Here is a 69,898-nt window from a genome sequence, read left to right as displayed (position 1 = left end):
AGCCTCCCCGTGTGAGGGCCAAGGGTCACTGAATCACTGAATGACAGAGGAGACTGTGGTCTAAGCCTCTGGGAAGTGATACATTGAAGTAGTATTGCTCTTCTCTATGTTCTTTGTTTTCAGGTTGTCTTTAGGCAGCACAGAGTTGGTCTGGTTGCAAAAAACAGGGACTAGAAGTAAAATGGGGGTAGGTATAGGGTTGGCCTAGAATAAGACAGAACACACAAGTAAGTCTCTTCTAGAACATTCGGGTGTAGAACATGGAGAAGTCTGCCCTGGGTTACACCTGGAAATACTACTCTGGGCAGCTCTCCTAGTTCTTCCCAGGCTCGTCTCCCTGTCTGCAAGGTGGCCAGTGACTTGCCTTCTAATGAGCCGGTTACCAGCAACTCAAGGGCCTTTCTAAAAAGTTCCTTCTGTCCAGACCTCTTCCCTTGTCCCTCCCCATCCCAACTTCACCTAGCTATCTCTTTTTCAGCTTTTAAGGCTGGACTTCTATCTCGTTTCCTCAGAGAAGCCTTTCTGGGTTCTCCAGAGTAGAGAGGGAGCCCCTGCTAGTCTCTCCGCCCCCATGCCTCTGATTAGCTCATGTGGCACCAGTCAGTGCCCATCTTGTCCACCAGACTGTCTGCTCCAGGCATCAAGCCCACCGGTTCAGCACAGAGCCTGGCATTTAAGTCATGCTGAAGTATTTGTTGAATGAATGGCTGAAGTTAGTCACGCCTGTTTCTGGGTTCCAACTTGCCTGTGTAGTGTCATACAGCATCTCTTGTACAGTTGTTATTTTATTTTTACATGACTGTGTCATCTGAATCTTCTCCCCTCCTATTCCTGGTGCATAGCCCTTGTCAGGATACCGGGATGGTCCTGCCTATTGCAGAATGAATGAATGAATGAATGAATGAATGAATTCATTCTTGCCAGGGAGCTGCTTTGAACTAGAGAGTTGTCCTTTGCAGTCAATTCATAAACTATGTTCCCCGGTCGGCCACGGAAAGGCTCAAGCAGAGGGGAACACGATTGGGCTGGAGCTGGTGGGGCTGGAGAGGAGAAAGCAAAGAGCCCGAGGGCCATCTCCTCTTTGTCGTTGCTGCTGCCGCGTGGAGGACAGGAGATGACCCCAAAAGAGAGAACTCGGTTCTGGGAGGGATCCTTTCCCAGGGCTCTCAAAGCCCTCTGTGACTGAGGTGGGCTTGGCTCAGATAGACCGACCCCAGCTGTCCCCCATCATTCTCCTTGCAGAAGGGGTGAAACGAGGGGGTGGGGGAGGGACTCTGAGATTTCCAGTCTCTGGGCTTCTCTTTCCCAGTCCCTTGGTCCCCAAAGCACCAGCCAGAATCGGGAGGGGAGAGGGGTCAGGCGGAGCCGGGCGGCGGGGGAGGGGCGGCGCGGGCAGCCAGCTGGTGTCCTCTGGTGTCTGGAGCCAAGGCCCCGAGCTCTCGGCCCCCGCGAAGGGAGGCGAGCCGGAGCTGTGCGGTGAATGCAAAGAGCCGGGCGAGCTCCCAGCCCGGCGCCGCCGACGGCGTCCTCAGCCACAGCCCAATGAGAAGAGAGCAGATAATTTATTCTCTAATCCCGGTTCGGGTGCCCGGCGCTGGCGAGCGGCGGGGACTGGGGGGGTGGGGGGGTGGGTCTCCTCGTCCCCTCTCTCCCTCCCGCCGCCGCCCCCTCCCCGCCCCTGCGGGCTCCCGGCGCGCACACACACATTTCCTGACAATTAGCGAGCACACCTTGGCCGCGCGGCCTCCGGCGGCGCCGCAGCTTTTGTCTCCCGCCCGCCCGGGGCTGCGAGGCGCGGGCGCCCGGGAGCGAAGTTGCCGCCCCGACGCGCTGCTCCGGAACGCCGGCCGCCGCTGCCGTCGGGCGGGCGCGGAGGGCGGGGTGGGCCGGGCACGCCGGCCCGGGGCTGGGGGGCTGCAAAAGAGAGGAGAAGAGAGAGAAAAGTAAGGCAGCGCTGGCCCCTCTTCCTTTGTTATAACCCTGAGTGTGTGCGGGCGTGAGCGCGCGCGGGAGTGCCTGTGTGTGCACACATACGTGTGCGTGCCTGCGTGTGCGCGCGCGTGTGCAAACGCGTGCCTGTGTGTGCGGGTCCGGGCCGGCCGGGGGCGGCGGGATCCGAGGACGCGGGGTGGCGTGGCCTGAATGCGAGTGGAGCCGTGTCCCGGGGCTCTCGCGCTCCTCCCGGGACTCGGGCGTGCGGGCAGGTAGCCGTCCCGCCCCCTCCCGCTTCTCAGAGCCCTGAGCGCGGAGTTTGTTCACCGACGGGCCTCGTGCGGAGGGGGGTGCGGCGTGGCGGCCTGGGCGCCGGCCTGCGGGCGTGGGGGAGGGGAGTGCCCCCCCCCCCCGCAAGGTCTGCCCCGACCGCAGGGGGCGCACGAGGGGGCGTTCCGGGGCCCTCAGCGCGGCGCGGACGCGGCTACGTGGCCCTCTTCCACCCGGGGAGGGCCACTGCCAGCCCCGGGAGGGCGCGAGGCTGTGGAGGTGGCTCGCGGGGCTCTGGAGGGAGCGGGGGGGCGACGAGACGAAGTCTGTCTAAATGCCAATTCCCTGAAGTTCAGCGCATCGGTTGTCATTTCATACCTTAATGCATATTTATGCTGCGCCGAAATAGGCTTCATAATTAACTCCCGGAGTCATCCGCAGAGGTTAAAGGGACCCCGAAGATTTGTGCATTGATTGGGTACCACGGCGGTGTCTGTGTGTGCGCGCGCGTGTGTGCGTGCGCCCCGTGCGAACCCATTGAGAAGAATAATTATTTTTCTCCACTGGAAGCTACAGCAGAGAATCAGACAAGGAGGGAAGAGAGAGAGAGAGAGAGAGGTTGGAGAGGGACAGAGAGAAAGAGACAAAGGAAGTGAGTGCGAGAGGAGACGGCTTAGCATCCGAACTGTGAGTACTGAGCGAAACCAAATAGGCAGAAAGTGCTGCGAGTCGGGGACCCCTCCGCCGGGTTGAGGACCGAGAGCAGCTGTGAAGGACTCGTCTCTTTGCCGGGGGGGTGGGGGGGGGGGGGGGGGGGTTTGGCTGGACGATGAGGGGTCCTTGAGGCAGGGGCGGACTCGGGGCTGCGGGTTCGGGCACTCACCTGAAAGCCAGCGCTGACCGGCAGCGGGCTGCGTCAACCGCAGCCCCAAGTCCGCTACAGGGAAACCCCCCACCCCGCCCCCATTGCCTTTGTTCCTTTTAAAGGTTTTTTTGCAGCTGGTAAGATTCAAGGGGGAGTAGGAGAGGGAGCTAGAGAGAAACCCGTTTTGGGTGCCCCCCTTCCCTTACCCCATGGTATGGCGGGCTGGGGAAGGGGCTATGAATGAGGCAAGGATCAGGACTTTGTGACACCTGTGCATTTGTCTAGCACTAAGAAGGGAAAAGCAGAGGTGCCCGGTACCCCTGGGACAGGGGTCTTCAGGTGACCTCAGCTGGGGAGACCGAGAGAAGCCATTTCTAGAAGCAAAACCACCAACTCTTGGCCCGGGGTCCTCCGCCCACCTCCCTCCTCGCCCCTGGCGCCCTCGCACATGAAGAGGGGCTGGAGCTGGAGGCCCGCCCGGGAGCTGGAGCCTTGGCCTGGGTGGGGGCGGGGGAGGCCGCTCTGGAGAGGAGAGCTGCTCCCTTTGCTGAGAAAGGGTCCATGACAGGGTGCCCCTAGGGAACCGGGCTGGCTACCAGCCCCTGGCTCTACCAGACCTGTCAGGAGAGGGCGCCTGGCTGCCCAAGGGAGAGCCCGCCCTTCCTGACCGACATTCCACAGTCTCCCTTTGAAAGTGTAGTATCCTGCCCTCCTCCCCTCAACCCTCATTAAGAAATTCCTCTTCAGGTCTGATTTTACTCTGTCCTGGTGATTTTTCCAGCGTACCTTCATCTGCCAGTGAACAACTTGGCCAGACTTAAGCCTTAAGAAGGGGTAACTTCAGAGGGAAATTCAGCTCTTTTGAGGCTGGGATAGGGGTCCTGAGATCACAGAGCTATGTATTGGTTGTCTTCTAAGACGCCCCCTTTTGGGGGAGGGGGGTGGCGGCCTTAAAACCCTGCTTGCATCCTCTAGGAGGATAATGCTGAGGCTTGGGACTGGGAACAGCTTCTGTCACTCTGTTTCAGCTCCCCATCACCCCACTGGGGCCTATCACAATCAGGAGAAAGAGGAACATCTCTTACACATGGGCCGAGCGTGCACACACACACACAGAGGAAGAAGTGTATATCCAGCTGCGGCCACTCCTAAAGGCATTAAGAGGAAGGAGGAACCCTCAAATAGGGAGAAGCAAGTTCATTGTAACCCCCAGGAGGTGGTGTGGTGGCTTTAGCTGGTGGAGGAGACAGGGATCAGGTTGTAGGAGGGCTCGGAATGCAATCATATGCGCATCTTCCCACAGGACTGCCTGCTTGGTGGCCAGGCCTTACCAAGTGCTGTCTCCCGGTGCTTAACACTGTGCCTGTCCCAGTGTTTGCTAAGTGAGTGGCTGCCCCCGAGGGCCTTCTCCCCACCCTGATTGCGCCCTGCCTCTTCCTCTGAGAGGCACTCTTAAAGACTTGGGAGAGCCCAGCTGTGTAATTCTTTAGACTAGGCTGCCACTGCCTGCCCTTTGTGGGTTTAGGGGCGCAGGGGTGGAAAGGAGTGGGAGAAGAATTAGGCCTGGGCAGAACATCAGAATATTTTGGTATTCATGAATTGCTCAGGTTGAAATGCATTGAGTTTGCCAATGATCCGTTATTGTATTTTTCTTTAACAGCGTAACTGCTCTGAAGGGCTGAACTGTGGCCTGGGTCCTGTGTTTGGGGAGGCTGGATTCTGGTGACGCAAGCACTTCCCTGGGTTCTTCTCCCTCCCAGACCCCAGTTCTGGAGCTTTGTAGAAATGCAGGGGCAGCAAGTATCAAGGCTGGAAAGATCACCCCCTCTCCACTCCCTCATCTCCCCCAGCTTCTGTCTTTGCATTCTCCTTCCCCTTGGTCTCTCTCTGCCTTGATTACCTGAGACTGCCCGAGGTCTCCTTTCTCTCCCCTTCCCTGAGAGCCCAGGGGCAGGGAGCTCCCTGTTGGTCTGGGAGGGCTCAGAGGTGAGCCCTCCTGAGACAACACAAAAGTCCTGGGGAAAAAGAAAATTCATGCCTGACCTTTCTGCTTTCTTACTCCGGTGGAGCCAGGGACCGAGAGGGGACCTGAGCTGACCAAGCTCTGGAGTAGAGATGGAGGGAGGAGTCGTGGGAGTCTGAGGCACAGGGAAGGCTAGCGGAGGGTTCAGAAATAAGGCGCTCAGCCTGTTTTAGCGACAAGCACGCTGCTGGTCCGGTTCAGGTCTGGAGGACCACGTAAGGGAGACTGGCAATCCATCTGGAACTAGTCTTCTCCTGAGTCCGTTCTCGGCCAGGGACTGTACCCGTTGATCATCCTGATTACAACTCCAAAGCCAGACATCTGTTTGGGGCAGAAGCAGCGGAGGCAAATCCCTGAGGCTCCTCTGAAGTTTCAGACGTGCCTCCCTTCTCCCGGCAAGTGGAGTCGGATGCCAAGGTGCAGCACAGGGACGCTCCTCCCAGAGAGCGGAGGCATGGGGGAGCCCCAGACACACTAAACCTGGAACGTGGGAGAGCCTAGATCTCTCCTCCTTCCAGGCTCACCAGCCATCCACTCATTCACTCGGCAAATGGATACCTCCATCATTCAGCCTGCATCTTTAGAAGAATCTGGTATACTTCCAGCTTAATCCCTTCCAGGTTAGTGTGTGTGTGTGTGGGTGAGGGGGTGAGAACCTCCTCCTATTCAGATTTTTCCCAATAGCCTGGTTTCCTGCCCACCAGGGGCAAAGATGCACGGCTGCCGGGCTCCAGGCTGCCCCAGAAGGTACATAAGTATGAAAAGTTCTGAGAGGAGAAGTCGGCTCCAACGTAGACTCATTAAATCTTGGAGTTGATGGAACCTTGGATTGGATCTATCTCGCCAACTGCCAAGTGCAAGGGTCCCTTCTACACTGGTAGACCATTTACTGGGCACCTACTTTGTGCCTGGCAGTGGCTCTGAGACATGGTTATGTACCCGGTGTTTGACTTCCTCTGGATGCAGGGAGCACAGTGGCTCCTTTTGGAGCTGTTCTAGGTCCTCTTCTGCTGCTCCTTTCTAGAGCAGAGCCCAGTCTGAGCCCCTTGCCCCTTCTATCTCTGGGTTCCTCTCCCCCTCCATCTGTGGCTTTCTCGCCAATGGAGGGCAGGGTAAATGGCTTGCTAGCCCCAGCCTCACAACCCTCCTCCTCCTTCTTCTTCTTTTTTTAAGATTTTATTTATTTATTTGACAGAGAGAAACAGTGAGAGAGGGAACACAAGCAGGGGGAGTGTGAGAGGGAGAAGCAGGCTTCCCGCTAGGCAGGGAGCCCGATGCGATGCGGGGCTCCATCCCAGGACCCTGGGATCATGACCTGAGCCCAAGGCAGACACTTAACAACTGAGCCCCCCAGAAACACCCTCACTCCTCTTCTTGTAGAGGATTGCTTCCCCATCTGGCTTATCCTCAGCTCCAACTGCCTCCAACCCCAGTGAGACCAGACTGAGCCTGAGGTTCAGGGTGACGGTGTGCCCTTGCAGGGAATGGTGGGACCCGAGGCTCCTGCTGCAGCCTGTTGTCCGAGGGAAGAGGCTTCAGTGTCCAGGCTCACCCTCCGTTCTCCAGTTCACGTGGGCTCAGTGGCACTACCACTGGAGAGCGAGGCACAGGGCAAGGGCACGTGGGCATTGGCCATACCCACCCACCTCTGTAAGCCTCCGTTTTCTCATCTGCTAAATGGGAATGAGAATATTAGGGTTTGCAGTCCTGAATAATTATAATTAATCAACAGAGACCGAGCGCCCGCATGACATACATCTTTCCCTCAAATATTAGTCTCTGTCCCTTTCTCCCCTTCGCTTTCTCCTCTCTAATTTCCTCTTGCATCACCGCTCTGCCCCCGTCACGATCTCCTTCAGCATTTGCTGTTCCCTCCGCTCCTGCCCCTCCCTCTGTTTTGTCCCCCATCTCCTTTCACTGCCTCCCGGTCGCCCCGCCCCTCCCCCACCTCCTGCCCCTGTCGGTGGCAGGGCCCAGGCTGTGCCGACCACAAGACAGGGCGGGAAGGTGGCTGTCTTGGCTTCTCATTAGAGGCTCAAGAATGTGTGGAGTCATGAGGGACAATGAGAGCCAGCAGCAGGAAGAATGGGGCCTCTGTCGGGGCAAGAGAACTTTCCCCAATCCTCAGTTTGGCTGAATGGGAGTACCTGGGGGCGGGGTGGGGGGTGGGGTGGGGGGAGAGGCCACAGGTGGTAGGCAGGGGGTGGGGGTGGGGGGAAGCTGGCAGAGCTCCCTGGAGCCGGCCACCATGGGGATGGATTCTTAGCATCTGGTGGCATTTCTGGGGAGAGCTCAGAGCTCAAAGGTGACTGTCTCTCTGTGGGGACAGAGCCAGGGAGGCCATAGAAAGAAGGTGCCAGTGGGCAGCCCGGGCCCCAGCTTTCAGTACCAGCAGAGTTGCTGAAGATTCGGGGGGTGACCACAGAGGACACAGGAGTGGTGGGGGTGGTCCCAGCTTGAGGAGGACGAGCCCTTTGGGCCCTCACCAAGTAGTGACCTTTCGCTAGAAAGCAGATTCTCAGGATTGGAGGAAGCAGAGAGCTGACCTGTGTCCCCTTCCTCCACCTGCCAGCGAGGTCTGGATGAGCCATTGCCGGACAGATGTTCCCTCCCCCACCCCGTTTCTGGCCCCAGAAACACCTCAGACACGGCTCTTTATGGTGCTTCCCTGGTGCTTGTCAGGTGGGCTGGGGCTGGAGGGGCAGGGGTTTTCCTGTGCCCGGGGCCAGGAATCTGAGGGAACCACCAGGTGAGGGGGGATGGGGGGGGCCCAGATCTAACTGGTGTGTGGATCTTCCAACTAGAAGGATCCACGAGTGCAGGGGCAGAGGACGTGGAGGGACACAGGGTGGGTGCACAGAGATGGGGAGAGCCAGCCAGGCAGGAGAGGGTGGCCTCTAGGGAGCCGCTTCAGGTCTCCTGCCAAAAATTGAACCATAAAAAAGCTGGAGGGGAGCAGCAGGGGAAGGAAGGAGAGAAAGGCGATGGGGAGGAAGGGAGGGGAGGAACAGTCCCTCCACACCAATAGCCCGGCAGGGGGATGTGAGTAATACACGGCTGGTTCAGAGGGAGTGAGATCAAAAGCGAGTAGATACAAGAGGTTTGTGCTTCACCGACCAGACAGCCAGAGGCTCAATGAGACCTTTGTTACCCAGGCCCAAGTCAGGGTTGAAGGAATACCTGACCTCCTCCGCCTGCCCAGCCCACCCCCACCCCCACCCCACCGGCCACCGGGCTGGGGGAGGGGCAGGCCAGGGCTTCTCAATGAGTCCAGTTGAGTTGGGCACAGCTCAGACCAGGCTGGTGGGCGGGAAGAGGGAGGAGGCCTGCCCTCGCTGGGCGTGGAGCTTCTGGGGGTAAGTGGGGGAGTGAGTGGCTGCCAGGAAGGCAGGAAGTGGCTCTGCGGGAATTCTGAGGAGACTTCCAGGGCCAGGGGGCCCACCAGGTGAGCCCTCCCTGGGACCCCAGCCCCTGACTCCAGTGTCCCTTGGAAGGGGACTGAGGGCATTCTGCTTGGAGGCCACGGGCATCCGCGGGTCCTCAGTCTGGGATATGGGGACCCACGGGAGAGGGAGCCAAGGGAGAACCAGACGCTCCTGGCGTTGGGGCAGATGCCCAGAAGTTCAGGTGGGAAGTTGGAAGATGTCCAGCAATTTTGCCTACAGGTTGGAAAGGACGCGCGCGTGGGTGTGTGTGGTGTGTGGTACGTTGTGTGTGTGCCCTGTTGTTCCTGCAGTGTGGGAAGCCCAGTCTAGGGAGGTCGGAAGCCCAGGGTCCTGAAGAGAACCAGTGAGCCTGCGCCCTGAGGTGAGGGCTGCCGCTGCTCCCTGGCAGACGCGGGACCTGGTCTGAGCCGAAGGTCTCTCGCTTTGCTGCCAGGGTCCGCAGCCCCTGCGGCTTCCCTCAACCTGGGCTCCCTGAACTCCTGTCTTCCGAGGCTGGTGCTTGCCCACAAGCGACCCATCAGAGCAGAGGAGGAGACAGTCCTTGTGTTTGGAACACATCTTTTCCAGGGTTCTGAGACCTTGGTTCCCCTCCACTCAGGAACTCCCCGAGTCCTAGAGATGCCGATACCAACCACCATACACTGCTGGAGAACGAGCTGCAAGCACCCCTCCCACAGCATCACCCAGGGGTGGGTCCTAAGCTCGCCGCCCTCAGCCGGGGATGTCAAACTCAGGCCCCTTCCTGCCTCCATCTGGGGCGGAAAACAAGGTCCCGCTTTCCTCTAAACCACAGGAGCACCCGTAGAGTTGGTCTGTAGCTGGCTGCCCCCTGACAGTCCAGGAAGGGTGGGCCAGCCCCCAACCTCCGGGGTGCTCCGGAAACGCATTCACTCCTCTAAAGAATAGGACCTCCGGTTCTCCTTGTCCACATCCCCGGGCCCCCGGCCCCCAAACCCCACACTCAGGCCCTCATCTCAGCCTTCCTTTGCCCAGACCCTCCTTTGCCCTCTGCTTCCCGTGGCTGGACTAGGAAGGGTTAAGTTTTGTAAGGAGAGCAGCTAATATGGGGCTCGGTCCTGGGCCCTCCCCTGGCAGCAGCACCATTGAAAACTGCGGCCTTACTCTTGGTGGGGGTTTTGGGGGGGGAGTTAAGGACCCTGAGCAGGGGGCTGGAGGCTAATTAAGGGAATTTGAGGAGGTCCTTTATGGCCAGGAAGCCACCCCTCCTCGTACCGGAGGGAGGCCCATTGTGTGGGGACTTTGTGGGGCCAGAACTGGAAACTCATTACTGGGAAGGCTTTAATGCTGGAGCCAGGGCAGGTGGTGGGGGATGTGAGAGAATGTGACCTGGCCCATACCTCGAGGGTGGCAGGGCGGCTGGGGAGGGTTGGTGGGGAGGGCTCCCTGCTTCCTTTTGAGATTCCCACCGCTGGACCCCCTCAGCTCTGCTGTGGCCTATGGCTTTTCATTCCTATGTGATTGCTGTTTCTAATTCATGTAGGGCTAAAAGCCATGGGCTACAGTGAGGGGCGCACTCCTTCTCCTGAGATCTGCACTTCCCTCCCCAGAGGACCAGGCTGGGAGCCAGCCACAAAGGGGGTATCGGGAGGGACTTCCACTTGGGGATGGGGTTATCCAGGGGATCTGGTAATGGAGGGTCTGGGGCTAGGCTGTGTGACCTTGGCCAAATCACTCTCCCTCTCTGGGCCTGGGCCCTCGCTCTGAAATGAGGAGGCTGTACTGGTGATTCCAGAGGGAGTTCCCTCTGAGGATGGAGACACATTCGAGGGGTGCTGAGGTCTGTAAGTCTCCTACCCCTTGCCAAGTTACTGAGGACTGGCCTATGCTCAGAGGTTTGGGGGCCGGAGCCAGAGGCCTGGGGCCACACAACACTCAGGCCTTCCTTCAGAGGCCCCAGAACAGTCCATGCTTCTTGGCCTCACTCACTTCTCTGTGGTCCGCTCGAATGCACAGCCTTCTCTGTGTAAGAGAGACTTGTCAGTGGCTGAAACGGGAGAGCTCAGGCGGGCCACTTAGGTAGAGGAAGTTCCTCAGAGGGAAACTAGGAAGACAGCCTCCCGCTATGGGCTGCAAGGGGCAGTGGGAGGTCCCTAGCTCCTGGTCGGCCACCCTGCCCTGGCATTGGTCTCCCTCTCCCCGGGTCTATGAATGGGACCTGTTCTTATTTCCCACGGCCTGTCACTCATCTTGCCTGACTGCCCGTGCCCGTTCTCACTCACGTTCCTGCCCTACTGTCCCAGCCCATGCAAATCTACCTAACTCCATCCCAGCCATCCTGGAATGTTCCAGCAGATGGAAATAAGGCAGGCAGTCTGGCTGGAGAAGGAGAGGAAGTACCCTCCCCTCCCCTCCCCTTTCAGCGCCCAGTCTGTCTAAGACCACTGAAGAGGAATCAGAGAGTACTATATTTGGTATTGAGAATCAGAAGGCAAGTTACTTACAATGTCTCCGAGCCCTTAATCTCCCTGACCAGCATTTATCTAGTGTCTGCTAGGTAGCAGACAAGATTCTATCCATCTGACCTATACTCGTTTAATCCTGGAAACGACTCTAAGATAAAAATTACTATTATTATCCCTTTTTACTTTAGGAAATCTGAGGCACACGGGAACTAAGAAACGGGCCCAAGTTCATGTGGCTAGTAAGGGACAGAGCTGGGATTTGAATCTGGCTCTTAAATCCCATCATGCTGGTGCAGGGAAAGCCAACAAGGCAGCCCATGGAGAACCACTCTGGAAGCTGGAAATTGCTGCATGCTCGTCCACAAACTGGCTCTGTGGCCCAACTCTAATCACCCTTTGTCCATCGCTGGTTTTCTTTTTCCAGCAAGAAGATCACAGGGGCAAAAAAAAAAAAAAAAAAAAAATCAAAACAATTGTAGAAGCAAAGAAAGGGCCAGCCAGCTGCTTTCCGCCGGGGCTGCTCCAAGCCCCTTCCCCCGACTTGCCCCAGCCTGGGTGGTGTGAGGCACAGGGATGAGAATTGGCAGGTGTTGTCACTCTCCCCCTCGGTTCTCTTGCCCAGAGCTCAGAGGTGGCTAGAAACTTCCCCCACCTCCCTCCCTGTTCAGCTGCCCCCAGCGCAGAATGAGCCTCTGCTTAGAGGACATCCAAGTTTACTGCCCATTGCTCCCGGATCTCATTGACAAGTCAAGTGGGAGCCGCGCCCCCTTCCTGCCTCTGCAGCAGGGTCCCTAACAGGAATCCCGGTGCACAGTTTGCTGGGAAGGGCCCCCGCAGCCCCAGGCTGGGCCTGGACGAAGAGAACAGACGACCAGGCCAGCTTTTGCTTCTCTAAAGCTCCAGCAAGGCAAGGCTCTGAGCAGGGGGTTGCTGGGTAAATGTTGGTTAAATGAATTGTGAGCCCGGAGAAGGGGGACACAGAGCAGGGTGGCCTTGCTGGACCTGGGCCCAGGGCGCCTCTGGGGTTACAAGGTTGTGGATTCTCTCTGTTCTTTGTCTCTTGGTCACTGCCGGTGTTGCTGGCCTGGAGGAGGTACGTAATTATATATTTCACATAATTGTTCAACCGAATTGAATAGGCAAGCTGGCCTCCTGCCCTTTCTCCCTGGAGGATTCGCGGATCAGAAGCCCGCGTCTATCCTGGTCCCTGCCTGCAGACAGCTGAGACCTAAAAAACGACCCCGAACCTCAGTGTTGGTCACAGTGCTCAGAGAGACCCAGCATACGGCCTCCTCTGATAGAGCAACACAGATTCAAGCCGATCTCTGGTTGTGTGTGTCCCATTTTTTTTTTAGTGCAAGTGGAGTTTCACTGCTGAAACTCTGCTCCTTTCAAATGCAAAGACTATTCAAAAAAATCTCTGCCCCATTGTTAGAAGAGGATGGCCCTAACGTCTGACCCCTGGAAGCCCTTCTGGCCCCAACGGTCTGGACCTGGACTGCTGTGCTCCCAGCGTGTCAGGCTGACGACCCTAGACACACTTAGGTTGACTCTTCAGGTGGGTCAGCCTCTGCCAAGCAGCGGGCCTCCTGGAAGGCCCTGGAGGTCAGGGCTTCAAGACATTTCAAGACTTCACGGTCTGACCCTTCCAGTCCCTGGGGATGACCTTTCCAGTCCCTGGGGCCCCAAGTCCCTCAGAACCACTGCTAACTGCCTGTTTGTCCTTGCAGTCTTGAGAGGTGGGAAGAATGTCCCCTCTTTCTCCATAGGTGGGCAAGGAGGAAATAAGCAGGAATGGCCTACAAGCATCAGAGGCAGAGAGGACCTTGGCTCCCGATTCCAAGGAGCTCCGTAAACCAGAGGCTGGAAGTCAGTCTCCAGCAGGCCAAGAAGGAGTTAATCTCCAAGGAGAGTGAGGGCTACTCCCAGACTGGAGGCCTGTGCCCAGCTCTGCGGCTGCCAACTCCGGGAAGAAGTCCTGGGATCTGTAGTCTGTGTCACCACCCACCCGTGGCCTGCCTGTTTGTCAACACGGTCGTGGGGACTACAGTTCCCAGAAACCTGCAGAGGCCAGGCTTTGGGGGAAGGGGTGGGGTGTGAGGCTCGGTGGCAGCAGGAGGGAGAGGGAGGAGGTGGGGAGAGAAAACCCAATTCACCCCCTTCCTTTTTAATTCTTTCTCCTGGTGTGTCTGCTCCACCGCCCGAGCTAATCCCCCAAATCCGGTCTCCTAAGCCGCAGCTGCTTCCCTTCGCAGTGATGAATGGCTCGGGGAGGGAAGGTGAATTCATATTTTAATTACTGAGGCGCGGTGCTAAGGGGAGCTGGGGAGGGGCGGAGGGCTCAGCATTGTTCTGGAGGCGTGAGGCGCCCCTCCTCACTGGGTCACTTCTCTTTTGCCCTTTACCTGGGGTGGGGGTGGGGCAGAGTGAAGCTGGGGGGGGGGGCGCCTCATGGGAAGTTCTCTGCTTCTGCTTTGGGAGGTTGAGGGGATGGGTGTGTAGGAGGGAAAAGACCCCCTTTCTTGTTTGTTAGAGGATTCCGGGCAAGTCCCAACACTTGTAAATACCTCCCCACTCTTCGGCCCCCCACTGCCATCCACTTTGATGGAGGACACCGCCAAAATTTGAGGCTCCCCAGAGCTCGTGGTCTGCCAGCGTGGAGCCCTGGCTGGCCCCTCTCTTAGTTTCTAGCCCAGTTCCTCTTGATCCCTCCATGTGTTTAAGCGGCCTCTGACCCACGGCCCCATTTTGTCTGGAGGTGCCGGGGCTGGGGGCCCTGGGAGGGTTCCTGGGATAGAGGAGAAGCAGGGTTGAGGCCAGAGAGGCTGGGAACCCCCTCGCGGTTGGGGGTGATGTGCTGTGGGTTGACGGCTCTTCTGCTTGGGCTCCCACAAAGCTGGCTAAGTGGAGCATCTTTCTTGCCCCCAGACCCCGGGTCATCTCAGCCCTGAGCCGGGGAAAGGCCAGAGAGAAGGGCGGGGAAGAAATCTGGGCCAGCAGCTTGCAGTCCGATGCAGCCAACCGTGAGCCAGCAGGGGTCCATCCAGTGTCCACCTTCCTTTCCTTCCTGTTCTGAGTTTTGGGGGCCCAGCTTTCTATCCCTTAGCCCCTCCTGGGCTGGAGGCATGAAAGCTGAGGTCAGAGGGGAAGCTGCAGGGTGGGAGCGGACGTTTCCATCATGAACACGGATAAGTGGGGGGGGTCCCTTCCACGCGCTGGTCCACTTGCTTTCTGGAAACTCTGGACTCCTTCGTTTTGAACATTCAAACCCCTTTCTCTTCAAGTAGACCTACCAAGAGCAGGTTCACCAGGACCTGACATCCAGGGAGCCCTCCAGTTGGTGCTGGAACACCACCAAAGATGACGGGATGAAGGGGAGGGGGCAGCACCGAGAGCGCAGCGGAGCGGAGGCACCGCGCTGGCAGAGGGATTCTGAAGGATGCCCGGGACCCAGGGCAGGAGGGACCCTGAAATGGGAAGGGGTTCTCTGCTCCACAGGTCCCCACTTCAGGGGCTGGCCCAGGGACCTGCATCACACCCAGGACCCAGACTGCTTCCAGGCCTTGGTAGGGAAGGGGGAGAGGGGAAAACCTGCATTTATATCAGAGACAAGACTCTTCCGGAGGAGCAAGGACCCAGGACCCAGGAATCTGGGAGATGATTGCCCCCCACCCCCCGGATAGCTCTCAGGAATTAGGTTGTAGCTTCTAGCCTAGCTCTTGAGCCATTTATTTATTTATTTTTAAAGATTTTTTTTTTTTCCTTTTTTTTTTTTCCCCTCTTTTTTTTTGACAGAGAGGGAAAACACAAGCGCAGGAGTTGTGGGCAGAGGGAGAGGGAGAAGCAGCTCCTTGCTGAGCAGGGAGCCCGATGTGGGGCTGGATCCCAGGACCCCAGGATCATGACCTGGGGTTGAAGGCAGCTGCTTAACCAACTGAGCCACCCAGGCACCCCCTAGCCCTGGGGCAATTTGATTCGACCCTCCTGAAACTCTGAAGTGAAGGTCCTGGTGCCTCCAAACTCTGCCCCCCAACACTTTCCACAGTGAGCAAAAAAGCCCAGATGGTCTTGTCTTTCCTAAAGGACCCTGGGGAGGAATATTTACGCCAAGGGGCATGCTTTGCTGTTTTTGTAGAACAGGCAGACATTGGAGGGGAAGTAGAATGGAGAGGGGGGTACCAGAGACCCCGAGACCCCTAGCTGCTCCTAGACTCAGGCTTGGGGTGGGAGGGTCATGGCCAGAGCTACTTGACCTGGCTTGGTTTTTTGTTGTTGTTATTGTTTTTTTCCTGGCTTGTTTTAATTATGAGTTCCTTCCCCAGATCAGCTTTGTTGTGCCTCCCGATGTCTCCCCATGTCTTTTTCCTGTAATCATGGAAATGCTTTGTTGATAGTACCCTTGATAGGCATCCCCCTAGCCAAGAAAGTGTAGGCGTTAAAATTACCGATTGCAAGGAAGCCCACCTGGCCTCCCTCCTTTCTCCCTGGTCAGCCGAGGATGCCCAGTGCCCTGCTAGCCCCTTAGGTTTGGAGGCCGTTAAACCTTGATTCACCTCGTGGTACCCTGAAATGAGGAAATGAAAGCCCAGAGAGGGACAGCCACTTGCCAGGGTGACACAGCCAAGAATAGAACCCAGGCCATCAAGGTCCCAGTTTAGATCCCCGTCTCTCTAGGTTTGTCACAGGAGGGATCCAGAGATAGCTGCCGTGGAGAGATCTAGAAATATAGTAGTTGTGTCTCAGCTCTGTCTATATATATTCCGGAGATGGCTCTCTGCTCTCTCTAGATTCTCCAGGAGAGTGGGTGTATGCTGGAAAGTGGGCGATTGAATAACCTGTCTACCTGCCCGTGCTGACTCAAGCTGGGCCTCCTGCCCACCCAGCTCGCCGCTGCAAATGCATCGCACCTATTAATTACAGTCACTACAGTCACCAGCTCTGTTAACAGGACACTTGGAGGGGACAGGAGGGGAGGATCCCGACAGGACCCAGCCCCGCTGGGTGCCCTGGGCTCAACAAGAACCCGCCACCTGGGCCTCTGCTCTGCCTGGAGAAGCATGCCATTTGTCCAAAGGTGCAAGGCTGGCCAGATCTGTGGAACTGTCCAGAGGGCTGGCACCTGGGGCTGGCCAGATTCCTCAAACACAGTGGAACCCCTTGGAGGTGTGGTTAGCCTTTGGGGCCTGGGCCATTGGAAGCAATCTCGCCCGAGAGGCTGGACGACAGTCAGGCCTCGTGCTTCCTTGACTTCAGCATTTGGGCTGCACCCCTTGTCTCCCTTCTAGAGGGGGATGTGATTCCAAGCAGGCCTTGGAGGCAGGCTGACCTCCATGCAAGGTGTTCCCTTTGGGCCGGGCTGCAGGGCTGAGCCGGCTTGAACACACGTGTGCTCTCTCCCAGGGAGGCCAGGGCAGCTAAGTGAGCCGGAAGGATCTGCAGACTGAGTGCCAGTCCCCTGCAGCCCCCTCCCATCCTTAGCCAGACCGCCCCAACTGCCACAAGGGGGCCCTGCCTTGGGGGCTGAGAGCTGTGCAAGTGGGGGCAGGGGTGGGGGCGTAATGACATGCTCAGCTATCCAGCCTCAACTGAATTTTGTGCCAGCGAAGAGGCTCTTCTCTGCACCCTTTACCTCCCAACCTCTTGGTCCAGCGTAGGTGCTCAATAAAATAGCCTGTTGGCTGAAGGAACTCTGCTGTCTGTTCTCTGCGTGAGGAGAACCGTGAATTGTGTTGCTCTAAGCAGTCAAAGACAGTCCATTCTGTTCTCTACAGATTTCCCTAAGGGTATCAAATAAACCGAGCCTGCTAGGAAAGGGGGGACCCCCCATCATCCCCGGCACTCGGTTCCAGGAACCAAGGTCAGGGCTGTGTTGGATACAGGTCCACAAAGTCCTCCCTTGGGATCACGGGACTGTGTGACCTAAAGGGGCGAGTGGACCCCCCCAACCCCTGTAAGGTGGCACAGAGCTTACTCTGAGCCTCCTCCTTCCTGTCCCCCAAGCAGAGGTGTGCAGTGAGGAGCTAGGCAGAGGAGGCAGGAGGAGAACAGGCAGCAGGTGCTGTAGCTTTCTCCTGCCTACCGTGGACTCTCCCAGGCTCTGATCAGAGGGATGACATCAGCTCCCCAGAGATCAGGACACTCTGACTTTCACAGAGGCTGTTGTGTGGTGGCCCCTCCCCCTGGCCTGGGTGAGAGGGTTGGCGGGGGCCTGGGCACCCTCAGGGAGTGGCAGTGACTGGTCAGCCCCGGAGGGCTCTGGGAACATTAACCCCAGCTTGCTTCTCTCTCCCGCTTTCCTCCTGTCCCTCTTCCTCCCTTGCCTTTCCCTGCAGATCTTCTCTGGTGAGCTCCCCCCAGCCTGGCCTAGGGCATGCCCCAGTTCACTTTCGCCTGCTTCTGTGGCCTCCACGGCTTCTGCAAGATGAAGAGGAAGAAGGAGGAAGTTCACAGACAGCGGGAAACGGCAGTGTGAGCAGGACCCGGGCCCCCATCTCCCGCCGCCTCCAGCAGGTGCCAAACCTGAGGGCACCCACTTCTGGTAGGACCTGGCCAACCCTCCAGAGACCGAGAAGCCCTGGGGCAGCCTGAGGCGTGAAACTGCTTTCGACCCCCAAGGGCTCCAGGTGCTCCACTCAGGGCAACTCCTCCCGGAGGGAGGGATGCACCGCCTTGGGCTAGGAGCCCTGCTCCCGGATCAGAAGCGGGCTTTTCTGCCAGAGGACCTCCCGGCAGCCCGGACCCTGGAGGAGGACGCAGGCAGCCTAGGCAGGGTGCAGGCGTCAAACAAGACCCTCCAAGCCCGGGATGGAGTCGCTCCGGGGACTCCGGGACCTGAGGCAGGAGCCTCTACAGCGCAGCGCCCCCGAGAGAGGAGTCTTTTCCTGTCCCCTCCCCGCGTCCTCCTGGGCCGGGTGCAGCCGGGCCCAAGGTGGGCAGCCTGCTCTCGAGTCGGACGGCAGAGTCGGGACAGTGAGAGGCAGGCGGTGTCCTTGTGGAAGGAAGCCGGCTGCGTGTCCCCCGCACACCGGAAAGCCACTTTCCTTCCAGCCCTGGCCTCCGGGACCCTCTCACTCCCACCAGGCCTTGCAGCAGCCCACACGGGGGGGCCCGCTCCCCAGGCCCCGAATCCCCTTCTCAGGAACTGTCTTCCAGGGCCGGACTGTGGGACCCCTTTCCTGGACTAGACCATGTCCTCCCTTTATTCTCCCTTCGCCCTGCCTCGCCCTTTTGCCTCCTCTTCCTCTTCTCAGAAGCCATAGGGAGGGAAAGCCTTGCATGCTTTTGTGCCTTTAGGGGAAACCAGGCAGAGGGAGCCCTCAAGGACTTGCCTTGACTTCCCCCCTCCTCTCTCTGCCCCCCTCAGTCAGTCTTCCAGAGTCAGTCTCTTCCCCTCCGCCAGCCTATTTCCAGCCGGTAGGAAGCAAACCACAACCTATCTCCTTCCTTCCTCTCTCCTCCCATTTGCTAGAACTTACCTTCTGTCACTGTGCCTGAACCGCTCAGGGGCTAGAGGGTCACACGGACAGCAGGCCCGTGGCAGAGACGCTTCCAGCAGACTCTGTAGCTTTAGCAAATCCCCCCTCTACTTCACTACGGAGCAAGTCAGCCCAGGAACAAAGTCAGATCCCCTGCAGCATCTAGGGACGGAATAACCTGAGAGTTAACAGGTGGCCTGGCTAGAGAAGGTCAGGGCCCCAGGACAGAAGGAGGGGGCTGGGTCCCTTTCCCTTGGAATGTGACTCTCTGGGCAGTCCGGGAGGGCAGAAGTCCTCTTCCGCCGGTTCATCCAGAACCTGGAAGAAGCAAAGGCACATTCTATCCTGGCAACCTTCGTCTGTCCAGCTCATGCCCCATGCTCAGGGAGATTCCCAGAGTTTGGGGCAGATCTGGTGGGATCCAGGTCATCTTTGTGAAGCCGGAGCACAGCTGATTTCTTTCCTCCTATGCTCCAACCCCTCCTTGGCCTCTACCATCCAGTCCCAGCCTTGTGCAATCTGTTAGTTCCTTTTATATCCAAAGAATTATAAACAGAAGTCCTTCCCTCGAGGAAACAGCAATAAAGGCCAGTGGGGTCACAAGGGATGGAAGAAAAACTCCCCGATTCTTTGGGCTCTTACACAGCAGAGGACTTGGATGAGGCACAGAGATGGGCAGAAAGGCTTTTCAAGGGTACCTTGATCCTGCCGCAGGAGAGCCCGCCTGGAGGGCACGTGTGTCCCTAGCGGTCACCGGCGAGGCTGCAGCCCCAGGAAAGTCACTCCTGCGGTGGAGGATGAAACTGAATCCCCCGGAGCCTCAGAGGGATTGGGTGTTAGGTCCTGACCACAGAGGCTCACCCCGAGGAGAGGTCAGGAGGGGTGGTGAAGGAGAGAGCTGCCCCTGCGCACCTCTCAGGCCTTGGCAGGAATTTCAGCTGCAGGGTTTGGCGGTGAGCCTGTTCGGAGAGCTTTTGCCCCCCGAGAACTCCTTTGGCTCCAAAGGGATGCTGGATATCGGAGCCCCTGCTATGGGAACATGGGAGCGGTCCCAAGGTCAAAGGCCTCTCTGAGTGGAGGCCCAGTTATGCCTGCAGATGGCAGCCCTTGGCCCCCAAGCCAGTGGCCCCTTCTTCATCAGGGTGAAGGCTGGGGCCTGTGCTGAACTGTGGAAGTAGGCGGACAGCAGCAGCTCTGAGCCAGACACCCCCCACATTCTGTTGTCCCTCAGCTTCCTTCTCAGGGAAATGGCAACTTTGCTCTTCTCAGCCTCTTGAGAACCAGTCTGGACACCTGCGCCCCTGTCTCTCTGCCCCTGGGTGAGCCCAGGCGAGAGGTTTAATCCAAAAGGGCAGAAGCAGCCCCACTGTCCCCAGACCATGCCCCCCAGGCCTCTGCCTTGTAGACCAGGCTTCTCTTCCTTCTGTTCCTTCTGGGGGAGTGAGGTCTGGCCACCTCATTTCCTGCCCTGCGTTGAGGCTCCTTCGCAGAGGACAGGTGGGACCGTGTTGCCCTTCCTGTTTCTGATTCCCTCCACGCCACGGTTCTCTCCCAGACTCCACGTTGAGGAGGGGGCTGGGAGCTCCTGGGTGGGAGCAAGGGGCACGAGAGTAGATGATTCTGGGAGGGCACAGGCCTCTCCTCACTGTGTCGCCCTGAGTCCTTGTAGGAGGGCAGGAAGCCTTGGCCTCCCTGGGCCTCAGTTTCCCCCTGTTGTGCTGCGGGCCGTCGAGTAGGGGATAAAGAAGTGGGAGAGGTGCTTGTGCCTCGAATGTTGTCTGGGAGCCTGGCCCTCAGGGTTCTTGTCTCAGGATATTTTAATTAGAATGTCATTTCCTTTTCCATTCCCAGGGAAGGGCTTTCTGGGTGTCGCACAGGAGTCCATAGAAATATATAAGACTGTTATTTTTGAAAAAAAAAAAAAAAGAAAGAAGAAATAAAAAGAGCAATCATTTAACTGAAATGTGCATGAGGTAGCGCAGCGGGATGCAAAGGGCGTTGGGCTGGGAACCGGCTCTCCCAGGTTCCAGCCTTGCTTCGATACCGGTGACCCCGTGTGACCTGAACCTCATCATCCTGTCTGACTTCTGGGACTCAGTCTCTTCCCGTGAATGTCCTCTAAGGAGCCCCCTCCGGAGGCCAGGGCTCTGTGTGTGGCCCTGGGACGCTGAGCCTCAGCTGGGCTCAGGCGGTGGAAGAGGAGGGTCGCAGGGGCCCCGCACTCCTGGCCTGCAGCCCATGCGCTGGCAGGGCGCATACAAGCGATATGGGAGATCTGAGAACGGGTGGGAGTGGTGAGAGGGATGCCCAGGCTCCCAGAGCTGCCACTGGAATCCTGTGCCAGTGCTCCGCGGAGTTCTGCCTCTCCTGCCTCCAACAGCCAGGCTTGTCGCTGCACCCCAGGGGTCCCCTCCTGCACACACATCACCAAACCCCACAACACACACCAGCCTTTGCAAGTGGGATGGCATCTCAGCGGAGGCTGCCTGACCCATCCTGCCTCATCACCTTGCCTTCTGCAAGGGGAGGGGCCTTGGGCTGCCGTCTGCCCTGTCTCCTGAAGGAATGTGCAGTTTGCCCACTGGTTTGGGAGCGTGGGTGATGGGATGGGCTGATGACAGACGGACCGTGTCTGGACGGAGAGCGGCAGCCCCCAGGTTCCCAGCTCTCCGTGGAGGCTGCCTCCTGACCTCAGCCACTTGCTTCATCTCTCCCAGACTCTAAAAGACCCATTTCCTCCCTACCCCGCAGGAAGGCACGGGTTACAAGGGCGCTTTGTATCAGAGGTGCCTCGATGTGGCTTGTACTTTTGGAGACAATACTTGGTTTACCATTATGAAGGTGGGCTTCCACCAGTAAAGGAAATCTCACTGCTGCACTTGGTGGGCCCCTCGTAGACCGGTCCAGAAAGCCCGGTGTTCACGCTGAAGGTGGCCGCTGTGCCCAGCATGAGTTGGGACTGACAACCCCATCAGAACCAAGAACCAGAATCTGTTCCCAAAGAACGAACCCTTCATCCCTCTGGCACAAAAGCAAGAGCATGAGCTGGCTGTCATCACCCTGTCCCCAGTACAAACAGCACGCTGGACCGTGGCTAGACAATCCAGGGTCCCGGCGGCTGGCTGGCCCGAATAAATCCTCTGTCCCCCACCATCCCCCCTGCCACACTCCCAGGTCAGTGCCTACTGCGTCCGGTTGTTGTGGCCAGTCCAGCCTGGGCTCCCTTCTGTAAATTCCTGTGGGATCAGAGCTACAGATCACAAAAGAGGACATGGGAACCTTGGCTCTCCACAGGGGAGCCAGGAGATCAGGACCATCCCACAGGAGGGTGAGGTTGGGGAGCTACCCCGGGCATCCCTGGAGGAACTCGCGATACTGAGGAAGGAGATCCAAAAGCCCCCAAAGGGGGCAGCCCCTTCTCCAGTCTCTGAAGTTCAAGGGTTTCTTCGTGGGTACTGGTCTGTCTCCCCGTCCTTGGGCAGCCTTCCCCCCACCGTCGTCTCATTCCGGTGTTCCATCCGAGAGGCAGAGGTGGGAGGAAGGCTGCAGGGGAAGACAGCAGGCCCCAGCCAGGTCCTCAGGACTCTCCCCAGCCTTCGTCGCCGTGGCAACGCTGCTATTTTTATCCCGTTGTTCATGATGCTCAAAGCTCTGACTTTCTCTGTTCCAGAGAGGCCAGGCGGGCTTCTGCCCTCATCCTTCAACACAGCACCTTCTCCCAGAGGCCTGAGAAGGAGAAAGAGTAATGGAGGAAAGGGGGAACCCTTGGTCTTGCCTCAACTAGAGGAACTGCCTGGCGGTGGTTCACCCCTGCACTTTTGAGCCTTTGGTTTTCGAGCTGACTTAGGCGCTCTGTTTCATATTTTCAAGGAGATCAAAACTCCCCATGTTCTCTCTCAGAAGCTGCTCCAGAGAAGAAAGGAAGAGTGGCTACTCTGGATGTTTCTCACAGGGCTGTGACACGGGTGGTGGTTGTTCGGGGGAAGTGAGGGGTTAGCTGCTGCTCCTCTTGGGAAAGTCAGACCTCGTTCTGCAGAATGTCTTATTGGTACAAGCCAAGCCCCGGCCCCTTGAAAGGGGACGGAGAGCAAAGTTTGATTAATTAGCAATCAAATACACGTAACATCCCTGGGAACTCTAAACCAGTATCTCCCTTCTTTCCTCTGCCCCTCCACCCAAGGACCAGAGCAATTGGGTTTCGTGTCTTCATCCAGGCTTTAGGCACAAAGCAAGTTAGCACATATCCACTCCAGGCTGAGTTCCTCTCCTTCCTCCCCTCCCCCTCCCCCATACCGCCATGTTTCTTCACCCCAGGATTGAGGTCTTAAACTTTTTTTTTTAATGATTTTATTTATTTATTTGACAGAGATCACAAGTAGACAGAGAGAGAGAGAGGAGGAAGCAGGCTCCCCACCGAGCAAGGAGCCCGATGTGGGGCTCGATCACAGGACCCTGGAATCATGACCTGAGCCGACGGCAGAGGCTTTAACCCACGAGCCACCCAGGCACCCTGAGGTCTTAAACTTTGACAATACCCCTAAAGTCAGGGTTTAATGAAAGGATTTCTTTTTTTTTTTTTTTTTAAGATTTTATTTATTTATTTATTTTTATTTGACAGACAGAGATCACAAGTAGGCAGAGAGGCAGGCAGAGAGAGAGGAGGAAGCAGGCTCCTCGCTGAGCCGAGAGCCCGATGCAGGGCTCGATCCCAGGACATTGGGATCATGACCTGAGCCAAAGGCAGAGGCTTTAACCCACTGAGCCACCCAGGCGCCCCAGGATTTCTTTTTTTAAAAAAATATTTTATTTATTGAATATAGAGAGAAAGAGATCACAAGTAGGCAGAGCATTGGGCAGAGAGAGAGGGAGGCAGGCTCCCCGCTGAGCAGAGAGCCTGATGTGGGGCTTGATCCCAGGACCCTGGGATCATGACCTGAGCCGAAGGCAGAGGCTTAACCCACTGAGCCACCCAGCCACCCCTAATGAAAGGATTTCTTAGGGCTGATCCTACTCTGTCCCTTTTGCCTGGCCCAGCCTCTGGTCCTCTCCCTAGGTCCCCACCTCCCCCACAGTGGTACGCTGAGAGTCAATGGTGCTAAAGTTCCCCACCTACATGCTCTGATGGTCAGTGAGATTTGAACCCAGCAGCTGGGGCAGCTGGGTTGGTGGGAGCCTCTCAGGGACATCCTCAAGACCATGACCCTGAAGACAGGTCCAGGTCTTAACCCAACAAATTGGCAATCATACTGTGTCGGGCTCTTACAGTGAGGTTCCACCTCAGCTGAACTGACTCGGGGATGGCTCAGTTGTCTAGGGTGGCTGGGATGCATGTACTAAGCCTCTAATTGGTTTCATTTTGGCTCAAGTTGCACGGTTTCCCGAATCCATGCACCTGGAGTAAGCACTTTTCTGGTTGCCTCTGAAAAGCATGCCGGCAAATGCTTCTCTGTTAATTGCTGTAATAAACAGACTTTATTATATCCCTTTGCAGTAAATGAATTATGTTGTCAGGGTAGATGGGGTATCCGTGTTTATTTCGCACTGTGATATGTTCCAGCAGCAGAAGCTCAACGTTTATTTCCACCAGCTCTGCTGGGGAGAGAAAGGGGCATGAAGAGCAGGAAGAAGTCAGGAGCGTGGACATAAAGCGAGGTGACAGGGCTTAGAAGGAGGCTCTGGGACATGAACTGAGCCCCTAGAGCTGCAAGCTTCCCTTGTGCTACCTATAATACATTGAGGGAAGGCAGGCCTCCTACCTCCTCGGAGTCCCAGAGAAACGGATCAAGCTGGCTGGAGGAGGTGGGCTGGGAAGCGGGGAATGTTGTTTAAGATTATAATACAATCACATAAGCTGAAAAGTGCTTTCATTTTTTACAGAAAGAATAAAGACCTTTAAGTCGGGCTTCTCAGGACTGTTGACAGAACAAATGGGAATTTCCAAACTTACAAGGAGAGCAAGATGCTACAAGATGGCAAAATATTCAGGATAAAGAATTATTATGTAGTATGTTAATTGCATTTCAATAAAAGTATTTTTTGAAAAAATTCTTTGGGATGCCTGCCGGCTCAGTCAGTAGAACATGGGACTCTTGATTTCGGCGTCCTGAGTTCGAGCCTCACGTTGGGTGTAGAAATTACTTAAACATAAAATCTTAAAAAAAAAAAAAAAAAGAATTATTATACCATGACTCCACTTTGATCAGAAGGATGGAGATTCCAAATTATCCCTGAAATAGGAGGACCTGAGAGGAGTTTGGGAGGCTAGAGCCGTAAGTTCTAACCCCAAAGTCAGCATCCCGTAGGCATGGAGTGTTTTGGGACAGGACAAGGCTAATCTAAGGTTTAGAATAGTGGATTCCCTGCTTCTCCTGCTCCAGCCACCATGCTGCCTAGCACAGAAGCACTCGGTGTTTGTTTTTTTCTTAAGGATTTATTTATCCATTTACTTAGAGAGAGGGAACGTGAGCAGGGGTAGGGGCAAAGGGAGAGAGAATCCCAGACAGAGTCTCCGCTGAGCGGGCAGTCCCACACTGGCCAATCCCAAGACCTGGAGATCATGATCTGAGCTGAAATCAAGAGTCAGGTGCTTATAGGGCTGAACCACCCAGCTGCCCCTCAGTGAGTGTCTTTAAATGGTCTGCGGCAGGTCAGTGCCTTCCAACTTTCAGTTTCTGGGAGTCAGCCTGGGACGCCGCCTTTAGCCCTTAGGCTGTCAGTACAGGTCCTCACCTCGCTGTGTGGGGAAGGTGTGCACTGTACTGCTGTCAGCTCAAGCCCTTCAATCAAGATCTTGAGTTCTGACTGTGCAAAGTTCTGTGGGAGGAGCTGCAGGAAAAACAGGGAAATCAGACATTGCTCTTCCCCTTGCGGAACTCACAATTAAAAAAAAAAAAAAAAAAGCAACATGCCAGAGCTTAAGGATGCAAGATGCCTTAGGTAGAGTATATAGCAAAGTGTTTTAAAGCTGCAGGGGTCTGAGAGAGCAGAACTGTTTGGAAAATGGGGAGGAATCAGGGAAGGCTTCACAGAAGAGGTGAATTTCAGCTGAGCCTTGAAGGATGAAGAGGACAGAACATTCAAAGCGCAGATCCTGGGACCCCCTCTCCTCCTTGCCAGTCTACAGACATCTGCCCGTGGTCAGATGTCCAGCCAGAGCCAGCCAGAACCTTGCAAGCAGGTGTTGTACATAGCCTCTTCCGTCGCAGGTGGGCCCTATTGTTCTCAAATTCCTCTCCTCCCCCAAAGAGTCTGATATCTGAAATTTCATCAGTGCTTCCTCTCTTTTGCTCTAGGCTTTGGTCCCCTTGGGTTTGTAATCCAGGAGGGAGGCAAACGGGTCGATTTTCATGCATTTGCCCTACTGCATCACCAGCTACACCAGATGCCCTCCAGAAGCGGGTTTCATCAGGACGAGGGGAAAAGCGTGACAGCATCAATGGGCATCTGACTGGGGATGACGTGGTGGGGAAAAGGGGACAAAGAAAAGTGTAGCTGGGAGGTGTGACAAGGAACTACCTCTACCTCCTCGCTCTGCCCAGCCGGCCTGTGCACGCCTGTGCCTGCTTCTGCTCCTCCATTCTCCAGACCTCCTCCCTCCTCTTCCCTTCCCTTTCTTTTTCTCACCAACTACCTTTTCCTCTACCTTCCTTCCAAAGAGACTGTCAGAAAACCTCAAAGACATCATATGATGTTCCATCAAGTCCCAGCGCACTGCTTGCATCCAGAAGTTGAGGACAGAGGCGGGAGCCGGCAGTCCTAAAGCCACCCCCACACACAATGTTTTTGTCCTGGCTTTGCTCCAGCTAAGATGCTTGGAGGTGGTCAGACAGCCAGTGTCTTTGTCTGTCTGGACCTCAGCCTCCCTACTTGTAGAATGGGTGAGTCTCTGCCTCCAACTCCCTTCCTCTGAATTGGCTATGGAGGAAAGAGGACCAGACTCGCGCTCTGATCTGTTCTCTTCATTAGCTGTGGCAGTCCAGAGAACTCACTTAATCTCCCCAAACCTCTGTTTTGCCTACGTAAAATGCAGGCGATAATGCCCAGCCCTTCCCCCATCTTATCAAAAAAGATAGCATGTGCTTAAATGCTTCCTTAGCTCAGGGGCTAAAGAAGAGTTACAGGGGCGCCTGGGTGTCTCAGTGGGTTGGGACCTCTTGTCTCCAGCTCAGGTCATGATCTCAGGGTCCTGGGATCGAGCCCCGCATCAGGCTCTCTGGTCGTCGGGGAGCCTGCTTCCCCCTCCCTCTCTCTCTGCCTGCCTCTCTGCCTTCTTGTGATCTGTCAAATGGATAAATAAAATCTTAATTAAAAAGAAAGAAAGAGAGAAAGAAAGAAAGAGTTACACAGGGCAAAAGATTTTGCATCTCTCTCCTTTTGTACTGCCTCTGGCACAGTGTTGGGTATAGGACAGCGAGTCAGTAAACACAGGTCAAACTGGATTGAAGACGCTTAGGGGTAAGTCAGGAGTTACTAAGGTGTCCTAGATCACGTCTCCTTTCTCCGGTAATACCTAAGAAATGGTGCGTAGATGGGCTGGCCCCTAAGCGCTGCGCCCTGTGGCGTGGGGGAAGCGAGCTCGGAATCGTCTAACTTCGCATTCTCCCCCGACCCCCACCCCGCGCCAGGAGCCGAACCTTCTCGGGCCCCGCACTTCCCCCAGCTCCACGCGGGGGCGCGTCCTGCAGGCGGCGCTCTCCCATCATGCCAGCGTCGGTAGTGTAGGGGCTGGGGTAGGGAGCGAGGGGGAGAGGGGAAGTGTGGAGGAAAAACAGCCCCACGCGTCGCTCACATATTTACATCTGAACTGTCAAAATAGTTATTTTTAAGTCGAGTTCCGTCTGCTGCGGGTTGGGAAGCGGGCGGGGCGGGGGCGGGGGCGCCCCGCGGCGGCGCGAGGGGGCGGGCGGTGGGGCCGAGCGCGCCTGCGCGCCCGCCCTTGGTGGGGAGTGTCGTGGGGGGGTGCGGTGGGGGTGCCGTGGAGGCTCCAGGGCTCCCGGCCATGGGGTGTCCTGGCCGTGGGGACCCTGCGCCCCGAGTTTTGGCTTGTTTGCTCGCGGCAGCGGCTGGCTCTGCAGTTCCTGGTGGTCCCCGGCTCCAGCGGAACGGAGGCCCATCCTGGCAGAGGTGGAGCTCTGTCCACTCCTCCCTGTCCGGTGGAAAGCATCTGCCACGACTGTGGTTTTCCACGCGCCCCGTCCCTGATCGCCCTCAGTCTGCAAACTCTTCGCCTGGCTCCGTAGCTCTAAGCGACACCGCGGGCCCAGTCCAGATCCAAGTCCCATTTTGAGGACCGGCCTCCCCACCCACACCCCCAGCCATCCGCACCGAAAGCCCTTCCCAGGAGGGAAGGAATTGAAGGATTCTTCGGGAGTGGGTCAGCGATGGGTGGGGGGAGGGGGTGTGTAGCCTGAAGACCCTTGCGTGTGCGGGCAGCGGCAAGAATGACTTAGCCCTAAATGTCCGCGGAGTGGCAAGCATTCATTTTTCTCTGCAAAGTGAGGGGCCAGAGGGTTCGACCCTTATGACGCTTCTTTCTGGCGCTCTTGCTTGCTGTCTCAGGGGCAGTGGGATTTGAGACAGACGCTGGCTGGCCCGGCTGCCATCAATATGTGTCCCAGCCCTGTCCAATGTCTGCTCTGTAATGAGTCGTGTTTCGGAATGTCACCTCTGTTAATGGGGAAATGGCACCTGTGCACAGCCGGAACCACCTCTCTGTCTTCATTAGGAAGTCCGCAGCCTGGCTGCCGGCGGCCCTCGCTGGGTGACAGATGATGGGGATGGGGAGTGAGAGCAGCAGCCTCCTGCTGTCCAGGATTCATTCCCAGACAATGACTCTGAATGCCCGTCCCTGCCCTCCCCCTCAAAATAGACAGCTGGGGGGGGGGGAATGCTGTTCTAGGGCAAAATGCAAGGACTGATGAAAATCGGGGGAAGGAGAGTTGGAGGTGTCATTTTCAGAAACAGACACCTGCCTAGCCACCGTGGTCTTCTGTCTAGACTGCATTTGGGGGCATCATCTTCCTCCCTACCCCAGCTGTCTTCACAGGCCACCTTTTATGTCCCCCCTAATTTGTACACCATGCAAAAGCCAAAGGATTGAAATTCTAATGCGAGGCTTCCCTTTAGCCAGACCTGCGTATTGCTTCCCAGCCAAATCCCACACCTTTTGAATTTCAGCCGTCATGACTATGGGGACAGAGGACACTGAGATAAGCCAAGTCCCAAAATGGCATGAGACACAGACATGGCTTCAGAGGACCCCTGCTATGATGATAAAAACATCACCATGGAGACCATATTCCTCTGATTCAGCGGTAATGCTCTCACCCTCCCCCAAGAGGCTGTGGCATCTCCTTCATCTCCTCCACAGCCCAAGCAAATTAAGCTGGACCCAGAAGCATCCTTCCATACTCTCTATGTAATTGGAAGTGGAGTGGGTTACTACCAGCTTTGGAGGGTTTGGGTGATGGTGGTGGTTGGAATTTCCTCAGGCAACTGTCTGATCCAGGAGCTATGTAGGTCATTGGTTTCATGACTGGAGCTGGGGGTAGAAGTGGTTTCATTTTGCCAGGTCCTCATTTTGAAAGGGCCTGTGAGGGAGGGGGCCCTGGGGCTCTGAGCTCTGCTCATTATCCCTCTTGTCTCAATAAAGGGCATCCTTGTCCACCTAGATGTTGGAGCCAGAAATCTTCCTTCCATTCAAGCCAGAGAGCCATTCTTGACACCCCATTCCCCACCGGACATTTGATCCATCCCCAAATCCTGTTGGCTCTCCCTCCTGCATCTCCCCCAGATACGCTTACCTGCTTCTCCACCGCCTTCACCTCAGTCCAAGCCATCACCTCTTCCTGCCTTGTTTCTCTGGTCTCCTCTCTCCCATGCTCTTGCTGATGCTGTTGAGGACCCCTGGGCTTCTTGTTCTGGGCACTCAAGCTAGACCCTCCCTGACCACCCAATCTGAATGAGCCCCCTGCCCCCCGAGTCCTTCACTGTCATATCAGACTGTCTCGCTGTCACACTCTGAAATATTTTTGTTCATTTCATTTGCTCATTTGTCTGCTTTCCCGTCCTAGGACACGAGCTCTAGGAGGACAGGAGCCCCATTATTTTGCCCTTAAATTCGCGGCACTAAGAACAGTGTCAGGCTTGTGGTAGAACTCGGGAATTATTTGTTGAATGGATGAATGAATGAACGAATGGCTTGCTATAACCTAATGATACCCTGTGCCCAGTCACGCACCACTCCTACCATTCTCTCTGAAGCATCTAGAGGCATCCCTCTCAGTCGCAAATGTCATCAGGTCACTCCTTTGCTCATAGCCCTTTGCTGACAGACAAAATGTTCACAACCGTGGAAGCAGACTGAAGGGTATGTGTAAGTTTCGTTAAACTTTCACTTTACTTGCTTATAATTTCCTTCTGCTTGAGACTTTTTATTTTCATTTGACAGAAAGAGAGAGCTGCAGAGGGAGAGAGAGAGAGAGAGGGAGAAGCAGGCTCCCCGCAGAGCGGGAGCTCAATGAGGGACTCAATCATGACCTGAGCCAAAGGCAGGTGCTTAACCAACTGAGCCACCCAGGTGCCCCTGCTTGAAACTGTTTAAAGTTAATTGGGTTTAAAAATTATGGAGGTGCACCATAATTTCGGTGGAACACGCAACTCCTAATTTCGGGGTTGTGAGTTTGAGTTCCATGTTGGGTGTAAAGATTACTTAAAAATTTAAAAAAAAAATCTTAAAAAATTATGGAAATAAAAAATATCCCCCACTGTCCTCAGGATAAAGTCAAGAGCTCCTTGTGCTTCCCAGCACTGCCCCCAGCCCCCACCCACCACCGGTGTTTGGCCCCGCCCCTTAGCTGTCACCCCATTGCTCTGCACACTCAGAGGATTCCCCAGGAAACATCCACACTCCTTATTACCAGGAACAGACCGAATTTTCTGGAACAGTTTTGTTTTTGTTTTATGAGTATAGAATGGACTAGATTGTTGTATGGTTGCTGGAAAGCTAGGTCAAATTGGAAATCCTCCAGCAAGTACAGTAACCGTGTATATGGGCCATTAGGGTTTCCTTCTCACTCAGCTCATTCTTGGCTCTGTTTCATGTTCCTACTCGTTCTTCCCTTCTTTTGCTTCCACCTTGATTATCTTTCCGTGGCTGTCCTAAACTCTTGCAGAGTCTTCTTTAAGCCATGAGAATTGACCTCTCCTGGATTTTCAGGACGGGACTGGCTCTCCCATCACGCCCTCTCCCTCTGCCTTGTCTAGTCTTCTCTCAAACGTGGCTGCTTCTTATTGAGTGTTCTGAGTGTTCCTCGTGCTGAGCAAACACTCTCCCTTGACTGCACTGGAGGCCCAGGCCCACCCCAGGGCAGTCCCTCTCTCTCAGTGTTCCTTGGAGTAATAGCTTTATAGTTCTTTATAGAAGGACAAGCTACTTTTGGTTTCCCTGGCTTCAGGAGGAAAGGTGGGGTTGAGGTGGAGAGATGCCACTGTCAAACCTGTGTCACCTCTCCACGGACACCCCTTGGATATGCCCCTAATGCCACACCATAGAAATGAGGCTTTCCTAACAACTCACACCTTTGAGCACTTATCTGTGGGCACTTGCTGGAAATAGTGTTTTAGGGGCACCTGGTGGCTCAGTTGGTTACGTGTCTGCCTTTGGTTCTGGTCATAATCCCAGGGTCCTAGCATTGAGCGCACCACATCTGGGCTCTCTGCTCAGTGGGGAACCTGCTTCTCCCTCTACCTGCCTCTCTGCCCACTTGTGCTCTCTCACGCTCTGTCAAATAAGTTAATAATACATATGTGTGTGTGTGTGTATCTTTTTAAAAAATATTTATTTATTTGACAGAGATCACAAGTAGCAGAGAGGCAGGCAGAGAGAGAGGAGGAAGCAGGTTCCCTGCCCAGCAGAGATCCCGATGTGGGGCTCGATTCCAGGACCCTGGGATCATGACCTGAGCCGAAGGCAGAAGCTTTAACCCACTGAACCACCTACGCACCCCTGAAGTCTCTTTTTTAAAAAAAGATTTTATTTATTTGACAGAGAGAGAGATCACAAGCAAGCAAAGAGACAGGCAGAGACAGAGGGGGAAGCAGGCTCCCTGCTGAGCAGAGACACTGATGCAGGGCTTTATCCCAGGACCCTGAGATCATGACCTGAGCCGAAGGCAGAGACTTAACCCACCGAGCCACCCAGGTGCCCCAATAAAATATATATTTTTAAGTGTTTTAAGCACTTAAGATGCATTAATTCGGTTGTCAGTAATTCCATGAAGAATGTACAATTATGTTTCCATTGTTGAGCTGTGAAAGCCAGGGCCTGGGGACACAGAGCTTATAGGAAATGGCAGGTCCGTGACACAGACAGAGGCAGTCTGACCTGAGAGTTTGTGCTCCTGACCACTCCGCATTTGCCTCTCAAGGCTCTGGCAGGCCAAAGCCTCTTTGCATTCCCTCCACGACTGTTCATGACCATTTCAAGGGGAGACTAGGGTCAGGAACCCATGGCGTCTCCCCAGTGGTATCTCTTCCTCTGAAATGCATCTTGTCCTGCACTGCCAGCCTGGCCTTTCTGATGGCTTGCTGTCATCACCGGGCATCCTCTGTCAGTGACCTCAAGGGGCGACCCATCATTGCCATCAGAGCACCCCGGAAGGGGAGGATCCTAGAGGCAGAATGGTCTTGGATACCTTAATAGGAAATCCAAGGACTTTCTGGTTCAACCGTATCCATCTGTTTCTCTAAGCAAATCCTTTGCTGAAGTCAGCCTACTCCATTCCTTTGTTCATGATGTGTCATTGCCTAGAATGCCCACCCTCCTGCTTCCTGCCTATCCAGACCTTGCCCGTGCTTTAGCTCACACTCTGAATTCCGTCTCCTCTGGGGAGCTTTCCCTGAACACTTACCATCCCAACCCGTGCTGATTTTTTTTTTTCTGCTTCTGAACGTCTGTGGCACCCACGGGTACCACTGTGTTGGTATTCGATTATGAAATTTGATTTACCTTTTTCTGGTGTGTTTTTGGTTTCTCCATTTAGAACATAATCCCCTTGAGGACAAAAGCACACTTTAGATATCTGTCACCATGGATGATCCAAAATTTCTTGCAGGTTTATGCACAATCAATCTCCATATGCAGGGCTTACAGAACACTAGGAGGGAAGCCCTCAGGACCATAATTTGTCAGTATCTAAGGTTTGGTTTGTCTTCATAACACGACTAGATGTCATTTTGGTTTTAAGAAGCCGTTCAGAAAAAGGTCTAGATGAGTGGCTTCCTAGCTTTGTATAGCAGTGAAATTCTTCCTTTAAATATAGGCTTCAGGGATGCCCGGGTGGCTCTGTCAGTTAAGCATCTTCCTCTTGATTTCAGCTCAGGTCATGATCCTAGGGTCGTAAGATCAAGCCCCAAGTCAGGCTCTGCTCAGGGCATGGAGACTGCTTAAAGATCCTCTCTCTCCCTCCCCCTCTGCCACCTGCCCACCCCCCACTTGCGTGCCTGCTCCCTCTGTCTCTCCCTCTCAATCAATCAATCAAATAGAAGCAGTCTTCATAAGAGCTCAATATGGAAACCAGACAGGGGTAGAGTTCTTCTGGCTGCCCTTGAGTGGGGTGACTCTGTGCCCGCACCCCTCCTTGGTAGCTCAGAGGAAATCTTGGGGTCAAAGTATTATGGCTTAAAAATCATGGGGGGTGGGGATCACATTTTACTTCACATAAGAGGAATTTACATACTGGAGTTACTGAAAGAGGAAACTATATGCACTCATTTTATTAAAAATATATTTGCTGGTGTGTTTGTAAAATAGCAATTAAGCGGATTTCTCCCCTTTGTTTCATACACATTTGTTTTGTTTTGTTCTCCATTAACCTTGTTCATGCCTTATTCTCTTGAGAAGACGCTTCTGCCAGAGTCCTGACTGCATTGGATTAAACGATCTGTTTACTCCTCCGTTGTCCCTGTCAAACAGGCAGCTAGATCCCTGGCAGCAGAGATCCTGTGGGGTTTGCCTGGAGGCTCAGCCGGGTGCGCAGGTGCCCGGCGCATAGTAGGTGCTCAGCGACTGAACCCCCAGGGGATCTGAGTCTCTGGTTGTATGGCAGCCTCTTGGAGAGCTAGACCTGGCTCAGGGTCCCCGTGGATGATTCACCCCGAATTTTAACGTGAAGTGGCTTTCTCCTGCCACTCAGCCTGAATCTGAGCAGCTACCCTGCCCTCCCCTTCCCTGCTCTCCCCCTCCCCTGCCCAGCTGTTACAGGCTCAGAGAATATTAGTTAATTTTAATATTAGCCTAAGAAAGATTAATTAGGAAGGCAAATTTGCTCTAAAAGGTGTAATTAATTCCAAAGCCAAATAGGAGAGAGTTAGGGATTATCTGCATCGCTGCCGCCTTCAAGTAGTGTGGGTAAACCGGGGCTGACTAGATGAGAACGGAAGCCTTCCTGTGTCAGTGCTGTGTAGACCACACTCCGTATGGTTCCTTCTGGAAGGCGACTCATGGAGGAGACAAAAGATTGATTTATTTATTTTAAAAGATTTTTATTTATTTATTTGACGGAGATAGACACAGCAGAAGAGGGAAGACAAGCAGGGAGAGTGGGGGAGGGAGAAGCAGGCTTCCTGCTGAGCAAGGAGCCCAGGATCCCAGGACCCTGGAATCATGACCTGAGCTGAAGGCAGATGCTTAGCCGAGTCACCCAAGGATTTAGATGGAGCTCGTGCCTGCACCAGTGAAATCAGGAGGAAACATCCAATCAGACATCCTGTCCTGGCTATTCCAGTTCTTAAATCATTCACGAATCATGGATCTTCCTCTCCAGTCCTCCCCGCACCCCTGGCCTGGTCCAAGTGTGAGTCAACTCTTTTCTGGACTGCTGTCACAACTCCCCAAGTAGCCTCCAGACTTTGCATTTACTGACTCAGTCTCCACTCAGAACCAAACCTAAATTACATCACATGCATGAACATGGAACCCCCAGCCAGTGTGAAAGAGAAATTTAATCTTGCCAGATCCCACTTCCAAACTTCCAGATGTGCCCAGAGGTAAAGGGTTAACTTCCACGTGGCCCACAGGCTCCTTCACAAATCAGCGACCAACCTGTCCTGCAGCTCATTTCTCTTCTATCACTATGCTCCTAGAATGGCTCTCCCCAACCCCCTTGTTATAGAGCTCATTCCGGAAGTCTCAGCCTAAATGAATCTTTCAACACTTTGAGGCTTCCGAATCTGGGCTCCGATAACTCTCTGTTAACAGCTTACCTGATTCCCCCATGATTATTTGTTCTCTTTTTCTTAAAGGAGACAAAGAGCCCCTTAAAGGGAGAACTGTATCTTCGGATTCTCCTCTACCACTCTCTAATTTAGGCCAAGCATGATGTCTGTCCCATAGGAGACGATCAATAAATATCCGTTGAAAGACTTAGAGTCAGTCTCATCCAATGATGATGCCAACTGAATTTGCCCATTTGAAACCCAAACTTCCTCCTCTCTCCCCTAGTCAATAGTAAATGCAGTGCAAAATATCTGGGAAGATGCCTCACTTCTCCACTTCCTTTTGCCCGCCTCGCGGAGGCTCAGAGGCAGGTGCCTTCAGGAGGAAAGTCGAGGATAATGGCAAGTGATGCAGACTTCAGCCTGACAGCTGCTGATCTTTGCTTCAGCTGATTTCCCCCTTTGCAAACGGTTATTGGCAATTGAAACCGCAAATCTACTATCTGCTCCCCTATGTAAATTGCATTTACATTTAAATTGTGCATTCTTCCAAAGGAAGGGGTTAGTAAATAACAGCAGATTAAACTTGAGGAGAGGAAATTGTGCCCCACGTCAAACCTGAGACCGAAGTGACATCTGGCTTTTACTATTTCCGTTATTTCGGCTTAATAACAGCATGTGGCATTAAGGGAAAAGAAATTGGATCTACATTTTAATGAAAAGAGGAAGCTCTCAGGGTTTAGATACCTTATCATGTTGAATACCTTCTCGATTGGCAATTAAAACCTGCTTGCCTCAAGAAATGGAATAAAATATCTTTGCAGCCATGGAGGGAATAAGAAACAAAACACAAACAAGTGCCCAGGACTGCACAGGTAACATGGAGGGAAAGGGGAGCTGCAAACATCAAAATCAAGTATTTCCGGGCCCTACAGAGTATAGGAATTCTTAAACAGAGTAATGCTGAGAACAGAATCCTAGATAGGCTGGTGGGATCTTCAGGAAAATAATTTCAGACAGAATAGTTTGCACATAATAGGAGGCTCAACCCAGTCAGATGGTCTGATAGAATCCTTTGTCAACGTAGTTCCTTTAAACCGCTGAGGTCTCAGAAAATATTCTAGAAATGCCTGTTTCATCCTAATAGTCTGTTTAAATGCAAGCAGTTCCACCTGCTGGCTGCTTTTTTGTTGAAAGCAATTCTGGGAAATGTAAACAAAATGCTTATGCATCCTAATAACCCAAGCCTATCATTTATTTGCTTTCATTGAAACAAATGTGTCAATTTTCCAAGTCTTTGTTTGGGGAATCCAATGTTTGGATGTTGGCAAATGTTTGCCTTACATGTTTGTTTGGAAACTGATGCTCTATTCAGAAACTCTGGAGCTGTAGCCCTTGAAACCACAGCCTGGAATCAGTCAATGAGCCTCCTGACGATACACAGAAAGATGTTTAATCTTTTCCCAGGCTCTGGGTGGCGTTGAAATGGTCGAGTCCCATGGACAAGTGTGAATGGGATGGAGCCTCCTAGGAAGAAACTACACATGGAGGCTTTGAAGATATGGCTCAGGAATAATTAGAATGGGAAACATGTATATAGTGCTTACTAAGCGCCAGGCATTTTATGTGTATTATAAACCCGGTTGCCACCGAGTAACAGCCCTGTAAGATAGGTACTATTGTCATCCCCATTACAGAGGAGGAAAAGGAGACACAGGTTAGTAACTTACCTTCCTGATGTCACCCAGCTGCTAAGAAATAAGAGTTAGGACGGCCTCCAAGCGGGCTGGCTCACTGTCTGTCCCCTTAACCCATTCAGGTGACTCCCTCCTATCCCTGGCATTTAATGAAGGCAGGGTGTTCTCCCATATTTAGGTTTTGTCTTGCGTAACTGTTTCTAAATTCTCAGCCGTTCTTTTTAAAAAGACTCAAGCTGATCACCTAACGGATCTTCTTACTCTTAAACGAGCAATTCCTTGACAAGTTAATATAGCCATCTTCTCTTTTCTCACTTCTGCCTAGAGTCCAAGGCCAAATTACCCACCTACCACCGTGGGTCTTTTGAAGATGGCGGAGACCCTTGAGTTTGTTTGATTTTTCCTTTATCTTCCCAGTTTCCTGGCACTGTTTGGTTGGGTAGCAGGTCTTTCCCCTCACTTCCTGTGCATACATGATAACTTCTCTGCATCCCTTGACATTTTATCATGGCAGGCTGCCTCTAAAGTCAACCACTGTCTCCTTCCGTTTGAACTCAGGTTAAATTAATCATCTGGCTTTCACATCAGTCTGTTGCTATGGGGGTTACTGATGTCACACTGTCCGGATTATGATTACCGTAATATCTAATAGGCAAAGAGGGACCGGTTGTTACTAGAAACCCTTGGGTGAAAGTCCCCCAGCTTTAGTAACCAACCCAAATGCATAGACTTTAGACAACCATGTAAAGGGGTAAGTGGATTAATCATCCCGTTGGATTCCATTTGAATCTTTTTCTTCCGTATGTGTGTTCCCTCTAGGCAATTGCCTAGTGTCACTTGAAATTGATGAGGGTTCTTTTGGAGGTTATTTTGGGGAAGGCGGCAAAACAACAGACAGCTGTTCTCAAGAACAAATGTCACGGGGCGTGCCCAAGCTAGTTTCTAATGATAATAAGAATAATTAAAAAAAAAATCCGAGGTGTATTGTCCTTTTCCTTTCTATATTAGGTTGTTTCCTAAGGGCCAAAAATGTTAATTCAGCTTCCCCAACACATAGAAAAGAAGGAAACTTCCATTTACTAAGCCCCTACTGTGCGCCAGAATGTGACTGTGGTCCAAGTGCAGCTTTAAAGAGGAGAACTGTAAAGCAAGGCGTTCTCCAACAGCCCTGTTATACATGACTACTCACAGCTTCTTCTAGCTTGTATACCACGTACTTCCTAATTGGACATTGATTGATCACCAATAAAGGCAAAGTCATTACTTAAAATTGGTCCAGATCCTCTTACGCTGAGTGATCGTCTTGCAGTGGTTTTCACAGCAATATTAAAAAACCTGGAAACATAATAGAAGTGAGGTACAACACATACACTTCTGTATTACAGATCTCTGTTGAAAGGTGTGACACACGGGTCTTTTCCAAGACTTTGTTAGGTAGGTGGAGGGGTCCTTTTGGGGGGATAAATTTATCAGGTGCATAGATCTGATGGAACTTGAGGCTAGTGTAGGACGGGTAAGCCAATCATGACTGGTGTAAGACTGTATAAATCAATTTATGTGCCAGAGAATGAATAGCTGACTTTTTTTTTCTTCTTCCAAATGCCAATTCAGCAATTACAAAGTCTGCTGGCGGTTAATTAAAAACTACCATCTCGTTATGTTCCGAGTTAAATTACAAGTGTGAAAACTACTAGTGTTTGCAGTAACCGAACGCTCTTGACTCTCTGTACTCTCATCAAAAGGAGGGCAGGGATAAATAACTTTTATTTAACTCACTAGAAAATCTCTCTCAGCTCTTTCATATTTAATTAACTTCTTATCTTCTCAGAGCTCTACGTCTTACTCAGAGTTCCTAAGCTGTCATGGAAGTTATTTGTTCCCGTGTTCATTTGAGGCAGAAGAATTTTCTCCCATGAGATGGGTAGAAAAGTTAGAAATAATTCAACCCCGGAGACACTGAGGGAAGTAGCACCCACCCAAAGCTTTGTGTAGAGGCAACCTCAACCCAAGAGAGATGTATGGTAGAGAATGGTGGTTTTGGGGTGGGAGGTGTGTTATTGCCTGCGCGTCTCCAAAAGTGGAGGGATTGGGTTGTAAGCCCTTCTGTGGACTTTTGGGAAAGTTCTAGTTCTTCTCTGTAAGGCTGATTTAATGAGTTGACTGTTTTCCTCTTTTGTAGATTGCACTGTCTGAAAGAGACCCAACTCCTCCTCACACCATGGTGGATGTGAAGTGTCTGAGGGACTATGAGTTACAGCATGAACTTCGTAAGCTCGGATTCTCACCTGGACCAATACTCCGTACGTATGAGGCAAACATCAGAGACTCGTCGTTTATTATTTACAAACTACCTCCCAAGATTTAAAATTATTTACTGTGGAAGGGACATAACGCAACTAAAAAACATTAACATGGAAATAGAAAAAAAAAATTCTTAAAACGCAGAAAATCGGGGCGCCTGGGTGGCTCAGTGGGTTAAAGCCTCTGCCTTCCGCTCAGGTCATGATCCCAGGGTCCTGGGATGGAGCCCCTCATCGGGCTCTCTGCTCAGCGGGGAGCCTGCTTCCTCCTCTCTCTCTCTGCCTGCCTCTCTGCCTACTTGTAATCTCTGTCTGTCAAGTAAATAAATAAATAAAAATAAATTTTAAAAAAACGCAGAAAACCATAAAGAAGGAAGGAGTGAGAAATACACCCAGATTCTGTGCACAGGTTACTAAGTAGGGTGCCCGAGAGAAAGGACTGGTTTCTTCCAATGAGGAAACCTGGTTACTCTTGCTTCTATCACCCTGTTAGGTTTTTTTTCGTTTCTAGTCCGTGCACTATGTTAACTTTATGTACATATTCATATTCCCCGTAGATAGGAAGTGCAATTTTGTCAGTCTTACTTTTGGATATATCCATTGGAGACCTCACCTTAATTGCTTGTGGAAGGAAAGGAGTGCGTTGAGTAGCTGTGGGGTGGACCCGATTGTAAAGACCGTAATTAACCATGTAAGGTACAAGAATAAGGATCCCTCTGTGAAATACCGCGAGCACAGTGAGATCCCCTGCAGGAGCGGCATAGCTTAATCCATTCTCCACCTCCTTCTTCAGCTTCCACCAGAAAAGTGTATGAAAAAAAGTTAGTGCAGCTGTTGGTCTCACCTCCCTGTACACCACCGGTGATGAATGGACCTGAGGGGCTGAACGGAGCTCAGGATGATGACGGCAGTAATGGTACGATCAGAAGCTGTACTGTTTGATAACAACTGTGGGCTTATTCATACCTGGTCTGGGATGCTCTATGCAGCTGGAAATGCTAGGCAGGGTGACCTATGAATTGGCCTTATGGCCTGGAGAATTGGTCCCCGGGCCACAAAAGGAATCCATTATCCCATGGCCATGTTCATGCCAGCAACTCCACTGGGTGGAAAGAGGGAGGAGGGAGAAGAACTGGTCAATTTGCCGGTCCTCTTACTAGCCAGAGCCAAATCTGTGTTTGATTTCTAAAACCGGAGTTCCTACAGGTCGTTTTCCACATCTCCTTTGAGACCCCAAACTCTGCTTTGCCTCATTCAATAAATGGGACGATTATTTTCTTCAGATTAAATGATTTCAAATCCATTCAGAAAGATGAACCAAACAGTACCTCCCGAAAGTCCTATGCCTACTGCCCTTCTGGCTTCATGGGAGCTGACCACAGCAGGTCTCCTCCGAGCTCCCGGGTAGGTGCAGAGCTGTGGTCTCTGGGATCTGGCTCGGGGGGTGGGTGGCTTCTGTTCCACTAGCCCCTGCCCCCACAGGCACCATTCTCCTGTAGGGGGTGGGCTCGGAGATTCCTACAGTCCATTCCAAGGCTGTTTCATTCAGTAAATAATTTATTAGGAGTCATCTAAGAGGCACAGTAAAGTAACAGGAACTGCCATGCTGGAAGGCCCCCCACCCCCAGTGCACTTCTGGCCTAATGTGCAATATCTCATTTAAGTCTCACAAACTTTTAGCTGACATTCCGATAGGCAGAGTGACCAACCCAAAAATCGAATAGCTAGGACGCGGCCCCAGAATGTGCCGTGAACAGCAAGGTCCGTTGTCTCCGTCACCATTACACAGGCAGCTCCTGGAACATTCCCAGGCACGGAGTGGGAATGCAGGTTGTGTTTGTTGAAAGAGGGTGACCGAACTGAGATTTGAACCCAGGTCTGGTTCTCATCATTGTGCTCTTGCCCAAGCCTTACACTGCTCTCATGATCTCTACTGTGAGGACGAACACATTACCTTTTTGACTGTCTTTGACCTACCAAACCCCGGCAATTTCATACAGCTCAAGGGAGTAGTTGAACAAGTAAGATAAGTGCCTGGGGCCTTTTGAAAAATCTGCTGGTGATGCCTGGTATCGCCGGAGCACAGTTCTGAGAGATTTCCCTAAGTCCTGCGGGGTCAGCCTCATTGGAAAGAGCAGCAGGGCTGGGGGACCGGACCCCACCAGCTCCTGAGCATACCGCAGGCCCTTTCTGCAAGGGGGATATGTTCAGAGTCCTGTCCCAGACCTGCGACTGAGGGTGTTTCCTGCCCTAGACAGGAGCTGAAGGGACTAGACCAGCCTTCTGATGAAAAGGAGGGCCAGGCTGGAAGGTTCCAGAGAGGAAGGCTTGTGTCCTTACTGCTCACAGCTGCCCAGGACGGCAAGTCAGAGCTGCAGAGCCAAGCTGTGGTGGTCCCAGACCAAGCTCTCCTGCTTCCCAGCACGCAGCCCTTCACAGAGGGGCACGCATGCCCAGGCTTCGAAAAAATGGGTCCTTCCGTTTGTGAGCTTTGCCATTACCTTACGGACTGTGCTCACCTGATGCCAGATACATGCAGGCAGTCAGGTCAGAGGTGAAAGCTCTGGGTCAGTCCCTCCCTTGTCATGCAATTCTGTGGTGTCAGTGGACAGTGCTTAGGTCAGGTACACAATGACTGCTTTCTCCGGGTCAGGTCTGAATCAGATATTTAAATCTGCTCATTGGAGGAGCCTCAGAGACCCTGGTGCCATTAGAATGAAGGGGTTGTCACAGGACTGATAAAGTCCTGGGGAGATTCACAGAAACACCTCGTCCCGGGGGGGGGGTGGTCACGGTGGGGAACATGTGGCAGGGGACAGTTCAGAGGCAAAGCAGTAGGTAACCCAGACAACGGGTGGATTTGATTTTTTTTCTCATTTTCACTCTTTGTTTTGGCACCGAGTGGACATAGCTTTTAGTCGAACCTCTTCTCCAGCGTCCCAGACATTTCTGAGTCAGGGGGCTCCTTTAAAATCCCCTCCAGCAGCTCTGCTCCATGTGCAACAGTCATGATTGCTGTGAGTTTATCAAAATGCTTCTCCACGGGCTGAAGCCAAGGGTTGATGAACAACTACCTTTCCTGCCCCTGGCAGTGTCCCCAGAGGTAAAGTCCTTTAGGGCAGGTCTGACCTTTCTGCCTCTGGGGGCTTCTTCCAACCTGGAAGGAGAAAGTCCTCCCGCCGACCTTGACATTCAGGGACTGGTGAGGCTTGCAGCTGGTTCAAAGGGGCAATAACTAGACTGAAAACAGCCACCCAGAGGCGTGGCCAGCTGTGAGCTCCTGGAGTCGTACAGACATGACGACCTTTTCCTGTTAGGAGCCCTCCCTGTGTTCCCAGGGGAAGGCCGCAGCGCTTTGCACAAAGGCCACTGCAGAAATGCCCTCTGCCCTCAGCAGAGCAAAGTGAATTTTCTTCCCCTCATGAACTTCTTCTGCCCTACAATTGGGAGAATGCACCCCGATGACTGGTGTTTATTTCCTTCTCTAGCTCGTATGTTCTCATGGCCTATTCTCCTTTTGTTTTTCATGATCCAGAGCTTAATGCCACTATCATTTTGAAAGGAAATATCATTCTCTCATCAGAAAAAAACAAGGAACCCAAAAAAGTATGTACAATTCTAATGCATGAATGCTTTTACCCATACTATATTAAACATAGGAAATAGCACTCCTCCTATGTATTAAGAAAGGAAATCGCAAAAGTGACTGCATTCTGTTCCAGCGGGAAAATCCTAGTTTACAATAGTTCACTGTAATGCAGGTTTCTGTTTTGTGAAGCTATTGCCATGTTCTGGCTCAAGACCCAGAGTCACCGTCCCCCTGTCTCTCCCTGAGTTTGCAGCTGTCCTGCTTTGCCCTCTGACTGCCATTCCCCGCCCCGACGGCCACCCCCGCCCCTTTCCCTGCCACAGGGTCCACATTCGCCTTGGCACCCACCTTGAGCAGAGAATCCTGCTTCCTTCTCTCTCTCTCTTTTTTTTTTAAAGGACTTTTAAAAAAGATTTTATTTATTTGACAGAGAGTGCAAGCAGGCAGAATGGCAGGCAGAGAGAGAGAGAGAAGCAGGCTCCCCACCAAGCAAGGAGCCCGATGGGGACTCAGTCTCAGGACCCTGGGATTATGACCTGAGCCAAAGGCAGCCGCTTAACCGACTGAGCCACCCGGGCGTCCCCCTGCTTCCGTCTCTTTTCCAGACACTGAGCTCTGGCTTCTACCCTCAGTGCCATGTTGAAGCTCATGGCCAAGTGTGTGAAGGTCAGAGGTTTTGTCATGATGCCTCACTGGCTTAGTCCTTCTTCCCCCGGCTTCATCCTGGGGCTTCCGGGAAGTCACTTAACAGATGTCAACTCCTCGTGCGGCTTGATAGCTGGACCTACTTCATAGCGTGGGGCGAAGGGAAAGCGCCTGAATGAGGCACATAATTAGTTCACATAATGAACTCCAAGATGCCAACCCCAAGGATTTTTCCAGTCTTCTGACCACTGTCCCTCCGTATTTAGAGACGCCTGTCTCTTTCCATTTTGAGGACACAGTGGTGGCTTGGTTCCTGATTCTGCCCTTCTGACAGTTTCCATCCTGGCTGTCTTCAGGCCCTCAGGGAGATCTGTCTCGGGCCCCCTCTGCTCCGGCTCCGCATCATTTCCATTGCCCAACTCCTTGCCTTTGCCTCCTGTCCTCTTTCCACACAGAAGCTTCCCCACGGGCCCTGTCCCCCGAGGCAGAGGCCTTCACATGCAGCCCCCTCCCGGAGAGCTCTTTCCTTTGCTTTCCTCGTCTTTCGTTCCTTCCTCATGCAGCAAATGTTACTTATAATTGTGACATTTCGTAGACTACACAAAGCATATTTATTCCTCTCCCCAGGGTGAGCTCTACCTCCCAGCTCCTCCCACAGAGGACATCCAGGACCATGCTTATTTTCACCCACCCCAAACCTGCATCTGTGGCCTCTGTTCACCTTGATGCTCTTACCACCTTCCGGTGGCCCCGGGCTCAAGGTCTCAGAGTTATTTTGGAACACCCATTGCCCCTCACATATAAAGAGTTGCCAGTGGATTTGAATTATGATTTTTAAAAATCCATATCTCCTTTCTGCTCTCCTAGCTTGCATCCGTATTACTCATAACCCTGAGATCAAGACCTGAGCTGAGATCAAGTCTGACGCTTAACCGAATGAGCCACCCAGGTGCCCCCATAGTATGCGTTTTATTTTTTATTGGAACGATTGTAACATCCTCCTAACTGACCTCCGCCTCTAACGTTCCCTGATTCCATCGGACACATTTGAGCAGTGTTTGGGCCGAGTCATTCACTCGTCTGGAAACAAGGGGCAAACTTGCCATACAGCACGAGGAGACCCCAGTATCTCCCACATCCTCCTACAAATTCTTCCCTGCTTTCCCACCTCTCTTACTTCCTCCCCATGTGCTTTTGCCTCAACTGCTCCTTATGCCTGGCATTCTTTTCAGCCTCCAACCCCCCACTCTATCCCCTGTCCATTTTTCTTCTGGTTAAAATCTTGTGATTGTTTAAGGACCCGACTCCAAGGCCATGCCTGTGCATTCCCTTAACATTGCCATCCATCCCCTTCAACAGCTGTCGCGGGCCCTGGCACAGAGTAGGAGCCCAGAGCTCACCCCAGCGCATCTACCGAACAGCTCTAGCGACAAACAGGTTAGTTTGCCAGCATAGCCCAGTACTGAGTACTCCTCGCTGAGTTTCAGTAAATGAGAAGGAAATGCGAAATACACATTCCTGTAGCTTTGGTTTCCCATTAGGAAAGAATTTGGATCTGATGAAGTAATTCTGGTAGCTTATCAAACATTCTAAAAGAATTTTTTAAATCTTCCAAATGGGAAGATCAGAGGGATCCTTCCCATTCAGAAAACCTCTTGTCGGCAGAACACCCCTTTGTCTAGTTCCTGCACAGACACAGAGGGGAAAAAAAAACCAACCTGAGTATTTGCGGTGCATGGGGGTGGGACTGGCGCCCTTGGGTCTTTGCCTTCCGTAAACCTGAAATAAAACCACATCAATACTTTGAATTGGCAAGAGAACTCAATAGAAAGTTTGTGAGTCCCAAAATGTTTGCATCTGAAGGATATATAGAAGCCATTCTGATTCTCAGATGGGCCTCGAGACATCTGTTCAACTTTAAATTCTGAAGTAAGTGTAAATAAGCATTTAAATTTCCATGTAAAAGGTGGTAAAAAGTGTGTTTATGGAGTCCCTTGTCTAACACTATAGGCTTCAACGATGTAAGAGCAGTGGTGTGTACCTAACTGTCCTGTGAGTAGCTGGAGAGGCAGAATTTGCGCTGCTTTGAAACACCAACGAGCACCTGTTTCTCTCTTACCCAGCGGATACAAACCACTTTGAGATTTGGCTTATGTCCCTTTCCGGTCGCTTTGTAACCCGCACGTGCCTGTGTTTTATCAGACCACATGCGCAACCCCCTGCTTTGGCGATTCAGACCCCTCAGAAAGTCAGGCCAATGTATTTTTTTATTGGGGATTTTTTCATCACATGAACTCGGCGCACAGCGGGTGCCTCCGGTGATGGAGAAGGCAGGAAAGCCAATGTGTGTAACGCAAGCTCTAAGTCCTGCCCACCAAAGAGGGCGAAGTGGGATTTGGGATGCTGGGGAAGCAGAATGATCTGCCACATCAGGCTGCCTAGAGTGGCCTCGGAGTAAGGTGACCCTGTCATTTACACCCCGTACAGGATGCTTTTGAGACGAAAGGGGACACTTCTAGAAGGGACGCCGGAATAACGGGAATCCAGCAGGACGGTCCTGGCAAACTGGGGCATCTGGGCCCCCCGGGGCTTAGGAATGGTTCCAGGGGTGGGGTGGGGTGTCTGCACGTGTACTCCCAACTCTGGACAGCTGCTTGTCCAACCCCCAGAGGGCTGCTGGGCCCGGGAGCTGTGTGCTCTGCAGCGCCCCTGGCCCCTTCCGAGTCTCCTTGGTCCCTCCCAGACACGCATGCTCAGTGCTGCCAGCATCCCAGTTCTCTGTTCTCCCAGCGCAGAAAACTCTCTGTTCCATCTTGCCACCTGTGCTACACATTCCACTGGGAGCTTCTAAAAACGAGTTCCATGAGTCTGGGCCTTGCAGTCTGCCCTTTCTGTCCTCCCCGACTGCCACCCTCTGCCTAAGAGCTTCGGCTTCAGGTTGTAAAACCCTGAGCACGGAAACCTACAGTCTTTGAATGCTCTGCATTGAACCCGGTGCCAGGCCTACGGGGAGAGGGGGAGGGAGTTACTCAGTCTTTGAGCTGCTCAGTTTTTGTTGGCTGAACCCAAGGAAACCTTTTCCCTATATTGATGTGGACCATCTCCCTTTCTCTGACTTCCCATTCTGTACCATCTCTTTTGTCTCTTAGAACTACCTTAACGTTTTCTCCTGAGGCACAATGCTTAGGGCCCTGTGAATTGATGACCACCCAGGGAATGGTTGCAACAGATTTTCCACCCCTGGGTCTCAGCCTGTGAATTAACAGCTAATTACCTATTCTGGGCTTTGTGCTAGAACTTTCTGCGGGAGAAAATAGGTGCGCGAGGAGCCACGGTTCTTGCCCTGGAGGAGCTTAAAAAATGAGCTCTGGAAACAAAGAATGTGTGTATTAAAAATCTGGACTCTAGGGGCGCCTGGGTGGCTCAGTGGGTTAAAGCCTCTGCCTTCAGCTCAGGTCATGGGTCCTGGGATAGAGCCCCATGTCGGGCTCTCTGCTCAGCAGGGAACCTGCTTCCCTTCCTCTCTCTCTGCCTACTTGTGATCTCTGTCAAATAAATAAAATCTTAAAAAAAAAAAAATCTGGACTCTAGAGCCAGACTGCCTGGATTCAAATCCCAGCTCTGCCATTGACCTAGACAGGACACCTGACCTCCCCGTCTTCATTTCCTCATCTATAAATCAGGCTCATAAATGGTCTCAACGTCATAGAGCGTCGCGAGAATGAAGTTAAAATATGTGAAACAGAGTACAGATGCCATACTGTAAGAGTCACATAGGTACACTAATAGCTAGTAATGTCGTTAGTACGATCATAGAAAAAACATGATATTTAATTATCTACAAAATAAAGCAAACTACTTAGTGGAAAATAATATGATGGCAACGGAACGTCAGTATTAAACTCCTAAGTGCTACAGAGAAGGGTTTCTCAGCGTGCCCACAGGTATATTTATCGAATTAAATATACAGATGTAATTAAAGATTATTCTCTATATCAGTGCTGTGTGTTGAATGGGGCAGAACAACCTTTGAAAAAGAAGTCATATGTGTCCTCCTTGTATGTAAGGATGCCTTCTTAATCTATGCTAAATCCTTCCCCTGCTTTTTGAAACATTGAAAAAATTATTTATTTACTTATTTACTTTTAAAAGATTTTGTTTATTTACTTGACAGAGAGAGAAATCACAAGTAGGCAGAGAGGCAGGCAGACTGAGAGGGAGAAACAGGTTCCCTACCGAGCAGAGAGCCCATTGTGGGGCTCGATCCCAGGACACTGAGATCATGACCTGAGCCAAAGGCAGAGGCTTAAACCACTGAGCCATCCAGGCACCCCAGAATAATTTATTTTTGAAAGAACTTCAAACTGAGGGACAGTGGCAAGATTGGTATAAAGAAATCCTAGATTGCTCTTGCCCAGATTATCCAGTGGTTAGCTTTTACCGCCTTCACTCTGTGCGCGTGTACACACACATACATGTACGTGTCCACGCACATGCCCTACTATTGTGTCTTTGAACTGTTTGAGGGTCCACTGTAGACAGGAAGTCTCTCAGCTCCCCTGCACGTCTTCTGCTACCCCCAAAGGACACCATCCTCCATAACTACCATGTGGTGCTCCGAAGAGAGACATTCACATGGATTCAATGCTGCCGTCTAATAATCAGACCCCATTCATATTTCACCAACTGTCCCCAAAATGTCTTTCGGCTTTCTGGTCCACGACCAGTCCAGGGACACACTTTGCCTCTCGGCAGCCTTCTTCAGTCTGGAGGAACGGTGCCTCAATCTTTCCCTGTCATCCTTATCCTTGACTGTTTTAGAAAGTACAGGCCTTTCATTCTCTCTGATTTTTCCTTTTGACTATTCATAGAGGCTTTGCATTCTGGGCAGAAATACCTCAGACGGAGTGCTGTGCTCTTCTCAGAGCATCACACCAGGGAACAATGTCATCCTGTCCCACTGCCGGTGACGGCAACCTAAATCACCTGGGAAAGTTGGCGTCTGTCAGATTTCTCCCCTTTGTAACCGATCCGGCTTTTGTGGGGAATTATTCTGAAATGATACCAACATAGTGTTCCTCATCAAACCTCATCCATTGTCCCCAGCACCCATGGATGACTGCCTGATTCCGCCTCCATTATGATGATGGCCCATTAAGATTTGTTATATCTAGGGGCACCTGGCTGGTTCAGTTGATAAAACATGTGACTCTTGACCTCGGGGTTGAGTTCAAGCCCCATGGCGGGCAGAGAGATTACTCAAAAAAAAAAAAAAAAAAAAAATTAAAAATAAGGATAAAAAGATTTTCTATTTCTATCCTTCCTTCTGTATTTTTTAGTTGACATTCTACCATAAAGAAGAGCTCCCCTTCTCATTCATTCATTCGTGTATATTAGCATGGGCTTGTTGATTCCTTTTGGCCCATAGGTTGTATTCACTGATATCATTTTACTGCTCAAATTGTTTCATTTTGGCCTGTGGGAGCCCTTTTCAAAACGTGTACTGTGTCCTTTTAATATGTCCTCATTATTCCTTGAGGATTTTCTTAATTTCCGGTACAAGAAATTTCAGTCCCTTCTTGTGCTTTGCCTGCCCTGGGAGCCTTGGTTCCTTTCATTGCAGGGTGGTATTTGGAAACCAAAATTTAGGCATTTAGGGAGCTCATTGCTCCTGGGGAGTCGTGGCTTCCAGGCCCTCTGAGTGAATAGAGCTAAAAAATAAATATCTGCGTATGTACACATACACCTAAACATCTGTAACGATTTTGTCTCTCTCTCTACATAAAGTTAAAAGCTTTATGTTGATCTCCGGTTCCGATCCAATATTTCAATGTTCTTTCTACCCTTTCCCCTTCCTACAACAGTGAGAAACCTGGCTTCTGTTATCCCCAATGTATTTTTGGTCAATTTAAAAATTTTTGTCAGTGTAACAAGTCTCCCACCGTAACAGCTACTGCCTCTTCTGCAAAACTCCCATGACCCCCTCCTCTGCCACTGGACGTGCCAAACCCTCCACGTGGCCATTCTCTCGCCATCCCTCTTCCTTGGACACAGGGCACACAAATGCCTTCGTGCTGTCTCTTCCTCTCCTTCTTCAACCATAAGGGACCCCCATGTCCCCCTCCATATACACAGCCCCCTGCCCTCCTTCTCTTTGGCCTCTGGACACGCTGGCCCTCAGCACCCATGTCCCCTCTTCCCACACTGACTCCCAGGGGAAGGAAAGGAAGGGAAGGAAAGCTCATGTCTCTTTTTTCTTCCAATTCTGAGGTCTTTTTCCATATCTTTGTGCCAAAACTCTAATAGGATTTTTACTCTCCTATTACTGATGATAAGTTACCATGTTGGCCTGCAATTAGCACGTGCGTTGACTACCCCGAATGCTACCCTCGGGAGGCCCGATGTGCCAAGGGAGTATGTGTTAAAGGACTACTTAAGTATGCAGTTTGAGCTGAGTTGCATGAAAAGGTTTTAGGAGACCCCATGTTAAACATCGCTGTAACCGTTTCTTAATCAATTGAAAAAATCCTTATTCCCAGTAGTAGTTGTATATTCCACTTGGGTCAAAGTGAAGAGTAAATTACATATTCTATAACTACTTAATAAGCCCTCTCTTCTTACCTGTAACGTGCTAATGGGAGCTAAATACTGTCTTTACAAGGAATGTAATTTAACATTCTCCCTACAAAAATACTAACCTCCTGGCAGATATACTTAAATATGCTTAATGATCAATATGTCTTTATCTTATTGAGGACATGCTGATTCTTTCTGTGTAATAGAACCCAGTTTTTGAAATACAAGCGCAGCAGGAAGCTATAGTGAGAACAAACTCTGATTACAGTGATAACATGTTAATAAAGGTAAAATTATTTTCGTAAAACTGAATTATGAGTGGCGGTGTTTTCTTCCTATAGAAAAAGATGAATTTATTTAGAAAATGCAGCTTCTCCTTTTCACCTCCGAATATAACCTTTGGCCAATTTATCCTCTGCATTATAGGTCTATGGCTCTGTGTATCAATTTAGGGAGAGGAGTTTCCCCACTGCACCTCCTATATGAGAACCCCAGATTATATTGCTCTCTTGGGACTTTTAAGGTTTTGTAAGTAGCAGACCCTGTTCATCACTATTCGTAAGTTCAGGTGTGATTTTTTTTGTCATTATTGATCATGGAATTTCCTATTTGAAAGGCTTCTCGAAGGAGGCTCTGTGGCCTCTTTCAGATGAAGGATGAGGAAACGGGCCAAGAGGGATTATGACTCACCCAAGACCACACGGAGAGGTAGCAGAAGAATCAGAAATACATTTCCAGCCTCCTAATTTCCATTCTATTGCCCTTTCCTTTAGAGCAGGCTGCCAAAAGGGGAGGAAGGGCAACCAGGCACCTGAGTAGTGAAACAGCTCCCCCCAGTGTCTCTTTCCATGATATCGCAGAAGGCTTCCTGGACAGGAGTTCACCTGTGGAAGCAGGGGCTTCTGGTCCGGAGATCGCTTTGTAATGAGAGCCCTTAGGAGGCACTCTTCTGTGCTCCTTCCACTCAAACGCAGAAGCCCTGGTACAGAAATGAACACTGTTCAAATGGGCTGACGTATATGCAGATAGGCAGCTGGCATTTACCCAAGGGGACAGAAAAAAATTCAAACCTGAAAATATTTTTGACGTTTTATGATAGATCTTAGGTATCTAAAAAAGATATAAAAAATTCTATAATGAGCAGGTAGATTCCCACCCCAGAGATTAAAAAAGTAAATCCGTTCTGTTGATGACCAGTGGAGCCCTTCTTTTTTTTTTAAATTATTATTTTTTATTTTTTAAAGATTTTATTTATTTATTTGAGAGAGAGACAGTGAGAGAGAGCATGAGCAAGGAGAAGGTCAGAGGGAGATGCAGACTCCGCATGGAGCTAGGAGCCCGATGTGGGACTTGATCCCAGGACTCCGGGATCATGACCTGAGCCGAAGGCAGTCGTCCAACCAACTGAGCCACCCAGGCGTCCCAGTGGAGCCCTTCTCGATCGTATTCCTTCCTCTTCCTTCCTTCCCCGCAAGGTAACCACTATCCAGAATTTGCTGCTTTTCCCTTCCTTTATATACCCACAAACTTTAGTTTCTCCTGATGTTAGATTTCATTTAAATGACATCGTCATAGGGCACCTGGGTGGCTCATTTGATCAGGAGTCCCACTCTTGATTTAGGCTCAGGTCATGATCTCAGGATCATGAGATCGAGCCCCAAGTCACACTCTACACAAGGCGTGGAGCCTGCTTGGGATTCTCTGTCTCTTTCTCTCTGCCCCTCCCCACCTTCTCTCACTCACTCATTCACTCACTCAATAAATAAATAACAGCATCATATAAATATTTTCTGTAACTTCCAATTATCATTCAGCATTATGCCATGGGCTTCTTCCAATATTTATAGTGCTGGTTCATTCATTTGTACTGCTATATAGTTATTGTAAAAATATATTATCCATTCCTTATTTATTGGACATTTGGATTGTTTCCAGGTTTTTCTAATAAGAGCTATGGTGCTACAAACATTGTGATATGTGACTCATTGTATACATGTGCAAGAATTTTTTTCTGATTGAATGAATACACCTAGGAGTGGAATTACTGGATAACCAGGGACACAGACCTCTTCAACTTTAGAGATATGTTAAGTAACCCTACAAAGTGACGAGTCATTTTCCATTTCTACCAGCAATATATGAAGAGCTCTGTCATTCTTAATCTTCAAAATTTCATATCGCCTCACTTAATGTTTATCAAAGTAGTGGGTATAAGATTGTATTTCAGTATAATGATAATTTGCTTATTATTTTGCTTATAAGGTTGAGCATCTTACATGTTTTTGATCACTTGTGTTTTCTCATCTATGAAGTGCCGGTTCGTGTCTTTTGCCCATTTTTCTATTAGGTTATCTTTTTCTTGTTAAGGTACAGGATCTCTTTGTATATTTTGGATACTAATCCATTGTCAGTCATAAGTGTAGCACGTATCTTCTAGTAGTCTGGGCTTATCTTTTTTTTTTTTAATAGGAGTTTTGGGTTCACAGCAAAATTGAGAGAAAGGTGCAGAGATTTCTTCTCTACTCCCTGCTCCCATACATGCATAGTCTTCCCTTTTACCATCCCCCGCTTGGGCCCTGTATTTTCACTCTTTCCTCAGTGACTTAAAAAAAAAAAAGTAATGACAAAAATAATTTCAACTTACAAAAAGTTTCTAACAAATAATTCTTCTATGGTCTTCACCCAGGTTTACTGGTTTTTAACATTTTGCCATATTTGTTATATCATTTTATCTGTTCTTTTCTTGGACTAAATTGTAAACATCATGATCTTTTATGCCATCCCCAAAACTTCGGTGTATATTTCCTTAGACTGAAGACATAAAGATATTCACACTACAGTGACAAGAATCAGAAATTTCTCTTTTTTTCTAAAGATTTTATTTCTTCAAGAGTGAGCATGAGTGAGAGCGCACAGACAGAGGGAGCAGCAGGCAGAGAGAAGAGGGAGAAGCAGACTCCCCACTGAGCAGGGAGCCCGATGCTACTCGATGCTATGGGGCTCCAGCCCAGGACCCTGGGATCATGACCTGAGCCGAAGGCAGATGCTTAACCGACTGAGCCACCCCGATGCCCCAGAAATTTTTCTACTAGGATTAAATTGACATAAAATTTACTACTTTAAAGCGCACAATTCTCTGACATTTGGGGGCATTCGTAGTGCTGTGAAACTATCACCTCTATCTCGTCTCAAAAGGTTTTCATGACCTCAAAATAAAACTCAATACTCGTTAAGCAGGTCCTTCCCAACAGGTTCATACGAATGGAATAGTCAGTCTGTGACATTTTGCAACTGGCTTCTTTCACCCACCTAACAGTTTGCAAGGTTCATCCACATCACAGCCTGCATTTGTATCAGCGCCTGAGAGAATAACGTTCCGTTACATGAATAGACCACATTTGCCTACTCATTTGTCTGCTGATGGACATTTAGGTCTTTCCCACCTCTTCCACCTCTTGGAAAAGTGATACTGTAAAAACCCAAGGACAATTTGAATGGAAATTCAAATTCTGTTTTCAATTCTTTCAGATATACACCTAGGAGTGGAATTGCTGGGTCATGTGGTGTTTCTGTGCTTAACGTTTTTAGTAGAGGCTAAATCAATTTCCACATTAGCTGCAGCATTTTACATTCACACTAATACCTGAGGACCCAGGGTTACCATACCCTTCACAACACCTGTCGTTCTATGCGACTTGTTTTTAGTAGCCATCCTGGAGGATGTGAAATGCTATCTCAGTGAGTTTGGATTTCCATTTTCCTAATGACTAATGATGTTGAGCATCTTTTCACGTGCTTATTGGCCATTCATATATCTTCTTTGGATAAATGTCTAGTCCAGCCCTTTGTCTGTTTTTTAATTAGGTTGCTTGTTTTTTTATTGTTGGGTTATAAGAGTTCCTATATATTCTGAAAGCCAGACTGTTGTCAGAGAAAAGATTTGCAAATATTTTTTCCCATTCTGTGGGTTGCCTTTTTATTTTCTTGGTAATGTCTCAAAGGTCTTCAGAAGTTTGATTATGATGCGTATTTGGTATAGATTTCTTTGTGTCTGCTCTGTCCTCAGAAATTCACTGAGTTTCTTGAATCTGTACATTTATGTCTTTGGCCAAATTTGGGACATTTTCAGCCATTATTTCTTCAAATATCTTTTTCAGCTTGACCTCATTCTCCTCTCCTTCAGGGCCTCTGATGACACAAATGCTCAGTCTTCTACAGTAATCCTCCTAGACTCTGTTTATCTGGGGGTTTTGTGTGTGTGTGTGTGTGTGTGTGTGTGTGCTTTTATTTCTTTTCCTGTTTTCTCTCTGTGTTTTGTTGTGGGTGATTTATACAGTTCTATCTTCACGTAGATTGATTCTTTCCTCTGTGTTCCCCCATTCTTCTGTCAAGCCCATCTAGTGAGTTTTTAATTTCGGTGGTTGCATTTTTTTTTTCACTTCTAAATTTACACGGGGCTCTTCTGTATATATATTCTACTTTTTTGCAAGGAGTTAATTTTTTTTTTGTTACAAAACATTTCCTATTGCTCATATTGCCTATGAAAAGCATTTTATGGTGGCCGCTTTAAAATCCTGGTCAGATAATTCCAACATCTGTGTCATCTCCATTGGCTGATGTTTATGAGACTCCGGATCTCAGTTAAATCTTTTGTTTCAGCAGGGCTCCTCAGACTCCACACTGAGGAACTGTGGGGAAGCGGGGGAAGAGGGGCCCCAGCTCTTTGCTGTCAGGTGGGGATAGAAGTCCAGGTCCCGGGGTGCCTGGGTGGCTCAGCGGGTTAAAGCCTCTGCCTTCAGCTCAGGTCATGATCTCAGGGACCTGGGATTGGGCCCCACGTCGGGCTCTCTGCTCAGCGGGGAGCCTACTTCCTCATATCTCTCTCTGTCTGCCTCTGCCTGCTTGTGATCTCTGTCTGTCAAATGGATGAATAGAATCTTTGGAAAAAAAAAAAAAAAAAAACAAGTCCAGGTCCCCCTCCGGGCCTCCAGTGCCACCCTGGTCTGGGTGTGGAGGCACCTTGTTGCTGGGCTACTGTTGGGGTGGGGGCTCCTGTGTGGCCTCCATTGACTCCACCCCTGTGGGGAGGGGGAGGATTTGACACCTGGGGCTGGTGGTCCAAGCTTCCCCCCTGCATCTTGGCTGGTGGGGATGGGGGTGGGCCCTGTGGCTGGGGTACAACAGTGATTGTCAAAAAAGTCTCCCATCATGCTTGGTTGCCCCTTTCTTCTTTTCAGTCCTTAGGCTATTCTGGGGGCTTTTTCCATTTGCACCCATTATGGTTTTCAGGTTACCTTTCTCCAGCGCTCCCTCTGGGGGTAAAAGCATGACCCAGGACACTCACCATGTGTCATTCCTGGGTGCTAAGGTCCCTAGTCCCTCTGCTTCTCTCCACCTTTCAGCATCTTTTTATATTTGCTTTATATGTAATGTCCAGGTTTTGGAGCAATACTCAGTAGAAGAAATTGAGAGAAGCATATCTATCCCATCTTGTTCCCAATCCCATTTGTGAAGTCTGCCCTTTTTCTTCTGATCTGCACTGTTAGCTTTTGTCCTATATCCAATTTCCATACATACATGGTTGTTTCAAAATGTACCCAGGATTTGTTTTAACCACATATGGTAAGGGGACAGACGTGGAGAGAGCGGCCACTGAAAGAGTTCGTGGCACGCAGGGCCACGTGGGGAAGGACCAGGGTCAATGGATGTGGTGGGGGATGGGGGCCGGGGGCGGTGAGAGAAAGATATGGCCACCGAATTCATCGTGGTTTTTGTAGGAAGAAATTGGTCAGGTAAGGTACGCATTTTAGAATTGGCTAGTTTTAACTATTTCAGTGGACTCCAGGCCACAGGACTGGTTCCTAATTGGCCAGTATCCGGCCCCGGGCTGAATTACAGCAGGGGAAATATTGGGTTGGTGTGTGAAAGGCAAAGGAGATAGTTGGGGATATGGGTTTGGGGTTGGTTGACTTGCCTCTGAAAGGCTTGCTCACGTGCCTTCTCTCTAGGATTAGCAAGAGTCAAGATGTCAAAAAGCATCATAAACCACAGATAACAAAAGCCGTGATTAATTCAACAGGGTCTCTATTCTCATCAGTTTGTCTGGCCTGTGCCAACAGCAGAATGTTTTAATTACCTTAACAAGCCCCCATCCTCCTTTCTGTTTTAAAATAGATTCTCTATTTGACTTGTCCTTTTGTCCTTCCATATAGATTTTAGAATCAGCTTATCAAGTTCCACGAAAAATTCAGACTAGAATTTTGATTGAAATTTTATTGACTTTATGAATTAATTTGGAAAGAGCAAAATCTTTATTGTTTGTTGACTCTTCCTGTTCCTGTTCTTTACATTAATTTAAATTTTCTTTAATGTCCTTCAGTAAGATTTTATAATTTTTCTCAGTGTAGATCATGTTCATCTTTTATTAGATTTAGCAGGTAGCTGTTTTAAGTTTTTAATTTTTGTTGCTCTTGGGGATAGTATCTTTTAAAAATCATGTTTAAAGGGTTTGTTGCTAGTATATAGAAATAGAATTGACTTTTGCGTATTGATCTTATAACAATGACCCTCTGCAATTATAATAATTTTTCTGTAGATTTTTTTTTAGTGCAGTTTGTATATCTTTCTTTGTTTATTTGTTTGTTTTATTGGACTGGCTAAGTCTCCTTTGTTACATCATTAAATAAGAATGGTAATAAGAATTCTTTCCTTGGTTCTGATTTTAAAGGAAATACAGGGGCACCTGGGTGGCTCAGTGGATTAAAGCCTCTGCCTTTGGCTCAGGTCATTATCTCAGAGTTCTGGGATCAAACCCCATATCGGGCTCTCTGGTCCGCAGGGAGCCTGCTTCCTCCTCTCTTTCTGCCTGCCTCTCTGCCTAGTTGTGATCTCTGTCTGTCAAATAAATAAATTAAAAAAAAAAAAAAAAGGAAATACATTTAGCATTTTGCCTTTGAGATGATTTTTGGTGTAGGTATTGGAAGACACTTTTTGTCAAGTTAAAGAAGTTCCTGTTCTGTTCCTGGTTTGCTAGAAGAGTCCCTTTAAAAAAATTAACAAACCAGGAATCGTGACGATCATAATGTTTTCAACCTTTCTTTTTTTAATGTGGTAGAGATTATTTTAGAAGGCTTTTAATTAATTCAAAATCATGACTTAGGTTAACAGAGCACAGTGTTGAAAATGAGAGCTTTATTAAATCAGGGCTGAGGTAAAAACAATGAAGTAAAAGTCTGAAATTACTGTAGGATCTGTTATTAATGAAATCATTTTTAGTCAATAAAGGACTTTGAGGTTAACTCAATATTAAGGAGCTCTAAATCAAAAGGTTTTTTCCTGGCTGGGAGCAGGTTCACAATGGCCAGTTTGTCAAGCTATTGGTAAAAATGTCTGGTTCTATAGTATAAGTTGTTTTTGAAAAACTGCCATCCATGAACTAGCGTGATTGGAAAGCGTAACACATTGTAGTTAGGAAAGGGTTTCATCCCCGACCCTTGGAACAGCACTGCCTCCTGACACGCCCAGAGGCCAGCAGTAAGAAATCCTGGGTAAGGGGTCCCTGGGGGGCTTGGTCAGTTGAGCAACTGTCTTTTAGCTCAAGTCATGATCTCAGGGTCCTGCGATCGAGTCCTTCACTAGGCTCCTTGCTCAGCGGGGAGTCTGCTTCTCCCTCTGCCTGCCTCTCTGCCTGCTTGTGCTCTCTCTCTCTCTCTGATAAATGAATAAATAAAATCTTTTTTTTTAAGATTTTATTTATTCATTTGTCAGAGAGAGAGAGAGAGAAAGAGCAAGCACAGGCAGAGTGGCAGGCAGAGTCAGAGGGAGAAGCAGGCTCCTGGCGGAGCAAGGAGCCCAATGTGGGACTCGATCCCAGGATGCTGGGATCATGACTTGAGCCGAAGGCAGCTGCTTAACCAACTGAGCCACCCAGGCGTCCCTGACTAAATAAAATCTTAAAAAGAAGTAGCAGTAGTAGTAGTCATTGTCGTCCTGGGAGAGTAAGAGAAAGGAGCGGGGAAGAAGTTGGCACAGTTCGGCATGGTGCCTGACACCCCCTCTCTTGATTGCCTGTAACTGCAGGGGTCAGGCTATGACAGGGGTCTGGCTAGGTTTGGGGGGTCTACCTTGTCAAATACGTGTCTCGTGGATATGCAAACATACTTTTATTTCCTCATTCCCCAAAATGAATTGTTTTAAGTCACAGTAGATCATTTTCAAAAATCAAATACCTTTTTTGATGAGTAAGGATTGAATGAGAAAACAAAATGATTCTTTTTCATCTGGTTCTGGATATTAGCCCAGGGTTTTGTAGTTCCCTATAATACAGTAGGACATAATATCTCATACACACTCTGGTTGCAGATTCCATGGATATACTAAGTAAACCAGAATTAGCACAAAATTAGTTTATCTAGAAAAATCTTCCTTAAAAAAAAGAACAATTCATCGAAGATAATTAATAAGAAATCAGATGGCTACAAGTTTCATTTCTATGGGAAGGGAATTAATGATTTGATCATTTATCAGTTAGTGAGAACAGTTTTTACAAACATGTTCTGCTCTGTTTTTCATGATGAGTTTCCCCAATAGATTACAAAACAAGAACACAAAGCACTGGGTCCAGAATATGGGGGCTCGGTTACAGTTGTGCTTTCTCCTAATCATGTAACCCAGGCAAATAGTTTCACTCCTATAAACCTCAATTTTCTCATTTATAAAATGGCCACTACATGGGGCATCTGGGTGGCTCAGTCACTAAGCATCTGCCTTCGGCTCAGGTTGTGATCCCAAGGTGTCGGAATTAAACCCCGCACAGGGCTTCCTGCAGGAAGCCTGCTTCTCCCTCTCCCACTCCCCTGCTTGTGTTTCCTCTCTGGCTGTCTCTCTCTGTCAAATAACTAAATATAATCTTTAAAATAAAATGAGATAAAATAAAATAAAATGGCCACTACAGAGTTATTAGAAAGAATATGTGGCTGGGGGCATGTTGAATGCCCAAGACAACAGATGCTCAAAACATGATATTTCTAATTTTCTTCTAGTAAAGCCTGCCTCACTATCCATCTTCTGCAGGATAGCAGAGTGAGCATGGCAGGGGCTCTGAGACTATGCCACCTGGGTTGACTCCTGGCTCTGCCATCTCACCAGCTGTGTGGCCAAGGGCACGCGATTTAAACTCTCCATGCCTCGGTTTTGTCGTCTGTGAAATGGGCACCATAAAAGCACCTTCCTCACAGGGTGTTGGTATTGAGAATTAAATGGATTTATTTATGTAAGATGCTTAGAGTGGTGCTTGGCACACAGGAAATAACTACATAGGTGTCAAGATGATATTAAGACACTCGTTTATCGAATTGGCATATCTCAGGATAATTACATCTGTCACTACAGCTGTGATCAATAACATGTGGATGGGTGACATTTTCTTTTTTTTTTTTTTTCAGATATATTTTTTTAAGATTTTATTTATTTATTTGACAGACAGAGATCACAAGTAGGCAGAGAGGCAGGCAGAGAGAGAGGAAGGGAAGCAGGCTCCCCGCTGAGCAGAGAGCCCGACACGGGGCTCGATCCCAGGACCCTGGGATCATGACCTGAGCTGAAGGCAGAGGCTTTAACCCACTGAACCACCCAGGCGCCCCTGGGTGACATTTTCTGACTTGAATGCCAGGGGATTAATGAAGAGGGTGGGGAAGCAGAGGCGGCCACAACCTTAGCTGTGAATGCTTTGAAAACAGCCAGACTTTTTTTCCTTTTTTTTTTTTCCCAATTCTAGCTCCAGGCATAGGGAGAAAGGAGCATTACACTCCCCCAGGGGGGCGATTTCATCCTCACTAAACCATTGCTTTAATGAACACCAATATTTTTTAGTTCCATTGCAAATGGCATTTATAGTGAAAACCGTATTTTAACAACATTAAAGGAATTTTTTTTTAAATGAAAAATGAATCAACTCTAAACATGCCACCTGACACAAAAACCGTTTCATTGTTTCTATTTCCCTCTAGCTGTTGTTTATGGGCACCGCATGGTGAAAGTTTAGCCAGTTGTCATCACTGTGCGTGTACAATTCTCTACTCTGTTTGCCATGATCAATAACCCTGACTTTATAATCATTATTCTTATTGATGGCTGAACAGTCAAGTTGATAAGCCATAATTACTCCTTTTTTGAAAACCCAAATGTCCACATTTCATATGCTATAGGGGGAACTCTACGTGTGAATGATAGTCAAGGACAGAAATGATAAAAGGAGAGGCAATCAAAGACCTAAACCTCCTTGTGGCAGGAGGGAAGAGAAAGAAGGGAATACTGGATTGCCTAAGAGCTGTGAAATCCTATAATTTGATTTTGCAAAAGACTTCTACCCCCAATGTTTTGTTGAACAGACCTATTTTTGCATGTAGGAGAATTTAAAAGAAGTTGCATGTGATGGGTACGTGGAGGCTCATTATCCTGTTGTCTACTTTTGTGTCTGCTTGAAACTTTCTGTAATTAAAAAGGTTGAAAAAAAAATGTGCTTATAAACGATTTTTCCTACACCCTTGAAAAGAGTTTGAAGCGTCTCTTGGTAGCAAACCACCACTGGATCCTTGAGGATTTTCAAAGTCTGTTTTCTGCAAGTGTCCCCTTCTTCTGGGAAATCGTAGGTGTGTGCACATATGTAGTGTCTGCACTGGGCTGCTTTCTTGATGTGGCCTTCCTGGGCTGGGCATAGCTTCCCATCATCAGCAGAGGCCTGGCTTGGGTATCACTAAGCAATTGTTAAGAACCTCTCTGGGGCGCCTGGGTGGCTCAGTGGGTTAAAGCCTCTACCTTCAGCTCAGGTCATGATCCCAGGGTCCTGGGATCAAGCCCCACATCTGGCTCTCTGCTCAGCGGGGAGCCTGCTTCCCTTCCTCTCTCTCTGTTTGCCTCTCTGCCTACTTGTGATCTCTGTCTGTCAAATTCAAAAAAAAAAAAAAAAGAACATCTTCTTTAAGAAGACAAGGCAAGGGAGTGGAGGTGAGAGGGGGAGGCCATAGCTGCTTGGGCATCCGTGGCCAGTACCGGGAAGCGGGTGACCAGTCATAAATGATGGTACACCAAGCCATGCTCTCCCCACAGCCTACCTTGGGCTGAGACCATCGGTCCTGCCGACACAACACCTGACTGGGACATTGCAGATATTTGAGGATGATGAGGCCCGCATCATAACCATGAATGGACAGTCAGCTAAACTAGACACATGAGGAAAAACAGCAACATGCAATTAATAATAATGACCAGAATCACAATTATTATTGCTAACGTGCATTGAATGCTGACTATGGGCCAGGAGATGTTTTAATCATTTGGCATATGTATATATATATATATATATATATATATACACACATATACATATATATATATTTTTAGACTTTATTTCAGACAGAAAGAAGAGAGAGAGAGAGCACACATGAGCAGGGGGAGGGGTAGAGGGAGAAGCACACTCCCTACTAAGCAGGAAACCCAATGTGGGGCTCGATCCCAGGACCCTGGGATCATGACCTGAGCTGAAGGCAGTTGCTTAACTGACTGAGCCACCCAGGGGCCCCTCATTTGCATATGGTAAGTCGCTCCATCTTTACAACTCTATTTCACAGGGAGGAAACAAAGGCATAGAGAACTGTACCATTTCACTTTATTGGAAAAATAACAAAATGAAAGGAAGTTTTGGGAAAAGAACAGAAAATGTGATTGTCCTGACTTCTATACCTTTTACAGGACAGCATTTTCATTTTCTGAAATTACTTTTCTGTTTTTTTTTTTTTTAAGATTTTATTTATTTGACAGAGAGAGACATAGGGAGAGAGAGGGGGAACACAAGTGGGTTGGGGGAGGGGGTGGGGGTGGGGTGTCAGAGGAGAGGCAGCTTCCACTGAGCAGGGAGCCTGATGCGGGGCGCAATCCCAGGACCCTGGGATCATGACCTGAGCCCAAGGCAGATGCTTAATGACTGAGCAACCCAGGCACCCCATACTTTCCAGTTTTTGTCCATGGCCAACTTGCTTTTCATTTTATTTTTAATTAATTTATTTAATTTTTAAAAAGAGTTCTTTATTTCTTGAGAGTGAGAGAGAGAGAGTGCGTGCACATGAGTGTGCAAATTGGGGTGAGGGTGGATGCCGAGGGAAAGGGACAGGGAATCCTCAAGCAGATTCCCCACTGAGCATGGAGCCCCACGCGGGGCTCGATCTCATGACCCTGAGGCCATGACCTGAACCAAAACCAAGGGTCGGTCGCTCAACTGATTGAGCAATAACATTATTCTTTATATATAAATGATGCCTGCTCATAAAAAAACAAAAACAACTCCAAGCAATAAGGCACAAAGAAGAGCAAAATAAAGAGTTTGTTACCAGAGTGTCTATTGTTAAGGCATGAGTCACTGCAGTATAATATTACTCCACGGCATGGGAATGTTTTTGCTAATTATTGAGTAAAGGCAAACTGGAAGTTTGTGTTATGAGGTGGCTAAAGACCTGATGTAACAGAAATATCGATCAGTCCTCAGAGTATATGGCTTTTTATAGAATAAAAAAAATAAAGTCCTTTGTACCAGACCTGGGAAACAATAAATTCTTTTCTTTCTGTTCATTAGAGACTCGAGACTTCCATCACCAAACCAAAAGCCCTAGATATCAACTGCCTGGTTTATAAGCATTCCGAGGGAATAAGGTAATGCTTTTCTTAGCATGTGAGAGGATATTGTTGTCTTATATAACTCCTGGGGACAAATTTGTTATTCAAATTTCTGTGAAGGGCTTGAGGCTGAATAGAATCTGTTGAGAAAGAAAAGATTCGTCGTATCTCATCATTTCTTTTTCTTTTTTAAGTTTTGATGTATTTGTCAGAGGGAGAGAAAGAGAGCACCAGCAGGGAAGCAGCAGGCGGAGGGAGAAGCAGGCTCCCCACTAAGCAAGGAGCCCAATGTGGGGCTCCATCCCAGGACCCCAGGATCATGACCTGAGCCGAAGGCAGACGCTTAATCCACTGAGCCACCCAGGCATCCCTGTAGCTCATCATTTCAAAACTGAAAAGACTTTGCATGAACTATCTAGTTCACCACTTAAGTTTGGAGATAAGGAAATAGGCCGGAGAGGCTGGATACTGAAAGTCACTACAAACTGAGACCAGAATCCGTTCCTATTTATGTCCTGAAAAATAGGGAGAGAGAGAGAAAAAAAAAAGAGCAGGTAGTTGAAATAAGAGCTCAAGACAGGCCATTTTAGTTGTTGTTCAGAAAGAAAAGTCTTCCGGAAAATTCCAGAACTTCTGAATAAACTTAGGCAGATTTCCAGGATTAGACAAGTGGGTCCATACATAAACTCTCACTAAGATATTTCAGACCCTACCCACTTGTCCTTTTAAATCAACATTAGCAGATTTCGAAAGCATTTCCCATCCTACCCCTGAGGGGCAGTCCTTACACGTGTGGAGAGAGAAAGGAGAGAGCGTGGGTCCCGGCATCCCCCATCCACCTGGACCCATTCCCAGTGGGGGCTGACGGGTCTGCGGGTCCCTGCGGCAGGCCTTGGGCCAACATAGGGAGACGGTGTGCAAGCGGGTGGTCCTACTAAAAAATGCTTTTGGGGATTTTAGGGATCTCACATCCCTGGGATCCCTCGTTAGCCTCCCTTGTTGAAATCAGCCTAGGTTTTAAACAAGTAGAGGGCTGCTCTCTCAATTGTAGCCTCACGTCGGTTGCTCCCTTGGGGCCCAAGGTCCACATACGTTAAAGAGGTGCTCAAGTCCACAGCCCTAAGAACCACTCATGTTTTCACAGGTTACCCAAGAGAGCGTCAAACCCCAGATGCAGAGGATGGAGCACCCGAGAGACTGGCGACTGCCCCGGGAACAGGAGTTTTGAGTACGGGAACCTAGAAATGCTTCCCGTGGGCTTGAAGCTCGCTGTGCTTGGTATCTTCATCATTGTCATCTTTGTCTACATAACGGTGGAAAGGAAGCCATTCTTTGGCTAAGTGCTTTAGAACAGAGCAGGGAGGGAGCAGCTGAGCGCAGCTCGAAGCCCTCCAGCTGCAGGAAAAGAACAGAAAGACTGCTCCAACCGGGGTGCCCAGCCCCACAGCCAGGTTGCTTTCCATTGTGCTGCTGCTCTCACAAATCTGTACCCAGGCTCAGGATTTCAAAGCCGAAGGGGCCTCACGTGCTGTCTGGTTCACCACTCGTGTTTCAGAATAAGGAACTAGTCCGGGGAGGTCGAGGACAGTGCCAAAAGTCGAAATGAACAAAAACCAACATCCACTGTGGCAGAAACTAGGGACAGAATGGGGCACTCCTGTCGAGGAGCTTGGGCAGAAGGAGTCCCCTGGGTCGTGCTGGCCATCAATAAAACCACCACCACATTTGAGCATACTTCCAAAAAAGAAAACCGTGCCTCGCGTTTTTCTTTTGAACTACAGGGCTAAGCCCGTAGGTCCCACTTTATTCCCTCGTCCAGTGGTAGAGTCAACTATGGGAAAGGCCCCCGACCTGTAATTAACAAAAAAGGAATGTGTCTAGTTCGGTAAACACAAAGCCATATCCAGCATCACCAGTCGTGAAAGGGAAGCAATTCAGAGCAAGATAGCAATTTTGCCATTGAAACTAGAAGGTTTGAATAAATTAGTGCCTGGTGAGGGAATGTTGGTATCGGGGTGGACTCTGGGAGCAGGCAGAGCTGGGGAGGTGCCTGGCTCCTCGGACTTTGGCGGGGGGTTCCTTGTTCTCTGTGTGTCAGTTTCAACTTCTGAAAATTAGAGATAGAATAGACCTCTTAGGGGATGAAGAATTTGAAGAAATAATCCATGCAAAGTACTTAGCCTGGTCCCCACCTGATGGGTAGTAAGCCTTCAAGAAATACTCAAGCAGTGTTACACTTCGCCACAATATTTCTACTTCCTGGAGGACCTAATTCTAGATACAGAGAAGTCTTCCTCCCCTGCACAACCCCCCACCTGCTTTTAAAAGTTTTTATTTAAATTCCAGTTAGTTAACATACAGTGCAATGTTAATTTTGGGTGTACAATATAGTGATTCAATGCTTCATACAACAACCGTTCATCACAGTTAGTGCCCTCCTTAATCCCCATCACCTGTTCAACCCATCCCCTCACCCAACTCCCTTCTGGTAACCAGCAGTTTGTTCTCTATAATTAAGAGTGAGAAGTCCTTTTTTTTTTTTCCCCTAAAGATTTTATTTATTTATTTGACAGTGAGAGAGGGAACACAGGCAAGAAGAGTGGGTGAGGGAGAAGCAGGCTCCCCGCTGAGCAGGGAACCTGATGGGGGACTTGATCCCAGGACCTGATCCCAGGATCCTGGGATCATGACCTGAGCCCCTGAGCCGAAGGCAGATGCTTAACGACTGAGCCACGCAGGTGCCCTGGGAAGTCTCTTTCTTTCTTTGTAGTAAACTCTACATGCAACATAGGGCCCAAACTCATGACCCCAACATTCAGAGTTGCACACTCTATTGAGCCAGCCAGGTGCCCCCACTACTAATTTACTTTAAAATTTAAAAATTTTTTTAAACTAACTTTTTAAAAAATGGTATTTTTTAAAAAGATTTTATTCATTTATTTGACAGACAGAGATCACAAGTAGGCAGAGAGGCAGGCAGAGAGAGAGGAGGAAGCAGGCTCCCTGCCGAGCAGAGAGCCCGATGCAGGGCTAGATCCCAGGACCCTGGGATCATGACCCGAGGCGAAGGCAGAGGCTTTAACCCACTGAGCCACCCAGGCACCCCAAAAATGGTATTTTTAAAATGTTATCCTAACTGTACAAGCAACACCAGAAGAAAATACACAAAAATGTTAACAGTACTTCCATGATGAGATTCCCTAATTTTCTTTTCCTTGTTCCTACTTTTCCACATTTTTAAAGATTTCTATAAGCAGTATATGTTAATTTGATAATGAGAGAGAATACATTTTAATATTTAAAATGGTAATACTGTATTACAGTTCGACTGTAAGAAACATAAAACTCTGATAAGGGAACTTAAGTAAGAATTTATTTTTATCTCATAAGAAATTTGGAGGTTAAGACATATAACATTGGTAAAAATAACCAAACATAATGATTCAAGTAAGTCAGCTGTAGAAAAAATTAAGATAAAAAAAATCTGGACTAGATATTCAGTGATAATAAGAGATGTTGGAGGCTGCCTGGTTGGCTCAGATGGTAGACCATGTAACCCTTGATCTTAGGGTCGTGAGTTTGAGCCCTAGACTGGGTGTAGAGATTCCTTAAAAGGAGAGAGAGAGAGAGAGAGATGTTAGATCTTAGTGAGCAGCAGCAGCTATTCTGTGACCATGAGGTAAAAAGCATATGAGAAAGGCTGAGAGAATCACAAAGACTCTAGCCTGCTTTCTTTGAACTGCTGAAATTAGTGCTGCAGCTCAGGCTAGCACATTAGCATTTAAGGCAGAACACAAGGGCTAACCACATCCCTCTCCACAAGAGCAGTAGGAAGAGGGGCGCTTTGGTTAAGCGTCTGCCTTTGGCTTGGGTCGTGATCCCAGAGTCCTGGGATTGAGCCCCACATTAGGCTTCCTGCTCATCAGAGAGCCTGCTTCTCCCTCTCCCTCTGCTGCTCCCCCTGCTTGTGCTCTCTCTCTCTCTTTCTCTGTCAAAATAAATAAAATCTTACAAAAAAAAAAAAAAAGAACAGTTTAAGGGAGGCTGGGGATGTGAGCATTTGCGCTTTAGCAATCTCTGTCTGAGACAGACAAGGGAGAAGAAGGTTGGGTATAAGAATAGGAGGAAGCAACCTACAGTGATGATTGTATGTTCTTTAAAAAGGACACTTCTGTTCTTAATATAATTAAGCATTGAAAAACACAAGTGTCTCCTAGAAAGGCTGCTTCAGTACTTTCTACTTTTGCCAATTAATTTTTATAAATTGGAATCTTGGAATCAGTGAAAGCACTGCATAAGGCACCTGGTCAGTGCCTTTCCACTCCAAGTGTGAGTCCCCAGCCAGCAGCATTAACGTCTCAGGACCTACCCTCATCAACTAGGCTGGAACCTGCCTTTCACGGGACCCCAGGCCACACATACTAAGGTTTAAAAAGCCCTAGCAGCCCACCACCATCAGATGCTTATGTAGGGAGAGTCCTAGCTCAAGCCTCAGCCAGGCTGACCCAGAGTCAGGCCAGAGAACCAATGGGGTAGGTCCATCCGGAGTCTATGAACTCTGCAGAAAGGGTCCCCCTTTGGGAAAAACATATCTAAAAGGAAGAGACTGAAGCATACAGGTTTGATTCCAGGAAATGTTTCACTATTCATTCATCCAATAAATTATTTAATACCTCCTGCACACTCTCAAAAAGAAGAGCAAATAAAATCAATATTTTTGATGTAATCAAATAAATCAGATTTTCAAATGAAATACTCATCGAATGATTTAATTCAGATCAAATCAAATCAGATATTCAAATCAAATAAATCAGATTAATCAAATAAAATCAATAAAATCTACATAAAGTATAGTCCCTGTTCTCAAGGACTATGCCGTCTGAGCAGGGAGATAGGGATGCCAACAGACAGCACAGTGTTCAGCGGTATCTTTGTGATGGTAGGACAGGGTGTTCTGGGAGCACAGAAGAGGGCAACTTTCACAGGTGTTGGGAGCACACGTGGGAGAAAGATCATCGCGAAATCCTGCATGATGAGCAGGAGGCAGTCAAAAGAAGGGGGAGAAAAGTGGGTGAGGCTGTGGGAACCATCTTCAGGTCAAGGGCACAGTATTTATGGAGATGAGTATATGAGAGCAAGCAGGCACGTTTGGGGAACCGCAAGGGAAAGGGAAGGGGAAGTGGTGAGAAATGGGGCCAGAGGGAAGGCAGGATTTAGATCACGGTCTTGGGAACCAGGTTAAGGAGTCTGAACTTGATTCAGAGGCAGAAACTTGAGAAGAGGAACACCTCTAAGAACTAACCTTCCCAGGGCGCCTGGGTGGCTCAGTGGGTTGGGCATCTGCCTTGGGCTCTGGTGATGAACCCATGGTCTCTGTGCTCAGCGGGGAGCCTGCTTCTCCCTCTCCATCTGCCTCTCTCTCTCTCTCTCTCTCTCTGTGTCAAATAAATAGGTAAAATATTAAAAAAAAAAAAGAAGTAAAAAAGAGCTAACATTCCCTGCCTCCCTTATTGTCTTCTCTGTTGGTTCTCGCAGCTTCCCTGGCTTCCCAGGAGAGCTAGGAAGAGAAGGCTTCTTTTTTTTTTTTTTTTTTTTTAAAGATTTTATTTATTTATTTGTCAGGCATAGAGGGAGAGTGAGCAAGTGAGCACAGGCAGACAGAGGCAGAGGGAGAAGCAGGCTCCCTGCCGAGCAAGGAGCCCGATGCAGGACTCGATCCCAGGACGCTGGGATCATGACCTGAGCCGAAGGCAGCCGCTTAACCAACTGAGCCACCCAGGCGCCCCAGAAGAGAAGGCTTCTTAAAGAGCTGCCAAACCAAAGGAGTCATTGGTCAAATTCCTCAGGGCTGTTGGGAGGGCACTGCATTTCTCGGTGTTTCGGGCCCTGCAGCCACAGGAGCGGGGAGCCCAGCACTTACGAGAGGCAGCACACCGTGACACACTCTCCATCGTGTGTGCCAACAAATGCAGCAACGCGGTGAGAACCAGGGTGGCAGAGAAGACATCCATTGGGAGAGTGGCCATGGGGCACCTCCATGGGTCGCCCAGGGAGAGAAGGACTGGCCACGGTTGTCCAGAGCAAATAGGGTGGAGCATGAAAGGAAACCGTTACCCCCCCCCCAAAGTGCACTTGTCCTGTTGTGTGAATATTGGTGATGTGGGTTGGACCCAAGTATTCCAGGAGCCTCTCTTCCAAGGCTCCCCCTCCCCTGGTCATGTGGGGAAAGTGTGTGTGGGGAGTGGGGCTGACTGTCCCCTCCACCCCAAGAGCAGCGCCCTCCATAGGAAACGGCCGCCAAGGTGAGGTCACCCAGCTGACCTCAACAGAGGGCCAGAGGAGTGGAGGCCACTTCCACCACTGCCCTAATTCTTCACAGTATAACACGAGCTGCAGAAGACACTTTTCTGAAATCTCAGACATAAGGAAGCTAAAATGTGGGCAGGAGAGAACGAGCCTATTTGGGTGGTCTTCCCAAAGAGTCCCCTACCTGCCCCCACCCCACCTCCGGCTCCACACCGATCCGGCAGAAGCCATGACACTGAGATTTTCTTACCTTGGGCCAAATCAAATTCCCAGGCAGGGCTCCCTTTCCCACTAGTCTCAGTAATAGAAAGAGAATCTGTATAGAGGTTTATTCTCCTCTTGTCCAGAGCAAACTCCCAGCCATCGGACTGTGGTATTTTTCCAGTTTTAACTACTCATCTGCCTTCCCCTACAACTCCTGGAGCTCCTTGGCTTGGGGACTGGATCTTAATCATGTCTGGATCTCTTCTCAAAGCGCCGGCTTCCCTCTATGCAGAATGAGCCCACTTCATTTTTAAGTGGATTCCAACCCAAATACACATGCGAAACCACAAAACCAATAGCCCAGATTTTGCCTCCTTTTCATCCCTGTGAGGAGAAGTTCCTGAAATGAGCAAGGCACTGCCGAAAGGCATTCCCAATCAACCTCATTATGCAGTGTTTACCCTGGTAACAGGCTGTCATTCCCAGAGCAGCACAGCGTTCATTCCCGTAAATGTCACTACTTACCTCCGGGGAGGACCTGCCGCCCAGACGGGGGCTCTGTCTCCCCTGATTGCCCAATGGTTCAGTTGGTGGAAGGCTGGCTGGCGAAGCGGAATTCAGCTAATTGCGTGTCACAGAGGGGCGCTGGGTTTCATGGGCCTGTGTTCTACATAGGGGGCGAGGAGGCCCGGCCTATCACATGTGTGCTGTTAAAATCTCTACCCAGCCAACATCCAGGCTGGCAGATGGGAGAAATTCTTAAAGGCTCTATTTCTGGTTTTTAACATTCAAAGAAACACTGTGCTACCACCTCTTAAAAATAATTGGTTAAGTACCAAGTTATTTTCATTGCCACAGTCATAAATAAAGAAGTGCTAGACCACATTATTCATATCTATAGTAGCTGATGATTATTCTTCACTCAAGGAAAAGGATTATTGACGTTGGGGAGGTTGCCTTTTCTTGCCTTTTTTTTTTCCTCCCTTTTTCCTTCTCTCCCCAAACCCACGCCCACCCCCAGCCAAGAAAAGCCTTGTTGATTAGAGTAATGGGAAGGGGCTGACGCGGAGTAAAATTAAACTTCACTCTTGCCTGAAGCAAGAAATGATCTCAAGACTAAAATGAGAAAGTGCGTAACAACCGTAGCCCGTGCTTCGGGAGAAAGACTCCCGTAGAAACCAGCGTGGCAGAAAATGAGACAGGAGCCAGTTAGCTGGTGTGAAGCCCCTCTAACTTTTAACAAGCTTGCTCAAGAAGGAATGAACC

The 69,898-nt window shown here is 50.0% G+C and overlaps 2 protein-coding genes across 6 annotated transcripts; both read left to right on the top strand.

The window, feature by feature from the left end:
* The first annotated feature begins 2,802 nt into the window (after window positions 1-2,802).
* On the top strand, window positions 2,803-20,463 carry BLACAT1 (BLACAT1 overlapping LEMD1 locus). Of its 4 annotated transcripts, XM_059413239.1 has the most exons (3): window positions 13,088-13,238; window positions 13,888-13,982; window positions 17,292-20,463. In XM_059413239.1, exon 3 carries the CDS (start codon window positions 17,330-17,332, stop codon window positions 17,429-17,431), a length of 102 nt encoding a protein of 33 aa, XP_059269222.1. In that variant the 5' UTR covers window positions 13,088-13,238; window positions 13,888-13,982; window positions 17,292-17,329; the 3' UTR covers window positions 17,432-20,463. The 4 variants fall into 4 exon arrangements, with proteins under 4 accessions (XP_059269224.1, XP_059269222.1, XP_059269221.1 ...); XM_059413241.1 differs by lacking the exons at window positions 13,088-13,238; window positions 13,888-13,982 and adding an exon at window positions 2,803-2,889; XM_059413238.1 differs by lacking the exon at window positions 13,888-13,982 and having other exon boundaries at window positions 13,094-13,238.
* A 17,596-nt stretch (window positions 20,464-38,059) lies between these two features.
* Window positions 38,060-63,855, top strand: LEMD1 (LEM domain containing 1). 2 transcript variants are annotated; one of them, XM_059414090.1, is made up of 6 exons: window positions 38,060-38,362; window positions 38,526-38,646; window positions 39,440-39,562; window positions 42,182-42,252; window positions 62,082-62,158; window positions 63,267-63,855. In XM_059414090.1, exons 2-6 carry the CDS (start codon window positions 38,565-38,567, stop codon window positions 63,460-63,462), a joined length of 549 nt encoding a protein of 182 aa, XP_059270073.1. In that variant the 5' UTR covers window positions 38,060-38,362; window positions 38,526-38,564; the 3' UTR covers window positions 63,463-63,855. The 2 variants fall into 2 exon arrangements, with proteins under 2 accessions (XP_059270073.1, XP_059270072.1); XM_059414089.1 differs by having other exon boundaries at window positions 38,060-38,367.
* Window positions 63,856-69,898: the final 6,043 nt, after the last annotated feature.

This window comes from Mustela nigripes, chromosome 10 (assembly GCF_022355385.1).
Source record: "Mustela nigripes isolate SB6536 chromosome 10, MUSNIG.SB6536, whole genome shotgun sequence".
Classification (NCBI taxonomy): Eukaryota; Metazoa; Chordata; class Mammalia; order Carnivora; family Mustelidae; genus Mustela; species Mustela nigripes.
This window is presented reverse-complemented; position numbering and strand designations above follow the sequence as displayed.

Bases quoted from the DNA above. Each gene is read 5' to 3' on its own strand.
- LEMD1 (XM_059414089.1), top strand. The intron at 42,253-62,081 runs GTATGTACAATT...TCTGTTCATTAG, and splicing joins AAAACAAGGAACCCAAAAAA to AGACTCGAGACTTCCATCAC. The intron at 62,159-63,266 runs GTAATGCTTTTC...ATGTTTTCACAG, and splicing joins AAGCATTCCGAGGGAATAAG to GTTACCCAAGAGAGCGTCAA.
- BLACAT1 (XM_059413241.1), top strand. From the start codon at position 17,330: ATGCCCCAGTTCACTTTCGCCTGCTTCTGTGGCCTCCACGGCTTCTGC.